At 36.7% G+C, this 72,089-nt stretch overlaps 2 protein-coding genes across 2 annotated transcripts; one reads left to right on the plus strand and one right to left on the minus strand.

Moving 5' to 3' along the window:
- Window positions 1–446: 446 nt before the first annotated feature.
- On the plus strand, window positions 447–33,118 carry LOC149777637 (uncharacterized). The gene is made up of 17 exons (XM_089938217.1): window positions 447–585; window positions 2,491–2,816; window positions 7,019–7,173; window positions 8,688–8,925; window positions 13,642–13,747; window positions 16,471–16,567; window positions 18,367–18,462; window positions 20,496–20,546; window positions 24,003–24,087; window positions 25,280–25,339; window positions 26,090–26,266; window positions 28,436–28,580; window positions 28,958–29,066; window positions 29,528–29,600; window positions 30,365–30,520; window positions 31,857–32,002; window positions 32,659–33,118. The coding sequence occupies exons 1-17, from the start codon at window positions 537–539 to the stop codon at window positions 32,879–32,881; spliced, it is 2,292 nt and encodes a 763-aa protein (XP_089794343.1). The 5' UTR covers window positions 447–536; the 3' UTR covers window positions 32,882–33,118.
- Window positions 33,119–33,260: 142 nt separating this feature from the next.
- On the minus strand, window positions 33,261–39,572 carry LOC149777638 (uncharacterized). Its single transcript, XM_089938218.1, has 6 exons — window positions 39,440–39,572; window positions 37,980–38,043; window positions 37,222–37,361; window positions 35,510–35,668; window positions 34,570–34,616; window positions 33,261–33,396 (listed from the first exon to the last, which is right to left on the minus strand). Exons 2-6 carry the CDS (start codon window positions 38,030–38,032, stop codon window positions 33,349–33,351), a joined length of 447 nt encoding a protein of 148 aa, XP_089794344.1. The 5' UTR covers window positions 38,033–38,043; window positions 39,440–39,572; the 3' UTR covers window positions 33,261–33,348.
- Window positions 39,573–72,089: the final 32,517 nt, after the last annotated feature.

Here is a 72,089-nt window from a genome sequence, read left to right on the forward strand (position 1 = left end):
CTCTCTGTCTCTCTCTCTCTCTCTCTCTCTCTCTCTCTCTCTCTCTCTCGCAAACACACACATACACACAGCATGCCGCAGTAACTAGCTAAATAAAGTTTATTATTCATAATGAATGGGTTACGGGTTCAATACTATCCCAGGCAAAACGGGTGATTATTGAAATTCACTTAGCTCCCATATCCTCGGCATGAGAAAAGCAACAATGTGTTCAAAGTGCAGTTTTAAACCAAATAATATAACCAGTTAATTTTCTGTTGTTGTTTGTTTGTGAACTATTCAAATTATATTTCTTTTTTTATATTACATTGTTAAGGAGGTTAAGTGATCCAGAATAATATTTTTCGTGCAAAAGCACTGTCTTTGGTACACTCGTTCTAACATGAAATGACTTGTATTGTCCCGTGATAAGATAATATGTGCTACTTGAGTACAGCCATCTCTGACCCAGATTACTGACTAAAATCAAGCAGAACAGAGAAAACTTGAATTTACCATTATAAAGAAAACCAATTAATGAAGGTTAAAAGACAAACATGAATTGGAGAGCAATCAAAATACTTTTCCTTCTGGGATGGCTCGAAGGTACGTTGCAAAATCTCAGCTACTTTCTGCATTGCGAACGTCCAAGATCTTGTATCGCTTGGGTGGGGAAGGGGTAAGATATAACCACATTAATAAGATAAATATCTCTATGCGTCACCATTACTTTAAAAGCTCTAGTGCAGGAATTGAAATTCCTCGTAGCAGGACCTCGTAAGGGACGTATGAAACTAGAATCGTCTGGGCGCCAAGCCCGGAAGGAGAGGATGGAGTGCGCCGTTTCGCGGAGCTTGCATTGTGTTCTGAATGGGTGAGGGAGGGGTACGCTTCAAGCGACGATTGCCGAGGGCGTCATTTCCTCTAGCCCAAACGTGCAAGGGCCCTGCTCGTAAATCATGCTAAGAATATCTTTTTAGTACAAATACCTTCTCCCACGTACACATAGATAAATATAATACATTGAAGCGAATACATGTATGTGTTTAATCAACTATCCATGATGAATACGTATGACATTGTCTGCAAAAGAGGTTGCGCGAAAACTGAAATAGCTTAATACAGAGTATTTCGGAAATCGATCAACATATCATCTGCTAAAATCAGAGAGAGAGAGAGAAGCATTGTTAATAAAGTGTACTCTAGTATAACTGCATACATGACATTTAATCCATTTACGCTTGATAATAGAGGTTTAAGGCACAAAGGGTAGCTGACTGAAGGTTCCAGGATTTTCTATACTAAGTTCTACATATTTGCTCATGCAGCTTATAAGTATGTAAAACTCTGAAAGATTGTGATAACAAGCAATCATGGTGATTTATGTTTTCACCACGAAATAACATTTTGCAATCTGTATTTCAAACATCATAATTTTGGTTCAACTTGTAAACAAACTGTCATCTTAAATATATACAAAGTAAATGTTTTGACATTATACCTAGTTATATCTTCAAGATATGTGTGTGTTGGATTTTTAACGTAGCTTTAAACAACAACAACAAAAAAGGAAGTATCGCTATCATATATGCAGTGTGTCAATTTATATAGTTGACTATCACTGGGGCATCATGCCGCAGACATTTAGCATCATGTCCCACCCAGACACATTATCCTGACACCAGGCCGAATAGTCCTAACACTAACCTTTTAATACTGAGCGCTTAGCGAGGTAGTTGCTAGTACTATTTTTTGTCAGTCTTTGGTGTGACTCGGCCGGGGTTCGAACCCGCAAACTCCCCCACCCGAGGCGGATGCTCTAGCCACTAGACCATCAGAGCGCTTCATATCTTCAAGCGAAACGCGCGTGTATAAAGAGACATCATATGACGGCTGTTTTTACAATTTAAATCGCATCTAACTTTGAAACTTCGACACAGATTACTAATATCCTAATTCGTCAATAACATCTCAAGTATTTTTAAAGAAGATATTTTCAATAGTATTTGAGATATTAATGATGAAAATGTTGTTAAAACATCGTCCAAAGTTTTAATTTTTAACTTAAAATTAAAGAGTACGAAAGGTGTTTTAAACTCAATTTCTCATTTCAGATGCATTACCTATTTCGAGATATTTATTAATATATGTATATGTGTGTATGTATAATTCATACAGGTAAAAAGAAGTTTGAGTATAAAAGATGTATTTTATAAGTATACAATATAATTTCACGTAATCAAGACGTTGATATAAATCTACCTATGGAAAGCGCATTTTATTTTGACTACGGATTAACTAATTAGCATCAAGTCAACGTGCATGCCATGGTAACAAGATTGGAAATTATAATTTTGTGTGAGATGAATACACTCGTTCTTATAAAATACTTATTATGAAATAATTGACAGAAATCGATACAAGCGATATTATAAATTAACACAGACATCATATGACGGCTGTTGCGAATTTTTTTCTTCACTTGTTTTAAATATCTTCTTTTACTTTTAGTGTCATTAATGGACACGAAAAATGCGTTCCCTGAAAGTGATCCAGTAATTTCCATAATTACTAATGGTAGCTATAGGCTGCTGATTAAAGGTGAAACATGGCTGATAAATTCTCCTACTTTCTTTAACATCGACGGACGAACGTTTTCCACTCGCGATAAAACCTTAATTTTGGAGGAGACGACGGTTACTTCCGGTGATGATCTGCTTGGAAAATGGCAAAGCACAACCTTTCATTATTCTGGGGGAAGATCTGTGAAAGTTAGAATTGATGCAATCATCAAGACATATTACGAACCGGACTGGCCATTCATTATATTTTCACAGGTAAGGAAAACAAAGGCTAAATATGTAATTCCGAAAAGCAAGATTTATATCAATGATCGCCACGTTCCATGAAGTTTCAACAAATAAATCGATATCATCAACATGGACTATAGTTGAATACGCCATGTTTCAGTCAATAGAAACTTCAATTGTGATAGTGAACATATTTGTACATAACAAATGAAGCGCTACTTAAGTTTTGTGCACTTTGTACCCTACCCATAGCATGTAATAATCATGGGTTCCATTTATGACACTGAATAGTTGATATAATTATACGTTTATCGGACATAAAACTCTGTCATGAAGAACGTTGATAAACTAAAATCAGACTAAGGCAAGAGTTTACAAAAGTCGGAATCAGGTCACAATTAGTACTTCCAGTTCAGTACCCACGAATGTAGTTCTAGACTATTTTTAGAACATCTTTTCCTCTCTCATTTTGTTGGTGATAGAACAGTTTTATTTATGCATTTTTGGTAGGGATTTAAAGGAAACTGTTTATTCTTGATAATATGAGCTCAGGGTATTGTTGTATGTGTGTATTTCGGCGACAGTGCACTGTGAGTAATAAGGCCTTAGTGATGATCCGGGAGCGAAATCTGTGTTATGATTACATGCTGCTCTGTTAACATTCCAGCATCTCAAAAAAGAGCAGGTCAACCTTTGACAAGAACTTCACAGTGAAGTCATCTTTTAAGGTATTGTAGATTAACATATGATTTGTATTGATTGTCACACAGCGGAAAGGTCAGTACTGAGAAACAAACGTAGAGAACATATAGTAAAATTAATTGTGTTCTATGGCCAGTCAATAATGATGATCGATATCAGTAGGGATCTTGATAGTCTATAGTTTTAGGAGTCTTGATAATCTATATCATTATGAGTCTTGATAATATATATCAGGTGGCGCTCTACAGTTTCGCGCTTAGCATAGGGAGGGTTAGAATTTTAAAGAAAAAGAATTTCCCCTATTTTCCTCACTGGTTAAATTGGCTTTCTAAAAAGGACCTAGTATATCTTAGATATATTCAAAGGACCTTTAATTTCCTTTATTTTGGCGTATGATTTATGGGTTTAATATGGGTTATAGAGCTTGGCCTTACTCCATATGTGCGCCTTTCAAAAAAGTACTTTCAAAAAAGTACTATCTCAACTTGGTCATTTTCACTTCCTGAACTTCATTGGTAAATTGTATACAAAAGAACCGATAACATTTTTACATTTTATATGTTTGGTAATTCATTCATTGCACTTACAGAAGCTGGCATTGTCTAGTCTGGCAAAATTCATTTTCCCTATTTTAATAGCTGCTATGCATCGTGTATATTAGACTAATTCAGGCTGATTTTTGGCACAAGAGAGCAGACATTTTACTTAGCAGTGTGCTTAGGTCATGTACAATTTCCAAAAGTACAATATCCAAAGAAATAGCATCCACATTACATCAATGTAGCATAGAGGTATGCCAACATTCTCTCCATTGTGCATGTTTTAAATGCAAACAACTTCAACTTACATACGTCCCTGTCTCAGAAGTATAGAATAACTGGTGAGCGCCCCCTCATTAGGAGACTTGATAATATATATCATTAGAAGTCTTGATAATCTATATCATTAGGAGTCTTAATAATCTATATTGCTAGGAGTCTTGGTAATCTATATCATTAGGGATCTTTACTGCAATATCAAAAGACTGCAATTGTACGTTCAAAACTTAACAGGGTAGAGGGGCTGTGTTTGGGTTTGCCTGGTATTGAATTTCAACAAAACATAAAGGGAGATAACTTCAATCAGTAATTCATATACATAAATTACGATTACTTCAGTCAGTAATTTAGACAGATAAATGACGATTACTTCTGATATTAATTCTAAGACAAAAATAACAATTACATCAGTCAGCACTTAGACAAAAATTACCATTATTTCACTCAGTAAGTTCATAGACATTACTGACGATTACTTACGCAGTACTTCACATACATAATTTACGATTACTTCAGGCAGTATTTCATAGACATAATTTACGATTACTTCAGGCAGTATTTCATAGACATAATTTACGATTACTTCAGGCAGTATTTCATAGACATAATTTACGATTACTTCAGGCAGTATTTCAGAGACATATTTTACGATTACTTCAGGCAGTATTTCATAGACATAATTTACGATTACTTCAGGCAGTATTTCATAGACATAATTTACGATTACTTCAGGCAGTATTTCATAGACATAATTTACGATTACTTCAGGCAGTATTTCATAGACATAATTTACGATTACTTCAGGCAGTATTTCATAGACATATTTTACGATTACTTCAGGCAGTATTTCATAGACATAATTTACGATTACTTCAGGCAGTATTTCATAGACATAATTTACGATTACTTCAGGCAGTATTTCATAGACATAATTTACGATTACTTCAGGCAGTATTTCATAGACATATTTTACGATTACTTCAGGCAGTATTTCATAGACATAATTTACGATTACTTCAGGCAGTATTTCATAGACATAATTTACGATTACTTCAGGCAGTATTTCATAGACATAATTTACGATTACTTCAGGCAGTATTTCATAGACATAATTTGCGATTACTTCAGGCAGTATTTCATAGACATAATTTACGATTACTTCAGGCAGTATTTCATAGACATATTTTACGATTACTTCAGGCAGTATTTCATAGACATATTTTCAGTAACTTTCCTAATCAGACCATTCTTCTTTTGCGTAAACGTCGGTGGAAAAAGTATATGGTTGTAAGGGTCTGTTTGCATGCTATTTGAGTCAAACTTCACTTTCCAAAACACAGTTTTCAGTTATTCCTAAATCATTTACGTTTATGCAGGTGTCTTTGCATGATATTTGAGTCAAACTTTAATTCCCCCAACACAGATTTTTCAGTGATTCCTAAACCGTTTAAGTTTATGCAGGTGTCTTTGCATGATATTTGAGTCAAACTTTAATTCCCTCAACACAGGTTTCAGTGATGCTTAAACCATTTAAGTTTATGCGGGTGTCTTTTCATGATATTTGAGTCAAACTTTAATTCCCCCAACTCAGGTTTCAGTGATTCTTTATTCATCTAAGGTTAAGAGATAAACGCCTATAGTATTCTGCAAACTGTAATCCTGTATAAGGGTGTTGATTGCTATTACTTCAGAGGTAACCAGGTCTTAATTTAAGGTTTAGGATGTAGGGTGTATTAGATTTTCTGCCACGTTACATAGTGTTTGGAGCAAAGCTGCCTAGACTTAAAATAGTGTTTGCCTTTCCTTTGCAATTCAAATCCAGTTCCTACCCGCGACATCACGAAGAATGGCACCTTCATAAGGAAGGCCAGAAACTCTATTACTCTGAGAGCTGACAAACCAATACATTGGGGCATGATGAAAGATAATCTTTACCTTAAATATTCGTCACACACTACTATGGCGAAACCGGAAAGTATTAACAAGCTTCTTTATAAATTACCATTAAGGATTTTATTATTTGGAGTCCATACGTGTGTTCAATCATTTATTGCAATAAAAAGTTATTTAATAGTTTTTCTGTCATTCGCAGTTAATTAGTTTGCAGGGCCAACATCAGTTTTGTTTTGCTCTTTACCTTTCTCTTCTCGATTTTGTTCTGTTTTCATAACTATAGTGGAGGCAATATTTTATCTTTCTTTACATTTCATGTATCAACCTCCGAATTAATTTTTAGTCAGTATATTGTGTACAGCAGAACATATCTCTTCAATCAAAGCAAATCCAACACATCTTCAAGCTCACTAAATTTTCACAGACATGATTTGTGCCTAACCTAATTACGCTTTCAACATGATTTGAGCCTAACCTAATTACACTTTCGACATGATTTGTGCCTAATCTAATTACACTTTCGACATGATTTGTGCCTAACCTAATTACACTTTCGTAGGTTAAAGCTCTAAATCAGATATTGAAGAAACGATTCCGAGATTGAATGGATTTAAACTTTTTTCAGACGAAATTTAAAAATGCCGATATCAAGCCAACGAGAGTCAATAGTTTATTTTAAATGACTGCTTATTTGTCCATAACATTATACAAGTCCTCGTACGCGTAAAACAAAGCACGAGCTACATTCGAGTATGTATATCTCAGAGAGTTTTGCTTTGCGAATATTAACCAAGTCATGAATATTCTTCTTTGCAGAAATACCTTAACGGGGCCAACGGTACCAAGGCCCTGGACAGAGCACAAGTTGTTGGAGGTTTTCCAGGCTTCAACATAGAGTCTAAGAAAGGAACCCTGGGATACCTTTCGTTTGGTGGATTTATGATCGGAGACACAAATAAGCATATCGGATCGTAAATATTATAAATACACGTTTATCGCAAGATGTATATTACAAATGTTAAACAATGCTTAATAATTTCATAAAAAAATGTCTTATCATCACATAAGGCAAAGGTGGCATGCTGGCATGCATGATGCATCCCTACTAACGCGCTTGTATTTAATGGAATCAGAAAGTTTTGTAATGTTGTTATAAAATTTATATTTCTTCTCTGATACCAAACGAGAATATCATTCGCTACACTGTATGGAAATTACTATAAATGTATGGGCTGGTGCTCAGCTTGTATCGCTGCGATTGTAACTTATTGATACACAGATACATGACTGGACGTACTTTGTCTTTTTCTCGTATACAAACTAATGTTATAAGTTGAAAATGTGAGAAAATGAATTAAATGTAAGACACGTGAAATAGAATGATTATTCAACTCAATATATATATATATATATATATATATATATATATATATATATATATATATATATATATATATATATATATATATATATGGTAAACATTGTCTTTCATCCTTATATTCTCCAATATGTTATTTTAATTCAACATTCCTTTTATCGCACAGGGGATTGACTCGTCTATTCTCAGTGTTTATATACAGTGTTAGATCTAACTCATGTGTGTATCATCAGATTGTTATGTATATCGATAATGTGTATTTTACATTTTGGTGCATGTCTGTCGATTGCATATGAGGTATAAATAGGTTTTGACAAGTCTTAAAATCAACAGTAATAATGAACCTTTTTAGAAGTTTGGATGATTTTCCATTGGATGGTTCAGTCGGGTGGTTTCTGTTGCGTTGTGGGATATTGTGACATAAGTCACGTATCGAGAATTATGATATTGCATTGCAGAGCCGTATGGGTATATATATATAAATTAATTCATTCTCATTTCCAGTGTTCTTGTTTTAATATCAGTATGTTTGTATATTTTAAAGTTGTGTCTAGATATAATTTGAGAGGAAATATTTGTTTGGAAGATTCATTAGAATTACAAAAAGATCATTGGCTCTGGACTACAATATTGTTCTGGGATTGTTGTGACTTTATTCATATCAGTTTTGTCATTGTGATACAACAAGATTATTGGCACACTATCACATTCGAGGTCCTAAAATTCATATAGAACATTCGATTCTTTTAAACTGTGTACAACTTTTTAAGATTATTTTGCATTCAATTCATAATACTATAAGTTCCTTTTAAATTTTAATTGTATAGCTGGGAGAATTAGATTATTTCTTAAGTTTTACAACACGTGTTGGTTTTGCTTCATTCTGTTACGTATTTATGATCAGCAATATTGTTTACAATATATGTCCATGACGTATTAATGCTTAGAATGACTTCTGGACTCTCGCATACACGATGATGATGATGATGATGATGACGACGACGACGAAGACGACTACGATGATGATGATTCCAGACCAAGAGGGATTACATCCATTAAAATACTTTTCGGTTCTTATAAGGCCTATTCCGTGTCGATTCCTTTCAGGTGGAATAATAATTCCTTCTTCATTAGAGATGGCTTAGAGGGAGGACCCTTAGTTCTTTTCAATCAGAATGCGGACACTCTCATCATATCCCCATTTAACCAGTTCATGGCCAGTTCAGTGTGGCATGATGGGTTGTATGGCGGAAGTGTATATTGGGGCATCATGGGTGACGTGGAATCTGTACCACCTAACTTCCAGTATGATACAATCGTGTATTATGCTAATGGAATCAGCAAGGTACTAGTGACGGAATGTCTAAATTTAACACTAGAAAATCGTTAACATTTTCTTGTTATGTTATTTTCTAATTAACAACGTCGATAGAGATAATGTATTCTTCATTTGCAGATCTATTTTAGGTAAAAACTGATTCATTGCTAAACATTTGTTAAGAACAAAGGAAGCACGATGTCACGAGCACATTGTTAAAAATTTGCCATTTAAATGAGGTTCTAAACCAAATTATTTCCTAGGTATTGTTTATTAGTTTGGTCTAAAATAAGAGTTTCTAACAACATTGCATTAAAATTCAGCTTTGATGTGTAAGAGGCTATCGTGAGGTGTCAATATAAACCTGTATGAATCCAACAGCGCATGTCTGTATTATATAAATGTATGCATCATATTACATATATATCTCTATGTTATAACATGAATATCTTTATGAAATTACAAGAATATAATTATGATATTAAATAAATGATATTACATATATGTCTTATGAAATTAAATAAAGGTCTTTATGATATTAACTTAATATATCCATGATATTACATGAATGTCTCCATGATCTTACAAGAATAATTTTTATGAATCTCCATGGTTGTTTCTACGATCTTAAATGAATGTCTCTAATATATTTCATACATGCTTTTATGAAATTACTTGAATGCCTTTATCATACTGCATGAATGTCTCTGATATTACGTGATTGTCTTTAAGAAATTACAAGAATACTGTAATTAATTTAGAGTATGAGCATTTGGTTTTAAGGAATTCTTTGATTTGTATGATTACTTGTTTGATTATTGGAATTCGGTCCAGCTGCAATGTTCCTTAACCCGAAATAATTAGCCAGTTACTAGGAGCAAACGTCACGGAGTCAACTCCTAGTGAGCTTCCATGATGCCATGCTTTACCTTTGGTGAATTCAGGTCGGAGCCGCATGAGTGTCCCTGTCGTTCAATAGTCCTTATTAAAATGTAGTGGTGTATATTAGTTGTGTGACTGCAGGTAAAGTATGTATGATTAGAGATTGGTAAATTATACAATGGAATAAACAATGATGGACTCGGTAGATACCGTTTATGTCGCCATGGTGACAAATGTGATGCAATTTTACAAGCAAAATGTGACCAGAAACCATGATTCTACTGGAGTAGTAAAAACATAAATCCCTGTGTTTTGGGAAGTTGTATAGTTTTACGGCGTGAAATGCTAACGGTATGGAAAGTTGATGAAGAGAAACTATGTAGATGTGCGGTTGATAGAAAATTTGAATGTTGTGAGATCTGTTGTATTGCGTTGATTAGAGTAACATTATGTATATAATGGACACGTTGGGCTTTATAACTTACAACAGATGTTGTATGGAAGTCTTTGGAAATTTGTGGTAAACTGATGAATTCTAGCGGAATCGAGCCAGGGTTCAACACCACTCGGTCAAAGAAATACCCATGGCATGTAACAATACCTTTTTATAAATTTACGTGGAAGTCTTTATGATATGACATGAATGTTTTTATGATGTTACATGAACATCTCCATGATATGACATGACTGTCTTTATGATATTGCATGACTGTCTTTATGATATTGCATGCTTGTCTCTGTGATATGACATGAATGTCTCTGTGATATGACATGACTGTCTTTATGATATTGCATGCCTTGTCTCTGTGATATGACACGACTGTCTCTATGATTTGACATAAATGTCTCTGTGATATGACATAAATGTCTCTGTGATATTACATGACTGTCTTTATGATATTACATGACTGTCTTTATGATATTACATGACTGTCTTTATGATATTGCATGCCTGTCTCTGTGAAATGACATGAATGTCTCTGTCATATGACATGACTGTCTTTATGATATTGCATGCCTGTCTCTGTGATATGACATAAATGTCTCTGTGATATGACATGACTGTCTTTATGATATTGCATGACTGTCTTTATGATATTGCATGACTGTCTCTGTGATATGACATGAATGTCTCTGTGATATGACATGACTGTCTTTATGATATTGCATGCCTGTCTCTGTGATATGACATGAATGTCTCTGTGATATGACATGACTGTCTTTATGATATTGCATGCCTGTCTCTGTGATATGACATAAATGTCTCTGTGATATGACATGACTGTCTTTATGATATTGCATGACTGTCTTTATGATATTGCATGACTGTCTCTATGATATGACATGACTGTCTTTATGATATTGTATGACTGTCTCTATGATATGACATGAATGTCTTTATGATATTGCATGCCTGTCTCTGTGATATGACATGAATGTCTCTGTGATATGACATGACTGTCTTTATGATATTGCATGCCTGTCTCTGTGATATGACATGAATGTCTCTGTGATATGACATGACTGTCTTTATGATATTGCATGCCTGTCTCTGTGATATGACATGAATGTCTCTGTGATATGACATGACTGTCTTTATGATATTGCATGCCTGTCTCTGTGATATGACATGAATGTCTCTGTGATATGACATGACTGTCTTTATGATATTGCATGACTGTCTTTATGATATTGCATGACTGTCTCTATGATATGACATGACTGTCTTTATGATATTGTATGACTGTCTCTATGATATGACATGAATGTCTTTATGATATTGCATGCCTGTCTCTGTGATATGACATGAATGTCTCTGTGATATGACATGACTGTCTTTATGATATTGCATGCCTATCTCTGTGATATGACATGAATGTCTCTGTGATATGACATGACTGTCTTTATGATATTGCATGCCTGTCTCTGTGATATGACATAAATGTCTCTGTGATATGACATGACTGTCTTTATGATATTGCATGACTGTCTTTATGATATTGCATGACTGTCTCTGTGATATGACATGAATGTCTCTGTGATATGACATGACTGTCTTTATGATATTGCATGCCTGTCTCTGTGATATGACATGAATGTCTCTGTGATATGACATGACTGTCTTTATGATATTGCATGCCTGTCTCTGTGATATGACATAAATGTCTCTGTGATATGACATGACTGTCTTTATGATATTGCATGACTGTCTTTATGATATTGCATGACTGTCTCTATGATATGACATGACTGTCTTTATGATATTGTATGACTGTCTCTATGATATGACATGAATGTCTTTATGATATTGCATGCCTGTCTCTGTGATATGACATGAATGTCTCTGTGATATGACATGACTGTCTTTATGATATTGCATGCCTGTCTCTGTGATATGACATGAATGTCTCTGTGATATGACATGACTGTCTTTATGATATTGCATGCCTGTCTCTGTGATATGACATAAATGTCTCTGTGATATGACATGACTGTCTTTATGATATTGCATGACTGTCTTTATGATATTGCATGACTGTCTCTATGATATGACATGACTGTCTTTATGATATTGTATGACTGTCTCTATGATATGACATGAATGTCTTTATGATATTGCATGCCTGTCTCTGTGATATGACATGAATGTCTCTGTGATATGACATGACTGTCTTTATGATATTGCATGCCTATCTCTGTGATATGACATGAATGTCTCTGTGATATGACATGACTGTCTTTATGATATTGCATGCCTGTCTCTGTGATATGACATAAATGTCTCTGTGATATGACATGACTGTCTTTATGATATTGCATGACTGTCTTTATGATATTGCATGACTGTCTCTATGATATGACATGTCTGTCTTTATGATATTGCATGCCTGTCTCTGTGATATGACATAAATGTCTCTGTGATATGACATGACTGTCTTTGTGATATTGCATGACTGTCTTTATGATATTGCATGACTGTCTCTATGATATGACATGTCTGTCTTTATGATATTGCATGAATGTCTCTGTGATATGACATGACTGTCTTTATGATATTGTATGACTGTCTCTATGATATGACATGTCTGTCTTTATGATATTGCATGACTGTCTCTATGATATGACACGAATGTCTTTATGATATTGCATGCCTGTCTCTGTGATATGACATGAATGTCTCTGTGATATTACATGACTGTCTTTATGATATGGCATGACTGTCTTTATGATATGACATGACTGTCTTTATGATATTGCATGACTGTCTCTATGATATGACATAAATGTCTTTATGATATTGCATGCCTTGTCTCTGTGATATGACACGACTGTCTCTATGATTTGACATAAATGTCTCTGTGATATGACATGAATGTCTCTGTGATATTACATGACTGTCTTTATGATATGGCATGACTGTCTTTATGATATGACATGACTGTCTTTATGATATTACATTTATATTTTAAATCTCTTTATATCGCTAAAGCGTGTTATGGACATTAATATTATAATATTTTTGGATGAACTTTGATTGCAAATTAGGAACCGTAAATAACGTTGAAGTTAACAGGGTATGAAAAAGTCGATATTTCAGATCACATACATGCCTCATAAAAAGCTAACATTCTTGATCTAAAGTTAACATTTGTGGCTTTTGAAACGTTTTTGTGTTTGCAAGACATATGACAGATCCACCCAGTAACGAATGGACTTTCATTCGTTGGCCAGAAGAAGGAAAATAAAACAGTAGATCTTTTTGTCGAAGAACCCTGGATATAATCAAGAAATTAACTGAAATGAAAAGCTTCTTGACGTGTTTAGAAGTTGATTAACAATTGGAAATACGTTTAATTCAAGGCGTTTGAGGGTTGGGGTGAGGTGCTTAGAACGTGGTACAACAGAGATGACGCCTACGTAAAGTCGGACTTGACCATCAACTATCTGGGATACTGGACAGATAATGGTAAGATTCCAAAATAATGTGTAAACGTTTGTTTTAGGAATAAGTGTTATGTTATAACAACATTTTTTTATATAAGGTATGATACATATTTTCTCTCTCGTTTTCATAAAATGATAAATGTTCTCATACTTGACATTTATTCATCAGTTGGTAAAAGTAAGATTGCAGCAAGTTGTCGTTGTTGACATTCGTGTGATATCTCACCGCGTCCGACGATTGCCAGAAGACAGGGTATAATTTATGATATCACGTTCAGGCCCGGCCCTAGGATGAGCGGGGCCCAAGGCAGCATGCGGAACCCAAGTGAGCAAGCGATGAGCGCGGCGCCCCAAGCAAAAAAAACTGCATTGCGAGGTAGTGTAGGCCCAAGGCGGTTAGGGTTAGCCTTACCCTAGGGCCGGGCCTGATCACATTCTGCCCTATGCTGAAGTGCTTAGCAGCAAGTTGCCGTTGTTGACATTGGTGTGATATCTCACTGTGTCCAATGATTGCCAGAAAACATAATATAATGACTGATCTATTATGCCCTATGCGAAAGTGCTCGGCACAAGACAGGATATAATATTTAATATCACACTGTGTGGTGTGGCTGAATGCTTACCAGTACTCGAGATATACTGTTCACGCAAATCAGTTTCTCGATGATTTTGTTCTGAGCATGAGCAGTCGCTCAAATGATCAAACATTTATAGTGTACCAGCGGGTTTACACTTGTATCGTGAGTTAGTATCGATTTGTATGTAAATTAAACAGTTCGTGCATAGTTTCTTTGAAACAAAAACCTTTTCAGAATTTGATTTACCAGTATTTCTAATGTCAGAAAGTGAATTTAAAATAGTATAATATTAAAAACGTATGTCCTGATATCAGCCTGACTTTTTATATTAAATCATGTTTTTCAAAACTAGAATATGATTTTGTAATATTATAAATCTTTTCTCTAATATTATTAAATGGTTGTGTTTTATTATAGAATGATTTTCTAATAGGAAATACATTTCTAATAGATGAATATCACATGCAGTTTTTAATATTCGAAAATCTTCTTCTGAAATAAGAAAATTCCTTTGTAACATTTAGGAATGGTTCTCTAATATTCAAAACTTAATTTCCAATATTTGAAAACTAGGCTGATTTTTAATTATTAGAAATACAGTTAGGCACTAGAATATCATATGATTTATATTAGAAAATACTTGACTTGCTAATATTAGAAGGAATGAAAAAGCGAAGCGTTGATGAATAAGAAAAGAGATCCACCTGCGTAATTAATAGTGTCTGTTAACTATTGTGTTTAATTTCTAAAGTCATATGCATACTCAAACAATAATTTAAAAGAGTTAAACGATCTTATAAAATGATAGTGTTGTCAAATGACAACACACTTTTGCCTTCCTAGATTATCCATATGCCTTCCTAGATTATCCATATGCCTTCCCGCAGACGGAACGAGACTATTACTATCCTATCATGATTCATATAAAGAATACCTTTCTACATTTATTTCTGCATGATTTACTTCCCTTTGCTACTCTTCTTATCAAAGAGTAATAATATTCTTATATACAAACAAATTACTGTCAAAGATTTTGCTTGATAATGTTAAAGGATTTTTATCATTTTATTTCATTTTGACAATGGTAATTTATTTCCATTCAAATTAACTTAAATTCGGCTTGTAATCATGTGTTGTGGATTGTTGCAAGGTATTTCGCTATCTAGTTGAAGCTCAGCAAAATCAAATCTCCGTTGTCCTGACAACAACATCTTATGCGTTACATTCAGGTGACCTTTGAATTAGTCAATGGAAATGCAGCTTTCAAAAATGTGGAAGTGAATCAAATCGTTCGGCACGCATTGATGCCCTTCAGCCACACTACTGAGACTCCTAAACGTGAAGACAAAAGATTTTATCTGACTGGCTGATAAAATTAACGATTATGGTAATAAGGTCACCAGAACTTGACCCTTAATCGGTCGCTGTCAGATCTTCACGTAGGACCGTGGATATCTGATTTTAATCAGACTGAGTATACGCCGTACGTTAACAAATTATTATGTACAAAAATGAAAACTTTTCTGAGTGCATCATGAAAATGTCATAAATTGATGTGCAACATATCAACGTTTCAATCTCGAATATTTTATCTCAAGTTCTAATTTTACTCTTATTCTTTATCATCATCGTCGTCGTCATTGACATTTTCCTGTTTTTCTTCTTTGTACCTATGTGTCAGTGATAAGCAAGATCAGAGTTTACGTAATTTCTAAATCAGACAGACTGTATCATTCATTTTAGCATTAAATACGTCGATAAAAAGGTACTATAACGTGTCACTTCATAGTTTTGTGCAATGGACTATTTAACATTTCTAAAGAGTAGGCTACATTGTTTCCGGTGCCAAGATTTTCTAGCATTAGTTGGTAATATTAGACAATAGTTTTATAGTATTATAATTGTTTTCTATCATTAGAAAATCATTTAATATTATTAAAAAATCAGTTTCTGTTATTATGAAATAATTGTGTTGTATTATAGAATGATGTTCTAAGTGTAGAAAATGTATTAATTTTCTCTTATTAAAATGATTACGAAAATGTTATTCTAATATTCAAAACGGATTTTTAAATGATAGAAAACACCTATTATATTATATTAAAAATTGTAGGAATTGTTTTTCCTAATATTAAACAATGGTTACTTTTGTTTCTCTTTCGTTAAGGAGCATTCTACTACTATAATACTGAAAAAGGTGCAAACTATGAGCAAACCATATTGGATGTCAAGGCGTATACAGATCAAATGGGTATTCCATACAGGTAAATTGAAGTAGTTGTATACAGATCAAATGGGTATACCATACAGGTAAATTACCTAGATTTGATGTAGGCGTATACAGATCAAATGGGTATACCATACAGGTAAATGATCTAGATTTGATGTAGGTGTATAATATAATCAAAATAATATAATCAAATTGGTATACCATACAGGTAAATGATCTAGATTTGATGTAGGCGTATACACATCAAACGAGCATACCATACTGGTAAATGGGCCTAGATTGAAGTAATTGTATACAGATCAAATGGGTATACCATACCGGTAAATGACCTAGATTTGATGGAGGCGTATACAGATCAAATGGGTATACCATACAGGTAAATGACCTAGATTAGAAATCTCAACTGATAAACATTTTAGTCTCTACATTTGCTTATATCGGTTTGATTGAAACACGATTACTTTGTGTACACAATGTGCACAATGCGTCTCAAACTTTCATAATATAATTTCAATAGTAAAAATATTACACAGTGTTGAATTATACGTCTGTATGTCCGTTACCATGATGATAAATCCTTATATTGCAGACAAATCTGAGTAGGAGGTCAGCCATTTTTAAATGGGATAAATACATTGGTATGAGTAGGAGATTTTAAAATGGGATAAATACATTGGTATGAGTAGGAGATTTTAAAATGGGATAAATACATTGGTATGAGTAGGAGATTTTAAAATGGGATAAATACATTGGTATGAGTAGGAGATTTTAAAATGGGATAAATACATTGGCATGAGTAGGAAGTCAACCATTTTTAAATGGGATGAATTCATTGGTATGAGTAGGAAGTCAACCATTTTTAAATGGGATGAATTCATTGGTATGAGTAGGAAGTCAACCATTTTTAAATGGGATGAATTCATTGGTATGAGTAGGAAGTCAACCATTTTTAAATGGGATGAATTCATTGGTATGAGTAGGAAGTCAACCATTTTTAAATGGGATGAATTTATTGGTATGAGTAGGAAGTCAACCATTTTTAAATGGGATGAATTCATTGGCATGAGTAGGAGGTCAGCCATTCTTAAATGGGATAAATACATTGCTATGAACTAAAAAATAGATTTTGAAATAAAATTTTGTTTAATGAAAAATGATTAACTCGAGAAAACATGCGGAATAAAGAGGTAACGTAAAATAATTTGTTCAATTCAAGAATGTGGACGAACAACCCGTTTTGATGGATTGTAGAGTGACGTAAACACAAGTAAACTAATTAAAACATGCATGTGTATGAACTAAGTGTATATCCTTTATTTAAGATATATCTCGCTCAGAATAAATAAATAAATCAGATATGACACAATCTGCATGGGCGTGGAGGCGTAGAACGTTCAGTATCTATAACAAATTTGACTTCAAATAATTTTATTTCACAAAGTGAAAAAAAAGTTTAGCTCAGTGATCTACAATGGATAATCATGTCACGTGTAATGCATAAGTAATACTAATCTGTGCTACAGTATTCTTTGTCTCTATTGTTGGGGAGTGGCTTACACCTTCAAATATCTTTTTACCCTAGATTTTACACTATACCGTAAAAAAGATCGATTAACGAAGGTATCTGAACATTATTTTTATGTTACAGAGTACAAATAAAAAAGTGGGATACAAATCATTAAAATTTTCAAGGAATATGATCTGAGTGAATTGGCGAATTCGGGCAACATCCTGTGAAGAAATGATTCATTTTAAATTTTGTTCATAAGTCTCTTCATCTCTGAAAATGTTCAAAGAACTAAAGTATAATCCATGCTGTTTACTTTTTGCCAGATATTTCCAGTATGATTCCTGGTTCTATTACAAAGGTCTTGCACAGGGCATCAAAACATGGGAAGCGAGACCAGATGTCTTCCCAGACGGGTTCCCGTAAGTGTTCAGAACTTATCACACTTTAAGCACGACGAAATTGCTTTTGAAACTATCTGAATTTTTTCCAAAAATGATGGTGCATTGTACTCTACCATTACTGAATAAACAAATATTAACCCAAATTAAAACAACTACAGATGAAAAAGTTTGCAATGGATCCTGAATTTGTTCCCATTGTCCTTTCATATAAGGAAATGTACTCTTACTTTCGAGACTAATAAAATAATTAACAATTTGTACGTGATTCTCATGTAATGGTCCCAGACTATTCCACAATTGTAAACCAGACTATTCCACAACTGTAAACCAGACTTTCCATACAAAGTGTGACTAAAATAGTTTGAAGCAAATTTTGACCTGTTTTTTTATATTAAAGATCTATCGTGTAATAAAGCCCGAGTTTTCATTGACCTTACACCTTCAATGCTGAGGTTCATCGTCATGACTGGTTTGTATCATGCTGAGTTTCAATGGCGTGTCTAGTTTGTATCATGCTGAGTTTCAATGGCGTGTCTGGTTTGTATAATGCTGAGTTTCAATGGCGTGTTTTGTATCATGCTGAGTTTCCAATGGCCTGTCTTGTTTGTATCATGCTGAGTTTCAATGGCGTATCTTGTTTGTATCATGCTGAGTTTCAATGGCGTGTCTGGTTTAGTATCACGCTGACCTTCAAGTTCATGTCATTGGCCCTAATATATTTTATATATAATTACATATTTATGCGTAAGACGATTTTCAAGATGCATTTTAACAGTGACTTTGTTTAAAATCATTTGAATTCATACACCAATTATAGATGCTACATTCTTTTTAATAATCAAGATATATTAACTTATAGTACATAATCTGAAAACCTGTCTCATATATTTAAGTTTTAAAATTTATATATTCATGTTTATATTTTCTTCTATATTTTGTAAAGTTCAGTGTAAATATAATGAAAAACCTATGTTTCTAAAGCTTAAGTATGTGCAAACATATGTCTATAACACGTACTGTTGTTTGAACATATATATATATATATATATATATATATATATATATATATATATATATATATATATATATATATATATGTAACATGTAAATAATGTTTAGGCATGGCTTTAACACCTAATGATGATTAAACATATGCCTATAACGTGTAATGATGTTTGAACATATGTATGTAACACGTAATGACGTTTGAGCATATTCCTGTGACACGTAATAATGTTTGAACATATACATATAACGTGTAATGATTATTGAACATATGTATATAATGCGTAATGATGTTTCAGCATATGTCTGTAACACGTAATGACGTTTGAAAATATGCATATAACACGTAATGATGTTTGAACATATGCCTAAAACGCATAATGATGTTTCAAAATACGTGTATAACGCACGCGATTTATGAACATACGACTATAAGAAGTAATCATGTTTGAGCATAAGTCTGTACTGATGTCTATAACACGTGATAATCGTTTGAATATATGCCTATAACGCGTAATGATGTTTCAACATATGTCTAAAACACGTAAAGATGTTTGAACACACGTCTGTAGCACGTAATCATGTTTGTACACTTGCGGGGATGATTCTTGGAGAATATTTGTTTATGTATGTTGTATATTTCGTTAGCTTACACATTGAAGAATCTTGCACGACGTAAGTAGAGTGGATAAGGGGTTGTGACAGATGTAAGTAGAGTTTATAACGGCGTTACGACATATGTAAGTAGAGTGGATAAGGGATTGTGACACAAAGAATCTGAGATAGATTAACATTAGGGAATTGTGGCAGCAATATGTTATTATTATTTCAATGCTGCAGAGAAAAAGCACCAAATACATAAACAAGATACGACGCTTTTAAAACATTTCTGTGACAAACATAGGTCTAAAATAATTTTGACGATTTTCTTCATCCGGATATAAAGTTTGTGACAAATATAAAAACTATTATCTAGTATATCAATCCTTCTTTGTCACTGATTTTGTTTATCTTTTTTCTGTCAATGGTTTCCTTTTCTCCTTCAGTTTTGTGTCCAGTAAAACCTTATTACCTGCAGCGGCACATAACAGATACTGGTACGTGTGTATATATATATATATATATATATATATATATATATATATATATATATATATATATATATATATATATAAAAGCTGATTTAAAAGGTAGGAATGGATATGTACTAAAACACTTTGATACTAAAACACAGGGACATTCCAATTATTTTAGTTGCATTTGCATCCTAAATGGCTCAAACGTGTTGTCTTTTTTTTTTTACTGGCTATTTATAAATCTCATTCCTAAAATATCAACTAGAGACGACGTATTTCTTTTAGCCATAGAATTTGTAAATTAATAGTTAGTCTCTGAAGAATAATCATACATTCTCAGATGAAAAGGCATTGTACAATTTAAACAGGCATTTTAAAGACATATCCAGTTCCAGCATAACTGAGTACTTCTAGTATTTATTGTGTATATTTAATTTGCATTGTTTTTTAATTAGGTTTTTTTTTTTTTTGTTTTTTTATTTCATTATATGATATTGATAATGTAACATTGTATGTTGGATTTGGCATTTGTCCAAATTCAAGTTAATTTTCTACTTGACCTGAATCATTTTTTTTTTTTTTATATTCTGTAGACAATACATGTCTACGAATATGGTTTAACTATTAGGATTATTATTTTGCCTGAGTTAAGGACATTGTGTTTACCACATTTTATATTCTAATTACAACTGTTAAGAGTTTTTGCTCTTAAAATAAGTAACAGAAAAGAGTGAAAAAAAAACGACATGCTTTGTAAAATTTAACAAATAATTTAGTTGCCTAGAATACAAAGTAAAAATGAAAAAAGAACTTTTTTAATTTTCACTTTGTTTTCTAGAGAAATGCAAACATATTTGAATTTTACAAAGCTTTGTGCTTCTCACTCTTTTCTGTTACTTATTATAAAACCACTGAGTCGTAATATATTGTTACAAACCAAGGGTATTTGCTTTGACTTAGCGGTGTCAAACCCTGGCGCGATTCCGCTAGAATTCATACGTTTACCCTAATCCAAAGACTTCTGTACAACTTCTGTTGTAAATTAGAAAGCCCAACATGTCCATTTTATAAATAATCTTACTCTAACAAATACAAGACCACAGATCTCACAACTTTCCAGTTGTCTAACAACCGCACATCTGCATGGTTTCTCTTCATCAACTTTCCGTACCGTCAGCAGTTCACTCTGTAAAGCTATACAACTTCCCCTAACACATGGAACGTTTTTATTTCTCCACTTTAGGCCAGTCTATTCATGGATTCGAGTCTCATTTCGCATGTAAAATCGCATCACATTTGCGACCATGGCGACATAAACGGTATCTGCCGAAGACAGAAAAGTCCCTTCTTTTTTATTATATTGTGTAATTTATCAGTTTCCAATCACAAATACTGCACCTGCAGTCACACAACGAATGTAAACCACTACATTTTAATATGGACTATGGAACGTCAGGGACACTCATGCGGCTCTGACCTGAATTCACCAAATAAAAGTACACTATGGCATCGTGGAATCTCACTTAGACTTTACTCTGTGACGTTTGCTCTTAGTAACTGGCTAATGTTTACGAGCTAAGGAATATTTCCATCGAACCGAATTCCAATAATCTAGCAAATAATCACAAAAATCTAAGAATTCCTTAAAACTGGGCGCAATATCCCAATGCGTATACTCCAAATTTATTATATATTAATATATTGATATACATAAAGAGAGAGCTGAGTTCATCCAGTATTATCTAATATCTAGCTAGGACTAATAGTTGAAAACATCTAGCACTAACATATATTTAGCTATAACTGAGTACATTTAATTCTAGCCAACTACATTTAGCAAGAATTTAATATATCTAGTACTAGCATTCTATTATGTATACCTGTATTATGTGTATTATTATTATTATTCATTATTATAATTTGTAAAGTTGATTTACGTCATATCATTTTATATACTAATATTCCTGATGTTTAGGGTTTGTACTATAAGATGAGCCATGTAAATAGTGCGTAGATCCATTAATAAAGTTCCAAGGTTAAGATATACTGCAATTCAAGTAAACGTCACGTGATGTGAATGAAGTTTGTGGGTTTTATAAAATTGCCAAGCTGCATTTTGTATCGGCTAGTTGCATTACGACTTACTACTCTATATAAGGGAATGATTACGTGGAATTAGGCATTGGTAGCATTATTCCAGTCTTGGAAGCTATTCGGTTATATTGAGATGAATACATTTATTTAATCATTCTTTGGAATTACAGACATCGAAATATTTCAGATTAATTGGAATAATAGCTAACAGGAAAATACAGTGAATTCATTCAAAGACATTCAGATATTTAATAACTTGTACTTTTTAAGTTCATATTTATGGAAACAAATCATGTTTTCTTTTATACAACACATGCTGCTGTTGCTTTTACTTGTTACTCATTTTAAGACCATAGAGTCGTAACAATACATCTTGCCAGGACTAAATCCATCTAGTTCTAGCATATATATATATATATATATATATATATATATATATATATATATATATATATATATATATATATATACACACACACACACACACACACACATATATATATATATATATATATATATATATATATATATATATATATATATATATATATATATATATATATATATATATATATATATATATATATAACTGATAACATCAGATTATAGTATATTCCATCTAGCTAGAACTGTATACATCTAGTACAAGCATGCATCTAGAAAGAACTGTGTACATCTAGTACTAGCATACAACTGGTTAAAGTTAATACCATCTAGTAAAAACATGCATCTAACTATCACGTAGTATTAGCGTACATCTTACTAGAACTGATAACTTCAAATTATAGCCTACTCGAACTGAGCACATCTAGTATAAGCATAAAGCTAACAGCTAAAACTGAGCATATATAATATTAGCATAAATAGAGTTAGAACTGAGTACATCTAATACTAGACTACAACTAGCTAAACCTGAGTACGTTTAGTACTAGACTACAACTAGCTAGAACTGAGTACATCTACTACTAGACTACAACTAGCTAGAACTGAGTACATCTACTACTAGACTACAACTAGCTAGAACTGAGTACGTTTAGTACTAGCAGTCATCTAGCTAGAACTGATGACATTCTAGTCTGCTACATCTTGCCTGAACTAATTATTTTAGTACTAGCAAATGTCTAGCTTCAACTGAGTACATCTTGCAGTAACATACATTTGATATAAGTGAGTACACATACTACCAACTTACTTCTTGCTAGAACTGAGCGCATCTAGTACTAGCATATATCTAGCTAGAACAGAGGATATAAGTATATATAGTACTAGTTATAACAGATTATGGCTAGTACTACCAAACATCTAGCAAGAATCAAGTTTGCACGCGATGACTTATCTGATCGAAATCAATAGACCATTTCCTAATTTACTTTATCCCCACAGGGCGAGAGATACTACGTACGCAAAACAGAACGGAGGCATGTATAATTTTCTTCTCGAGGAATTAAAGGGCCTGCCATTAGATGAAGTAAGTATAATGGTCAAAATGATAGCAATAAGTCTTTGGTAAGTATTATTTGCATTTACGTCACCGTTTGTTTTGGATTTTAGTGATTGTTTGTTGATTATATTGAGTCTGTAATCAGCCGGAGTAATTAGACACTTTCTAGGAGAAGACGTCATAAAGTACAATATTCACGAGACACTATGATTGCTTGGATTAGTTCATAAAAAAGCATTTCTTAACATAGATGATTCTCTGAACAATTTTAGATATATGTGTTTAGTAATTTTAGACATAAGTGTTTAGTAATTTTAGACATATGGGTTTAGTTATTTTAGACATATGAGTATAGTAATTTTAGATATATGTGTTTAGTAATTTTCGACATGTTTTTAGTTATTTTAGACATGTGTTTAGTAATTTTAGACATGTGTTTAGTAATTTTGATATATGTATTTAGTAATTTCAGACATATGTGTTTAGTAATTTTAGACATATGTGTTTAGTAATTTTAGACATATGTGTATAGTAATTTAAGACATATGTATTTAGTAAATTTATGCATATGTGTTTAGTAATTTTAGATAAGATTAGATATTTGAACCATGTTTTATTACATGGCGTGAAGTACTTATATTCGGCGCGAAAAGTTTGCTAATAATTCCTTAAATGTTAGTCTAGAGAAAAACCATGGAAGTGTGAAATTCACGTCTCGAGATATGTGGGCATTAGGTGATTAGAAAACCATTTCAGTTAACAATAAATGTCGTCCTGAGGTCCTTGAAATAAGGGAAAGCATGGACTATCAAGATATGCTCACGCGGATGTTTGATTCGTTCAATATGTCATACCTTGCGTGTAACATTATGAAATTAGCTTGAGTACTCTGAGATATCATTAGTTTCGTGACACATCATGACGAATTAAAATGAATGAATAAGCAAACAGGTCTAATTCAGTATCCATTTAATGGTGTCGTTATGTATATGTCGGGCTGCTTTTCTAGCTAGAAAATTCACCTGTTTATAATTGGTATATACTTTACACTTACATTTTATGTAAGACACTGAATATTCTAGTATAGATAGGTACGTCGTGTGTCAATGGGTACATTTGTATATCATTAGTTATAATGAGAGATCACCTTTGGCTTTTCTTCGTTGTTTTCATGTTCTTATTCTGCCTGATTATTTTCTGATATGATTTGACATTTTAGGTGTTTTGGCGTGATCTTTTTATGAATGCCACTAAATGGGGATTGATCCTCTATGAGCAGGTATCTATGTCTATCTTTGATTAGTATCCATATTTGCATGAATGTGTGAGTAAATCCGATACATTTTTATAGCATTTTTGTACGTATGTAAGGTATGTGCGCGCAAGCCGGGGTGTGGGTGGGTGGGTGAGGAAAGATGGATGGGAATGAATGCAGGTCAAAACCTGCTTTTATCCTGCCTCTTTAATTAATTTTGCAGCAGCAAATGCATACTTGACGACGATATATAGTTGATTGTTTATTATATTTTGTCCGACATGACTCGTTGCTTTTTATGAATGAAACTTCTTAGTATAGAATAGTAGGGAAAGTTAGATTATATAGATATATTGTCAGAATCACTGTTCTGTTCTTTAATTTAAATTTCAACGGCTGTCATTTTGATTCAACATATATTGTTGTTCTAGGGTTTAACGCCATTTTTCAGCACAAGATAGGCTATCCATGGCGGTCAGTATAACTGGTGGAGGAAGAACCCTGGAAAACTCAGGGAAGAACCACTGACCCACAAGAAGCTACTGGCAGGCGTTCCCACGTACCCACGCTAGCCGAGCCTTGGACTCGAACCAACACAGAGGTGAGATTGCAGTGGTCCGGAACGGTGAGCGCTTTAGACCACTCGGCCAACATATATTGCTTTTTAACTCCTATTAAACCATAAATGCCAGACTTTTGCAATGTGAGGACGCTTTATTCCAAACACATACATTGCTTCGAGAATGCAATTTTGATCTCTACATTTTCCCCCAGGACTGGCTGAATGTGGAATTTCGTGGAGTGCCCTCCCTTCTAAACAACGTACACATGGGCAGACAGTGGTTGATGTTAATGGGAGCAGGAGCAAAAGCCACTAACATTAGAATACAGTATTGTATGGCTAACCCGCGTCACGCCATGCAGGCTTTGGAAATCCCAGTAGTCACACAGGTCTGTATGTTCCTATGTTTAATTGATTTGACCGTGTATAAACATGTACGTCCAGATGATGGCAGGGATAAGGGTAATTTATATTACGACAGTTTTGAATGGTGAACCAGTGTCACGCCATGCAAGCTCTGGAAAACCTTGTAGTTACACAGGTCTGTATGTTCCTATATCTAATTGACTTGACTATGTATAATCGTTTGGTCCAGATGGGGTCTGGGTCAGGGGTCATTAACATTAAGATACAGTTTGGAATGGTCAAGATGCATTTAAAGTTGTCAAGGCACGGTTTGCTATGCGACATCTGGATATACCGGAAGTAAAACCGAGTTTTGTGCTAATATGTGTGTCCGCCCGTCTGACTGTATAGCAATGCCTATCTCTGTCTATGAACTAATTATTTCGCACTTGAGTGTTGGACAGAACAATCAACATGGGGATATAATATACACCTGAATTAGTGGGATTAATATAACGCTCCTCTTACCTTTGCAATTTACAAAAAGATGCTTTGAAATATCTGCTTATTTTGCAATTTTAACCTACTTTTCATTTTGGGAAGAGATAAAAAAAAATCATGATATTTATGATACGTAAATGATGATCTTTTCGATTACTAACTAAAATGAAAAAGAGTTTTAAAAATATGAATAAAGTTCATATAGGTGTTTTTAAAAATATAAATAAAGTTAATATAGGTGTTTTTAAAAATATAAATAAAGTTCATATAGGTCACGTGATCACAAGAGTTGTATCGTCTGCAGTTAAATTCCTGCTCTTTGTCATTGTTTATATATTAAATATAATTATTTACTTCATTACTATTTTCATTGATTCATTTGTGGGAGTATTTATATATTCAGTTATGTTCCATTGTGGGTAATATTTTTTCATACGGTAACAAGTTAACTAAAATATCGTTTCACAGCAATGCGCTGTTAACTTGAGTACTAATGAAAATAAATAACACTTCGATGTATAATATTATACTTTTTATTGTACGGAACATTGAAAAGAATGTCATAACTGTCTAACTGCGCCTTTTAAAACACGAAGAGAAAATAATGGCCACCCCTAGGCACATCATGAAACGCTATGTGGATACCGACAATCACAATACCCACCATAATTGACAACCAACAATCACGTGTCTTATGTATATCTGAAATGCCCACCTCTAGACATACCTTGATTCTCTTCGTGGAAATCAGTCACACACGTCTTCTCATCCTTATGTATATCTGAAATGACCAATCTGAAGTGTCCACTCCCAGGCCCTCCGTGACTGTCTCTGGGGACACCTCAGTCACACATACCTTCTTATCCTTATATATATATATATATATATATATATATATATATATATATATATATATATATATATATATATATCCACTCCCAGACCTTCCATGACTGTCTCTGATGATATTGACAGCAAAACACGTCTTCTCATCTTTATGTATATCTGAAATGGCTACGTCCAGAACCATCGTGAATATCAACAGTCACACATGTCTCTTTATCCTTATGTATGTCTGAAATTGTTACTTCTGAGAGATGCACTGTTGACAGTAGCGGCAGTACCTGTTTCTGGCTGCTACTCTCTCATTAGACCATGTTGGCTTTTGATGTATTGATATCATCAACTGTGTCTTTTTTTACAATTCTTTTTGTGGAAATCAGTATCTCTGTTGTCCGTTCCTTCTTTCTTCTTTAATCTGCATATTGTTTATTACTGAGCATGGCCGGGAATCATGCTTCAAGGAGAGGAATTTGAAGATACAAATTGTGTGGAAAATCCAGTAATGATTCGAGGCATACCTCTCATTTCGAAGATTTTAGAATTCGTCGAAAGGTGGGAGGTGGGAGCGAGGGGTTGGGCGTAATCCATACTCTGTATCAACCTTTTAGTATGCCATGAGCTCCTAAAAAATGGAACAACTGCAGAATTTGCCCGTGTCTACTCTTTGTCTGGCTGAATGTCTCTCCTGAAGACAACAAATAGGTTCCTCTGTGCGAAGCCAACTCGACATACCTAAAGCTCTCTTGTGTGTAGCTATGGAAAACTCACCTTGTTGAGCAAGTTTTATACAAAAAATATTAGATTAAACATATTGATGAATTCAAATATATATTATTTTTATTAGTTCTGTCGATCTCTCACTCCAACAGGCGAGAGTAAGCGATGATTATGGCCCCGGGGCGGATCAGTGGCGGATAGGGATATCTTCCATGTTTGCCCACGCCATAGGGTTAGCCCCGTACAAGGACACCTTCTGGACAACTGAACATCAGTCTGGAAATCCGTATGGAATAAGTAAGTAAGACTGTACATGATTCTTTATCTCGTGAATTTTGCCATGTATGGAATAAAGATGATAACGTTTTGAAAATACGGACTGAATAAATCAGATACATCATAAACATAATGATATAGCAAATGCTTTGGAATGGTTAACCATTTCGACAAACACACATATTTGTAGATAGCCAAACAACAAACTGTATAGATAGAATCATTTGCAGGAACATTATAGCAGTGAATTTAACAGATGAATATATGCATTAGTACATGGAAATAATGAATTATTTGATTAGGAATTCGATTTTTGCAGATCCAGAGATTCATTAAAAAAATGTTTTAGTGAAGATTGAAAGATAATAGAACTTCACATTTGTTCTTAAATTTATCAGACCGTAAGGAACCGTATGCAGCCCTTAACGCTGCCGTGTCCACACTGAGTACGGGCCCTGTGGGGCCGAGTGACAAGATTGGGGCCACGGATGTAACGATGCTAATGAGGTAAGAGTTGTTTTTATGTTCGTTAAAATATGCATTTCACCATGTTTTGTTTATTTGAATTTTCTCAGAAATCTTTTTATGCATAAAGTTTAAAATAATTTTGTTTTAATAAATAAAACAGCCTTTGCTTGATTAATATGCATAGAATTGAATATTACCAACGTTAGAATGTTCACAGTGAAAACAACTGCTGTAGAAATCTTCAAAATAATACATGCATCACATTCTATACCATTTTTCCTTGAATATTATTTGTTTTTAAAATTAAATAATAGGTGTCTTATTTAGAAACGACGGGTGTCTTAATTTTGTACATACGATATGTACTTTATGCAAAGAAGACAGCTTATTGTCTATATACGATAGGCGTCATCGACATAAACGATATATTTTTTGTGTACATACGATTGCTATGAGTGAAATTAAACTTCCCCATGCTATAATGTTTACTATATTATCAGATGCTGCAATAAAGACGGTCTAATTTTGAAACCCAGTCGACCCCTGATGGCAATCGATCAACAGCTGATAAAGGTAAATCCAAAATATGTCACATTGCTACATTGTGACGGGAAAATATATGCAAACTTGTGGCAATTAATTGCTTTGACGTAATCAAGTGTTACTTTAATGTGTTTAGTTATTTGTCCTAAAGTTCACTGAACAGTAGTTTACACTTGTATACACTTGTATGGCAATTTCAGAAAACCAAATGAGGAAATAACAGAGAGTTTAGGATCAAAGTATGAACTGTGTAATAAATATAATAATCAGACACAAACAGTCGCAATATTCACTGTTATTTTTACAACTTTACGACAGAGTTGTGACTAAATCCATAAAAACACGGCTCACATATATGATTTTAGACAAAGCATTTATTTCATTTTGTTCTTATTGTTTGATTAAGGAAACGGTCCCTCTGATCTTAAACTACACAGATGCACATCTCCCTTAATACGTCTTCCTTGCATCGAAAAGTCCTGCTCTCAGGGGGCGTTTACAAACTGAAAGAAGTCATACACTTTAATAGCAACCGAACTCTATCACAAAATTGATATCTCTCTGTAGTTTGCATCGTCGATCGATCGCGATCGATCGCGATCGCGAGAGAGAGAGAGAGAGAGAGGCGAGGTTGGGAGTTGGGGTGAGGGTGGGAGTTGGGGTGGAAACGGAACCCTGAATTGCATTTATTTCATTTAAATTAATATTGATTTTCCACTTCACATCAAATCTGGAGGCTCTGCAGCATAAATAAGGCTGGAAAATAGATTTAAATTGTCCTGTTGATCTCACAGGCAGCCTTCCCGTCATTCATTGGGGTTGATGGAGAAGTATGGACGACATTTTCTGAGATTTCGGGTCTAAAATTCGGCATCCTGCTGGCAGCAGATATAAAAAATACCGTTCCAATGATCATCCTACCACGCGATACTGGAATATTCCGTGTAAATGTGAGTATTTTCACGTGTTCATGTTTCTGGTATTACTGCTGTACCTTTTTCAAAGACTTTGTAAGACTAACCTAATAAGTGCTTGCTTACGTCTGTATTTCTGCATTAGAACAGACGCTGACCTCATTGCGTCTTTCTCAAGATTACATATATTTAAATTGTGATTGAACATCTCATTGTGCAATTGGTTCGACCTTCACTATTCCTTTGCTCTGATTAGTTACACTTTCACTATTCATTTGCTCTGATTGGTTGGATTTTCACTATTCCTTTGCCTGATTGGTTGGACTTTCACAATTCCTTTGCTGTGATTGGTTGATCAAAATGTGTCGACAGCATGGACTTCATCAAGAATCCAAAAGCTCTATAGATCAAAGATCTAGAAATCATATAATGATAAAATGGAGGGAAGAGTACTTTACATAAATTGTTTCTGCGTTCATGTTTTCCTTTGAGAGCAATTGTGAAGTAATAACTTTAGTTTTTTTTCTGCATCCAACGATTTTGACACATAAACATTGAAATATATTGGCTTACATGTCAGTAGTACAACAATACCGTTTTCGACGAGGATTCAAACATAAAAAATAATTATGTTAATTTTTTAGCTTACTTAAAAATGGAGGCTCCTTTATATATTATGAAATCTTCTTTCCTAGATAATTGTTTTGAAACGAAATTTTTGCTTTAAACATAGCGAATGACTCAGTTCAAAGGAGTTAGATGAGCCATGTTTGCATAGTGTCCAACACTTCAAGTTTTTAATTTTTCTCTGCTGCTTCTATCTGTCTTATATAATGCAAGAGCTAAGATTGAAATGTTAGTTTATTTAGTTCGGAGTCTGCATCTAGCTTTAGTTTACATGGCTTTGACTTTGCAGTTCGAAAAGATGAATGATATCATAAACAAAATATCGTCTCTACCAAAAGTTCAGCTCAGCTTCTCGTGTGAACACATTGTTTAGTGTGTTACACTATTGTACTGCAGTCAAATTACTTTATGAGTGCGTGTATCTCAAATTTGTGTCAAACAACCAGAGAGATGCGTTGCTGAGGGACAATATTAAAAAAGTCCTGGAATATGCATATTGTGTCTTATAAGCATATTCATTTAGCTAGCAATATGACTTCCGGTTCATTTATTGATATCAGATCGGTTACCTATTCCGTATTTAATCGGTAACAAAGTTCATATTCCACGCTGAATCTCGAATAAGGAATAAGTAACGAACTTAAATTCAGTGGTATATTTAGTAACGTGATTGCTGTTTTGAGTATGACACACACAATCTTTTAGAGCTTACACCAATATACATGTCCAGTGTTAATTGTTCCAGGAGTCTGTCGGTCAGTACGTTGCCTTCCCCTACGACAACGCGAACAGATGGAACATTTTCTCTGCTACAAATGGTCTCGTCATAAGCAATAACTGCACCAAGACAAATTTCTGTCTTTATCATTTGTCTCCACAGCTTCCCAATAGGTAAGTTTTTCTTATGTTGCAATCTATTCCAAAATGTATTATCCTATATTAATAGTTATATTTAATATGAAAATGTAATTTATAACAAATTTTGATGAGGTTTCGGATAACCATGTCAAACATTGCAAGCACAATACTATTGCACCTACGATATCACGCACGTGTAGAGTTTACATCTTCGCTGTTTTTTGCTGACTGTTATGGGCAAAAATGTTTAATATTAAATTGGTAATCCCGATTACATTAGTTCGCAATTAAATAATTCATTGCTGAACCTGTTTCTTTTACCCACCAGTCTAACGATAAAATCCATATTTGGTTAATGATGCAAACCTGTAAGAATTTTTCGCAATGGCACTTGAAGAAAACTTTTATAAGCAATTTAAAAGCATTGACATATGCATCATACTTTTAGTTTATTGCATTTTCACTTAAGATGCATTGATAATTTATGCGATGAATGGCTTTAGCAGCCCGAATGTTTTATACCGTAGGCTGATTATCGCGATTGAGTGATTGGCCATATTCTAGTCTCCTTTTTAACCGAAATGATCTGTTATAATAGTAAAATAAGTTTATTTGCATGCTTCCAAAAGGAGGTTTCTTTAGAACTTTGAATAATTGTGTTTTTTTGGAATATTTTCATGGGGTTCCAGTGCGTACGTCCTTGGCGAATTGGACAAGTGGGTGCCTATATCACCACAAAGGGTTAGAGAAATAGAGGTGACCACCAATGACGTCAATGTCAGAATGATGGGCGTTCCTGGGGAGGAATTTGACTTTTGGTACATTTATAAAAACGAGACGTACAGCGCCAAGTGCCTGATTAACGCAGAAGGATATGTTGTATTCGTCATGAGAGATGGAACGTGTGGATAGTGGGTTAAGACTAAAATAACCGCTTATGCAAAAAACGTTTCCTTGAACATTGAGCAATAATGATTAAATTGATTGTTAATTTGCGTGAATTGCTTCCTTGCAAGACTCTGAGGTACACGTTGTTTGTGCGATACTGGATGGTACTGACGAACTATAATCAACTCATGAAGGTCAACTGAAACACTTCAGTATGATTTATGATGTTATTATATAAAATTCTATATCAACATTTTATACAAAGGCAGAGGATAATTTATATATGATTAGATAAAGTGTATTTAAAGTATATTACTTTAGAGAAATATTATATTGTTCACAGTGTACGATTTTATTTTAGAGAAAGGAATAAAAACAGAAATGCAGTTTTAATTTTCTTTAATTGCATATATTCTACAGTTGTGTTTAATCTACAAGTATCGCATCATCCATAGCGTGCAAAGCCCTATGATGAATGATGAATGTTGTTTTTAACCAGACGGCGAAGAGGTGGTAACACTGAACAAGGAAGTTGCCAGCTGAAAGGAAATTAACACTAGACATTGATGTGACCAGTGCTAGTATAGGAATCCACGTGATTAAAAATTCTTCAATTACTTTAATATTGACAGAACCTGCAAACTTTGTTTGCAAGTCTGCTTTTTCAACCTCACCTTCCGACGACACAAACGTGTAGATAATTTATGGCTTTTTCAAAGTGGTTTTGTGTGACTGATAGCTGCAAAAGAACGTTGAAGTATTTGAAAACATTAGCGTTGCTCAGAGAAGAAAAACAATGGAGATGAATAGCTACTACATATGTGTCATTAGATACTTTTGGCGAAACATTGCAGATAGCAAAGTTTCAGAGAGTCGTGAAACACGGGTTCTATATATAATGTATCCATTCTCAGTGTTTTGCACTATTTACATCGTAGCTACTTAATTCAGCTGGTTATCTTGTCTGAGTGGATCTTAATTTTTAGACCTAATTGTTGAACTGTTTGTGACAAGATGAGGTTTAAAGCAAATTCGTGAAAGGTCGAAATGATCCAAAGAAGGTGTCGTAGGAGCGTGATACTGAAGTTGAGGGTGATTCGAGGGTGATACAGGATGGTAAGCTTTGACTTTTCTCCATGCATGGTGGATGTAACAAGCAAGATCAAATTGATGAACAGATCAAATCAGTTATAGAAATTTGGGTGAAACTTAATATGTTAAAAAGATGCTCACTTCAAATATAACTGGTGGCCTTTCATGAAATATTAGCGATTGATTTACAATTCAAAACGAACACATACATATTAGCATTGAAAGCTCACGGTTTCTGGCGGCGTATGTACATGTGAAAGTCCCCCCACCTCTCTCTCTCTCTCCCTCTCTATCAATCGTAGATACATATTGTATAAGGCTGTAAATGTTCAGAATAAATACTTGTTGAACATTTTTCTTCCCAGTCAAAAGAAAGAGCGGTATATTTTCTTTGCGCTTGGTAATGATACGAACATTAACATTGCGGAGAAGTAGTGCATTTGATTTCATGTTGATTGTTGTGTCTCATTCATGCTATTATTGTTGTGCCTCGTTATTTCATGTCATTATTGTTATGTCTCTTTATTTCACGTTATTAGCATTAGTGACTCTGAGAAAGTAAAGTGCTACAATTTCGCATATAGAAATGCATTGTATGGATGTAAAATAAAAATCCTCACATTTGTTCCATAGTCGTCGAATTCGGCTCTTGTAACTTGACCGTCACCTGAGTCCAGAATAGGAAGCTATTAAATTCTTCATAAAGTTAAAGCAGTGTGCTAACTTGAATAGCCTATTACAATATGCATAGAACGTTTGGAATTCTGACAGAACTGGATTGAAATTTGCCATCCTGAGGGATATCTGAAAAGAACTTCATTAGTGCCCATCCATGTACTAAAAGTATAGTGGAACTGACTCAAAGAATATTCCGTAATATTTTGGTTCCGTTCCAATTGCGGCTGCGAAATTAATACAGTCAACTGTACACTATATTATATTTGAAACTATTTTAGGTCACTATGTGTGTGTGTGTGTGTGTGTGTGTGTGTGTGTGTTTTAATATACCAATCATTAAAATTTAAATGTTTCAGTAAGAATAGTAAAATGGCACATATAAAGTCTTAATATTTTTCTGGATGGTCCATATAATAATCTAGTTGACTGTTTACCCTCTCAGTTTACGTTCTTCATTTCTTACTGATGTGTGTAGTCGCAGAAATCTACATCGTTTTGTACAACAACTTAATTCAGTCTCATTAACATCACATTACGTTTAAGGTTTACTAGCACCAATCAGATATTGATGTAACCTGAATACAGATTTAATGGTTAGGTAAGAAGTTAGCATTCGTAATACATTTGCAGTAGATCAAGCTACCTTTGTAACACACGTATCTTTCAATATATTTAATATTTACAGATCCTATATATCACAACTACAGGATTGGTCGTTTACTTATCCTTGTCTAATTTACTTTTATCGAACCTTTCTAATGAAGGTCATCGGAGAATAAGAAACGATGTGAATGAGAAAGAAAATGAAATTAATTTACTTTGGAGAAAACATGCTAAAATGTTAGGTTGCTGAACAGAGAGCAAGATGCTTAAAATACGCACTGTTAGTGTCCACAAGGTGATAATATTTGCTGACGTCCTCGACGGTTAGAAATCCGTCATGGTTAGAGTCAAAGTATTGGAAGATAGGACCCGCTAGAGATCGTACCCCGTAACGATCCAACTCGGTTTCGTATTCTGCAAGCGTTAGGATGTGGTCTCCTTAAAAGGTACAACGTAAACGATAATAACATTTTCGATCCGCTTAAAATCTGCTTAAAATAGTTACCATTTATGTGATAATATGGACATAGTAAGCTGTAAAACAATGAAGCCTGACACTAAGATTATATAGACATTTTGACAATAGAAATCATAATTTCAATCTGAAACATGTAAAAAGAGGCTGTTTATACAACGTCTTTATCATCACCACTCACGCCCGGTAAATTCACATCGTGCAATAAAAAGGAAATAGTTTGATTGAACATTGTGGTGAAAACATTGTATTTTAATGTTGCGCCGATAAGTCAGGGCGAATGGAATGGGATGAGTAATGTTTGTTGGGCCGATAAGTCAGGGCGAATGGAATGGGATGAGTAATGTTTGTTGGGCCGGAAAGTCAGGGCGAATGAAATGGGATGAGTAATCTTTTCGCCAAGTTCTAACTCTAATGAAAAATTACTAAATGAAGTAATGTTATCAAAAGAAAAATGTTAGAACGCTAGACTTACTATCACAAAATATGTATATTCCATGCCTTATTATAGATACGTTCATTGGAAAATATGTATATTCCATGCGTTAGTATAGATACATTCATTGGAACATATGTATATTCCATGCCTTATTATAGATACATTCATTGGAAAATATTATATTCCATGCTTTATTATAGATGCATTCATTGTAAAATATGTATATTCCATGCCTTATTATAGATGCATTCATTGGAAAATATGTATATTCCATGCCTTATTATAGATATATTCACTGGAAAATATGTATATTCCATGCGTTATTAGAGATACATTCATTGGAACATATGTCTATTCCATGCGTTATTATAGATGCATTCATTGGAAAATATGTATATTCCATGGGTTAGTATAGATGCATTCATTGGAAAATATGTATATTCCAGACGTTATTATAGATGCATTCATTGGAAAATATGTATATTCCATGCGTTATTATTGATGCATTCATTGGAAAATATGCATATTCCATGCCTTATTATAGATGCATTCATTGGAAAATATGTATATTCCATGGGTTATTATAGATGCATTCATTGGAAAATATGTATATTCCATGGGTTAGTATAGATACATTCATTGGAAAATATGCATATTCCATACCTTATTATAGATGCATTCATTGGAAAATATGTATATTCCATGGGTAAGTATAGATACATTCATTGGAAAATATGTATATTCCATGCGCTATTATATGTATCTTCATTGGAAAATAAATTTAAACCTCTATAGTCTGATAAGGCTCAATGATTGAATTACATGTGTACCTATCTATTGAATAAGCTGAGATTTTCTAGAATTTTACATGTTTTACTTGTCCGTACACCAACCGCTGCTATCAATACTTTCCCTTCTCACTGTGCTTTAGGCTTTCCTCAAACAGAATAGGTTTCTATTACAAACAAGTCTTGATGTTCAACTGTTTGGAGTGAACATGCTATCTTTTTATTTTCCATGAAATTACTTGGAATATATGTGTGAATGAATATTTGGCAAATTATGATTGGAACTTACCATTCATATCATCACTGTTAAATATTCGACTGGCTTCACTCAGTTCGAGTATTCCATCGTGGTCTCTGTCCCATTTTGAGAACATGTTATCGACCATTCCTCGTATAACAACACTTCCCAAGGAGAACAATATGTCTTGACTGTTGGAGACATTGCAATGAATCATCCGAGTATCTAAATTAGACTCCAAAATAGTTCGTGGATTATCGATATTTTAATGCATACAAAAACAGAACGTTGGCTTCCGGTTCAAATGACACTTTTTAAACTTTATTAGCAATATCATGCTAGGGAACTGGGAACTAAGTACCTTTCCCTCGTCCAAACCTAGGCAGCCAACGCGGGCTGGGGTGGATGGATATGCGAAGGACGCTGCGAGAGTTTACACTTTTACACTAATAGAAAAGTATTGTGTTGCTTATTGATAGTCAATTGTAAGCATACAATTTTCACCGATCGAAACATGTTCAAAGTCATATATATATATATATATATATATATATATATATATATATATATATATATATATATAGAGAGAGAGAGAGAGAGAGAGAGAGAGAGAGAGAGAGAGAGAGAGAGATACAGACAGGGACAGAAGCATATGGGTCAGTATACTCAGTCGTCGTAAGGGAACCTTCAATTTGACCTGCTTGGTACATTGACATGTTTTCTAATAGTTTCACCAATTCACCAAGAAGGACCAAACTTTGAAAGAATTCGAAAGTATTCATATATAGAGCCGTAACGGAAAGATTTACCTGACTACGTAATGAACGAAAGCAGCAAACAAGAAACACTTCAACACCATCATGGTAGGAGTACCTAATAATAATAATAATAATAATATCATTATTGTTATTGATAATGAGGATGACAATTTATGGGACAATGCAGTCTTCTGCCCTCATATGTTTTCGGAGCGTGAGAAAGAGTGACCCAGAGGGCTAATCCCCAGGGATGAAAATCGTTTGTGATATTCCGGCAAACGTCTGCACACAGCAAACGATGTATTGTCGTTATTCTTACTATTAATTAATGTGTGCATTAACTGAATGACTGCAAATGGGGCGTTTCTAAACACGAAAAATCTATGTGCTTCTATAGCATGTAAAATTTCAATGATTTGGTATAGCTGGCGTCACAAAAAGTACACAAAGACTAACAAGCTATAAGAAGAAAAAGACGATGGTGATGCAAGAGTGCTTTCATTTAATATTGTTATAATCATTTTCCAGTTTAGCTGCAAGTCTAACCGAAATCTGATGTGGCATAATTAGCAATCGCGGAACGGAGGTATTTACATGGTATTTACATGGTAAAAAGATGATAGAGAAAAGAAAATGTTAAACAGCACTGTAAAAGAATTTAAACTATAATGAAAAATATAAATGTACTGCATGTGTGTGTGATTTAGGTTTGTAACGTAGATTTAACATTTTTAGTCATATCGCTACAATGTCTGAAGTATGGCAGTTTGTTGTGATGTCTAGCACTGGGACATCATGCCGCAGACATGTAGCATGATGTCCCACCCAGTCACATTATCCTGACACCAGGCCGACCAGTCCTAATACTAACTTCTTAATGATGAGCGCCAAGCGAGGCAGCTTCTAGTACCAATTTAAATTTTTTAAAAAGTTTTTGGTATGACTCGGCATGGGTTCGAATCCGCGATCCCCCGCATTCGAATCGAACGCTCTATAAAAGTACAATGATTGCAATTTTCAAAACCAAACGAGCTTGACTATTAGAAGTTAGAAGTAACACATCAAAATTATGTCTCTAATACAGCTAAATTTGTTTTAGACTTGTGCATACTTTGGGACATCCTTTGTTAAGGCATCGACAGTAATAATTTCAGCAACAGCTGTTTGGATAAAGACTGGACAAGAGTTAGATTTCATACATTTTCTGGAGATATACAAAGCACATCATATGGCTAACATCGTCTTCTCCCTATCTTAGAACCTCGTTTGTTAATTTTAAAAAATATCAGGAAAAGTACATGTAGATGCAATAAAACAATTAAAATTCAGAGAAGTCATTATTCGCTAATTTTAAAGAAACGTGAATGATATATTTAATGATATATTTAATTCTAGTGGTAACACAATTTATCGGTTTTGAAAATGCAACTATCTATGTAGAGATTAAAAAAAATGATAGGCAAAATATATAAATCAAAACCTATAACTTTTAAATCACAAACACAAACTACCTGTACAAATCCCAAGATAACAAAATCCTCCTGTTGAAAATTTCAAAATGATAAAAGCTATCAACTTGGACAACGACCGTATTAAGCTCTTCTATGCCATTTGTGCGTGAGAGAGGCTTGACCTGGTAGTGATTATCAAAGGGAGAAGGAGAGATAAGTGAATGAGAGATACGGGGTTAAAAGAGAGATATAAGTACGCATTCTTATTAGGCTCTGTCCAAAATACCAAACAAACAAGACACGTTTATAAATTTTTAACAGTTAAAAGTTCTTCTACGATCCCCAAAACATTTATTTAAATTTGAACAAGAAAAAGGATTTTATGAGCTCTATACAGATCTGTGAGGTAAATGGTTTATCTATCCAAAATTGTGGTTACATATAAGTTAACATCTATAATACTTTTCTATGATGTGATCATTTTTTTTTAAATTTAGATTTTTAAATTAAAAGCAACAAAGGTTTGAACTTTTCTTGGAGAAACTTAATTAGACCCTGGCCATGTTTCCACGTTGTCATGGCTTAGTGGCAAATGTCTGGTGGTAAAATATGCTAAAATTACTTGAATATGTCACTACAAAATATAGTAACATTTATTGCGGCATCCCTAAACGTGTTGTTCTTTTCCACGTCGAACAATTTAGCGCATTAGAATATATATATATATATATATATATATATATATATATATAGAGAGAGAGAGAGAGAGAGAGAGAGAGAGAGAGAGCAGTCAATAATACGCAATGTATTCTTCATGTTTATCTATGCACAATGACAAAAAAATAATCCACTGAGAATCATATTACGTGTTCAGTTTGAAGTTGTCTTTATTTGATGTCATGTACGTCTTGCTTTCTTTGTTTTTCTCTCAAATCTTTAAAAGAAAATATACTAAACAATTGTTTCACTTTGTTTGTTTTCTTTATTTCTTTCTCACAATAAGAATAGATTTCTGAAAAGGGTTGAAAAGTTATAATTCTTATTTTAACTGGCAACCGGTACAACACAAAATGTACATCAGTATAGTTTGTCGTCTAACAAACATTTTGAAGAGAAAATACTTTAATTTAATTGTTCGGAAAGTTTCAAAACAAACCATGACAAATCCAAATGATATTTTGTAGAAATAAAAATGACACCGATGCAAAATATTACAGTTATAACACTATTCATATTTTGGAAGAAGCGAGCAAGCACCTGTTGTGGTATAACATGACAAGTAATTGAGTTCCCAGAGTGTGTCATACGATGGTTATCTGCGAGTGAATTGTTGACCTCCATTGCTCTATTAGTATCAGTTCGTGGGGACTTGGAAAGAAAAACAAAAGAAAAGTCCCAGTTAATAACCAGTAACGTGATCATGAATGTTAAGGTTACTAAGGAGATATCTCTCATGTAAGAAATAACCAAATTAATGTGGAGTTTAATAATTATATAATTAATTTTATTGCCAAATTTTTCATGCTCTTTCTATCACTTCTTTTCTTAACAAACATAAGTAGTTATATTGAGCGATATAAGGTCAATGGGAAACCCGATGTTAAAATCGCAAAATGTTTATAGGGTAATAACGGGAATTTAATATTAGTGACGTCACGGAACTGGACACTGGGGAAAAATGGGAACAGTGTTGCAAGTGGCTGACCCCAATCTGGCTGGAACGGAGTAACAGTGTTCGTGTTGACCACAATACGTACTGATCCAGGTAGGAATGGAAAATGCTGTGTTAAATGTTTATAGTGTGAAAAGGGTTTATGGTAGACTGATAAATCAGCCCTTCACCAATAATAATATTTACTAGCGTTTAGGGACTAATATCGTCTATTCATTAAAACATGCAAAAAATCTACTGCCACTTTCTTCCCACACATCGGTGTATATTTTATACACTTATTGGTGTTTCTCGCAGGTGTTGAGCTACCATTGACTGAAGAGTTCATTTTGCAATGTGTATATACTATTTCCGGATCGAATCCTTTATTTTGCGATTTGCAAATGTACGTTAAATAACATAACCCTCTGTCTAGTTGCCATTTTGAATTTTGCGCTAGTTATGGCTGTTACCAAATACCGGTAAGCAGCTGTGTTCCAGAAAGATTTGCATGCAGCAAAATAGCACGTTGTAATAAACAGGTATCAGACCCACATACCATTCATCGGTATCAACACATATTTATCGGACTCGATTGATGGGATTAACATAGACATACTTAAACAACACAAAGACAAACACTTTATGGCAAGAGTGGAAGAATATACATTTTCGATACAAATGAGAGGCCCTGGAAAGAGTCTTTGGAGTTTGTTAACATACGGAGCATCCCACGAGTCTTCTGTTCCTTAAACTTCGTCTGACAGGGGGACCGTACATCAAGACTAGCTTCAGACAGCCTTGCCTCTCCACATCAGTCCTTCTCATCTAAATAACCGTATGTTTTCTTCGTGAAGCCCATGATGATATCACATATAAAGAGTAGCCCGGGCTGAAAAGCATCCCCGAAATGAGAGTAGACGACGCAACTTTTTTCCACATCTTGTCGTGAAAACAGGTGAATTCAATAGGCCAGCCACTGGTATTTATAGTCTAAGATCGGGTCTAAACCGTTTAACATATTTCACCCATCCAAATGATAGTTACAAAATTCAGTCAGAGTGCGTAATCTGTCTTCCAGTCATAAGAGAGCTACGTGTGGCGTCACATGATGTACATAGGCGAAATAGCGTCCGTGCTTAGTGAATTAATGCGCATAGTTTGAGCATGTCATAACCTAAGAAGACGATGAATTGGGGTGGGCCTGCGGATGATGCGAGGAGTGGTGGCATAGCTGCTACCTAAACAACAACGGTTATATCTCAGAAGAAATAATTTTAATTGGAATTTAGCCGATTTTCTGTTCTCTTCGCAAGAATTTGTATCGGCACCAGCATCTTCACTGCCTTCTCTTAGACAGAGACATAAAAAAGAATCAGAGAAATTGTTACAACATCAGAAAGAAGCAGAACAAGCCTTTGTCATTGAGTATTAAGAAAAGGGAAGAGGAGAACTAGAGGAATAAGAAGAGAAAAGAAAGTGCTAAGGAGTGAAGAAGAACATTACAAGTCAAACTTGGACGTTGCTAATAGACATTTTTGCAGAGTTTACTTATTTGAGACAAATGAACCAGACTTATTTGACCTGTATCTAAGATAACTAAGATACCCGTTTGAATCGAGTTTTTCAGCACAACAAAAGTGACACCTTCGGAAGTCATCAATAATATTCAACACGTTCATCGATCCAAGACCAGTTTCGCATCACCGATGGCAAAGTTACACTTTACATGATCCATGTTTCCTCTCCAAAAAGGAGCAGATAAGAAATAATTGGTGGACGATCTTTGTAGCACCGTCCAAATTAACAGCGATCAAGACGAAATGTGCTTAGCCCGATCCATTATCGTTGGTTGAACGTATGCCGACAAGAACTACACGCCAGAATGGAAAAGAGCATGGGAAAGCATTCGACAATCGAACCGAGCCAAACAACGAAGAGAAGCAGAATTCCTGTTTCAGCAAGCTGGCCTATCCAAAAAGATTGCCGGTGGCATTCCAGAAATGCAAAATCTGCAAGACGTAATGGCTCCACGCTACATGTGCATCCTAAGTGATGAGCGGATCTCTGGTGTTTGGTGGCAACGATTTCCCAGACGGTAAATACGTTGACGTTTATCATCACAAAGAACATTTCGATGCCATCACCAGTATCATCGGATTCCTCCGTTACGTTTCATATGGTGAAAAAAATGCGACCTTGCGTTTAACAGTCGGGAGCAACACGTTCATTGCGAAGAGAAAAGGGTTTATTTGCCTCTAAACCCTGTCTTCGCGAAGGACAAGAACGAATCCTTTGTTCAGCTTGTTCATCTTGTCAGTGAACTTTAGTCAACCCTACGTGTTACCAACAACATCGCAGGGTGCAAGGTTCATAGCGGAAAAGTGCCTGCCAACTCCCTAGCTTATGTCTTCTTGTGGACAGGTCATATGCGCCAATAATCCCAGATCGTATGTTTGTGAAGGAATGAAATACTGTCACATTTGTCGCTAAATCGAGGACTTGAAACAAGAATGATGCATCCAAAATTACAAATCAAAACAAGAGAATGAAAAGAAGAAATGGAATTTCATTTTTGTAATTCAAATACATGCAAGAGACTGACATTCACATTCGTAATGTATGTGTGGCTGATCGATTGTCCTAGAAGTGCATCCAAGAACTAATCTTTTATCTTGCCCCCACTGTAGCAAGATTCCAGGAGGACTTGAAAAATCTTTCGAGGACCTAACACGCTTTCCGATTTCGCCCGATGAATCTTAGATCCTATATCGAATACACCTGTAGCCAAGAGAATAATCAATGTTACAGAGACTGCCATCGCTATGCCACGGTGTTGGCTCACAATTTCTTGGGATACGATGGACGATTTCTTCTGAAATACTGTTTAGAACAAAGTATCGAGTGCCCCTAAGTAAAAATGAACGGAGCCATAATCATCTACATGAAAGTGAAACAAGTAGAGTTTAAAGATTCCATGAGCTATTTTGCCATGCCTTTGAGTGGGATGCCTGAAACGTTTGGAATTACAGAAATTGCCAAAGAATATTTTTGACACTTTTCCAATAACGAAACCAATCTATGCCACATTTTCCTGACGCGCACTATTACGACCCTGACAACATGCGCACTGAACTACGAAAAGCCTTCTACGCGTGGTACCACTCTTACGCTATTGTTGGACATTTTACACCGTTGTTGAAAATTTCGACAACTATATATAGCGCACGGAGGGATCTATCATTAGAAGGAAAACTGCACCATTGCCAAAGCGTGCCCCTTAGTGTACCACAAACGATTCTTACCCGATAACACCATTGCCGTCATATGCCCTCAAACGTCTGAGTTCTTCAGCATTACTTGTGCTAAAAGGAAGACAAATGGTCCAACATGCCCAAAACTGAGCAGGCGAAAAGACCATTGGAACATTTTCAGTGGATGTATGGAACTTAGAAGACCCTAAGATTGTCTACAAATTTAATGGATGCTTATCTCATCAATGCCCTACCTGTTATTCTTAGCGTGATACGGAAAATGAATGCTTAAGTAGCACAGGGAAGAATTATTCGAAAAAACTTACCAAGGTCGCCTGAAGTTAGAAGAACAAGGATACCAAGTAGCTGAAATGTGGGAGCACGATACGATCGACGTTTGAAAACCGAACTTGAGTTTATTTGCATCGTGGAAAGTTACAACCTGCTGGATCATCTGGACCCCTACGCGACAGTTAATATGTAAGACGAACGAATCTACATGCTTGCCTCCCACCAACATCACCGTCACGTACCCTACCATTGAAAAGGAAAGCTGATGTTTCCTGTGTGAGTACCAGTGCCGAAACCTGTAGCTAAGAGCGATCTTTTCATACACTCAAGAGGGACGCGCTTTGACAAGAACGTGGGTCACATCAGAATTGTCTCATGTCCTGGATCTTGGATAATAACTGTTAAAAGTTTAAGAAATTTACGACTTTCCCAACACAGAAAAGTACCAAAAAGACGACGACACCCAGAAAGGCATTTTCTCAGACTACGTCGATGCCTTTCCGAAACAGAACAAGCCAGCGGCTATCCTTCCTGATGCCAGACTCCCGAAGGCCTAGTTAAGTTCAAAGGGGAGAACCATTCTAATGAAAGCATCACTTTAGACCACGGCGAAAACAAAAACGAAGGAAGACGGTCAAAATCATGCTGAATTACTTGTGTCGAAAAATGACGCATCGACCGTGTTTACCCAAGACGGAATACTTGGCAGAGCCTTTCCACTACTACGACACGATTTAAGACCAAATAAAATATATGAAACACTTGAACGTCATTCGCCAAGATTCTATCTTGGTGAATTAGGAAGAAGAAACATAGTTTATACAGAACGACTCATTTGGAAATGTTATCATTCATGCCCACTTGAGGGACCAAACTCTCTTATAATTGCACGAGACCTTATACTGGCACGGACAGTTGCATCGACATCCATCGTCCTGATCATCGTCACCCAACAATCGAAAAAGCATGGCAGACAAACATTCGAAAACAAGACTGAGTTGTGGTCCTAAAGATTACAGCTACGAATACCGAAACAAACGGTGAGAGTATCACACCGACTGCAAAGAGAAAGGATTCACGCTAAATCATCGAACGCGTCAGGTGGTGCGCTTGGTTTGCTGAAAGAAGTTTTGCAGTCTGGATAGGGCACTTTAGTCTGACCATCTAAGGCCCCCACAAAGATGTACGACTACCAACTTGCGAAATCGTCAGTCACTCTTTTGAAAAACTTTCTCATGTGCGAGAAGCTAATGCGACTTTCCCAACACTCCACTTTACCGTACGGACACGTAGATATTGCCCGGTACATAAATAGGAACATTTCCAATATCGACACTTCATTTACGAAGAGAACTACAGAGCTAGAAAGATGAATCATTTCACACAGTCATAAGCGAACGATGGATTCAAATTCAGTGAGAAACTCGAATGTGATGCATAGCCTTACGAACGCATCTCTACCCTGCGATATCATCGATTCAACATAACACATGCACTTCTTTACTACTACGACCACCATAGAAAGTACTATTGCACGTGTAAAACACTACTGATACGAATCCGAGCAACTCATTACCGTGCACCTTGCCTCTTTACTGGTTTACATAGTCAACAGGATACCGTGCGTCTACCACCCCACGGATCTCATCCTTGCCTGAACAAACCAGGAAAGACGAATAATTGTTGCATGTAGCATTGCCTGGCTACTGCGTCTTTGAAAGTCGATTCCAAACATTCAAGTGAAAGTGGCATAACTTTCTGGGAGGAAATACACCCGAAGAATTAGCCAGAGTGTTGATTATTCCACTACTATGGACAGGAAATACAGACTCAGCTTACCTGGAACGTGTTCATTGGTCTCCGTACTGTCATTTCCTTCTTTTCGTCGGATACAAGTAATATCTTCATGGACACTCTTAAAAAGAACATGTGTGGTTTGAACCAGGAGTTGAGATAACGCATTTACAAAGAGTTCGTCAAGATACGCATGTGAAACGAAAAGGACAATTGTATCCGTGACATCACCAATATTTCAACCACTGGCACCTGATTGATTCTTTTGAAAGTGTTCAAATGATTAGACATAGATCAAATCAACTACTCGCGATTCAGAGGGCTTTGGATGCTACGATTTCTACCTACAAGGTGCCAATACTACATATAATTTCAAAGGAAGACTTAAGGGATTACAAAAAAGTTCACAAGAACTGGTATTGCTTCAAGGGGAAACATCTGTGCAACGAGTGATGTGTGAGTTAGTACTAAAACATTTCGGTTCGACACTGGAGTAAGACAGGTTCTGTGCAAGAAGTACAAGTATTACCTCCAAAAGAAAGACATTACTGTGAATTACTAGTTTAGAAGAGTACATTCAGAATCTACCTCTAAGTTGAGATTGGATTTACAAAGAAATTTTCAAAATACAAGCTAAACGCAAGCGCAAAGTCATTAATGAATATCTTTTTTAAATTATTTTCTAAATTATACAAAGACGGATTCTTTGAGGATAATACTTTATTCGCAAATATAAACGAAGGTATTGGACACAACCGTGCGAAAACGAGTAGAAGAAGACTGAGTCTTGGAAAACACGACTTATATCACCAATACAAACGAGGGTGAAAAAGCGTACCGTCATACCATGACCTTTATCAATAGCGTTGCTATTCGGACCATGGAGGATTACCACAATCTTTTGCAAGAACTGTTTCCTTTTAATTTCGGAAGAAATGTGTTATATGTATTTGTGACTTCATTTTTGCGATTTCATTTTGTCAGCAGATTCCTTGTAGATTATGTTCGAACAGTTGCTGTAAAGACATATTTACCTTTTCAATTTAATATTCATGATCATTTCCTAAAAAGACATCATTGTTTCTCATTTAACTGCGCGCTAGACACTCATTATGTTCATATCGATATTCCTCAACCTTTGCGTGAAGAAAATTCGTGCCGCTTTATCGACTTGGAAGCTATGGAAGATGTATGTGTAACTTGTGACCTACACCCCAAATGGAAAGATCTAAGTTACTTGGAAATTTTAGGTTCTCTGCTTGGATCAAAGAAATGGATTATTATACGAAGGACATTTGAAATTGATCGCAGAAAGAAGTGGGCTTAAACGTCAGGTGAAACCTTATTTAGCCAAAGTAACAGATGAACTAGACGGAGAAAAAACAATTTTATCACACGAGTAATTTTGTAAAGGTAATTTTCTGTCATGCCGTTTACAATACTTGAATATCATCTTGACAGTTATTATTAGCTAAATAACGGACTTCGATAAACAAATGTAACCACAAGTCATGTAGACACTGAGGTCGAAAGCGCTATCATTTTCTGTTTTTCCTGTAAACAAGAGCGAAGGCATGAAAATGTAAGCGCAATTCTAGCTGACGTTACTGATAAGGCGACACTATTTAATAGCTAATTTCTTTTACAGATCATTCGATTAAATTACTTCAATTATTCAAATTTAGACCTTTGGTGTGAACAAACGAGGGAGAATTAATTCATCACCTGATTACATAACGTGCAAATCAGATTAAAGTATAAGGAACACTATCTGAATTATAACAATTAAACCTCAATTATAACAATTAAACCTCAATTATAACAATTAAACCTCAAGGTACTAAATTCAACAAAAACTGTACTGCCAGCATATATAAACGATTCCTTGCGGTAAATGTTTACGATTATAATTTCTAGTATATCGGACACTGAGAGGAATGTCACATGAGATCAAGATGACCTTTGAAACCAAAATGGAAGGGTCTGTTGTATGGTACTACCCCCACCATGACAGGTTCTGACGCTTGTTCGTACCTATGTATGTCTGTCTTAGTATGATCTTGAAATGATTACTCAGGAGGTGAGCATTTGTAACAATATCAGTAACTGTTGTTTTCTGAATCTCCCGTATTAGGCCATTGGAGTCTTTTGAGGCACTGATATCAACAGCTGTCTCTCTGCCTGACCATTATCTTGTCTAGAAATCGATATCTCTATTTTCCTTTCTTTCTTTTTTGTCTTCTTCTGGGCTGCAAAATGTATATTACTGAAGAGGGCTGAAAATCATGGTTCAAGGAGAGGAATGCGAAGAACACCACGATATGAAAACGTGGTCATGCTAACCAGGTTTAGTATATTCCAGTAATGATTAGAGGCATGCCTCTGCATTCAGAGGCAGTGGTGTTGATTGGAAGAAGGCTTGGGGCAGTTTCTACATTCGAAGATGATGGAAAGGAGGGGGAGAGGGGGAGAAAAGTGGTGATCCATAAGAGAAAATATTAGTATATGGCTACTTTTCCACATGGTATAAGTGCCTACGAAATCAAACAACAAATTCATATGCCTGCCCCTACTCTTTGCGGCAACAATTTGATTTATCTGTAATGATGCAGATCGACATATCTAATGACTCCTTGTGTATATCTGTGTCAAACTCATGTTGATGAGCAATTTATAAAAAAACAAAAATTTCATACATGTTTATTTGTCAAATTCAGATTTATATAATCTTTTTGTGCGTTGCCGATCTGGCATTTGTGAGAGCAAAAGATGATTACGGCCTTGGGGTGAATCAATGGCGAATAGGGATATTTTCCCACGCCATATGGTATCACGGTACCAATTGTTTTTCCATATACCTCAATGCTAATGTTTTGTGAAATAAATATACTTTCTGTCCTACTTGGGCATGCATGTCACACGCTGTCATATAGAACAATGCTAGATTGTCAATTTGACAATGACATAACCAGGTACTCCATTGCATTTAAGAGAGATAACTCTACTGGAACTAGACAGGGGTAAGAGTTATCTAGTCACAACAAGCACATTTTCAGTCATGTGTACCATATTTTAAAAAAATCATAAAAAATACAAAATATGATCTAGATAGAAATTAACACAAACTCACATGTTGCCAAGAGGCTCAACTTTTTTTTAAGCCAAACAGAAAGTACAAGTCTTACATAATGCACCAATCACAGCTAGTTTTGTTCTTTAATTCTGAATACAATGTTCCATACACCTTAAGCTCCGCCCACCTGGACTTGCGCAATTGGTACCGTTATACCTATAGCAAACCTTAATTTTTCCAATAATCTGTGAAATAGTTCGGGACTGTATAAGTAACAAATATACTTAGTCTCACTTGTGAAAAACAATTTGATGAGGTACTAACCTATGTCTTATATGAATGTGTATAGAAATGTCATTGAGCTGTTTGAACTATTGTTTTCATACTTTTGCTTCACCATCAAAATCATCTTTTGAAATAAAATGAATTCTTTCAACTATGAGTTGTATCTTATTCATATCAGCAATTATTGAACTTCACATAGGTGATATGGGATAAATCACATTATATCATATTATGTAATAACTAGGTCAAAGGTCAATGTACCAAATAGTATGCACCTGTCCTACTTCAAAATGTACAATTCACCTAAAAGAAAGGAATTTATATTTGTTTGGTAGGTGCAGAACTTAACATCAGAGACAGGTGGACATGACCCAATCTTATTATAAAGTATAAGCTTTGACCACTTTACACTATCTACAGATACAAGAGGTCACTAACCACCAGTCCTCACACAAAGGTCCACCTACCCATCCTCTTTGTAACACAAATAGTAAGCTTTCCTCCTTTGTAATGTGAATAAAATTGTTTCAATAAGCCAGTCAGTCACCAAATATAGTAAATCGCAGCTTCTAAGTGGTTATGTTTGGATTGGGAGGTGAAATTAGGGGAATAAAATACAGAAAAATGCCAAATATAAACACTAAGTATAGCACATCAAATGGAGTTAAAAACAGGAGGAAAGTGTTTATCTAAAAGGGAGAGGTAGCTTATGATAAAGGAATTAAAGGTGGCAAAATCAGCAATGCGAAAAATGAGAAGTGAAAGTTTGATGACCTTACCTTGGACAAATATATGGGGCAGGGCCCAACAGGTCCAAGGACAGCCCAAAGGCAACTGTGCTATAACATCCCTTACAGGACCCAAATTTCAAGTGAAGTTGTGTTCATTTCCATCTAATATAAAAGGGTGAATAATTTAGATAATATAGATACATATAAAGTATATTTCTTCTACATAAGAATTTAATAATAATTGGCATAAGATAGAGAGAAACTTATCTCAGAGCCAAGCAGAACATACCTTATCAGTTTTTAAACTTGTAAACTTTACTGTGAGAAATTATCAAATTGCTTCTACTTACATTTGCATCAAGATTGAGGGCTAATATAATACTTCACAAATCTTCTCTTTATTTTCATAATCAGTCACTGAAAATGTGAGATTTTATTTCCTTGAAATGTTATGACTGGTGTAAGGGAGATAACTGAATGATATACATAAGGTGTGGTAACCTTGAATACATTATCCATGTAATATAGATGAGTTCATCAACAACCTGTATTAACTTCATTGCAATTAAATTATCTCAAAATACATTACTGACAAAGTGAGAACCTAACATTTAGACTCCTATGTTTAGTGGAGACCTCAAGAGTCATGTAATTTTAATTTCTAAGATGACGCAGCTCTTTCATATCACATAGTTCATATTTTCTACAATGCCGGCATGTAGAGTGCAGCCTTCCATAACCATGCAGATATCATCTCATGCCAATTTGGATTCTTGCGATGGGATGCAAAGTTTCAAGAACAGTGTGGATTTGAATGGAATGAATATGCACTGTGTGACTAAAATGGTTATCATTCTGTAATGTTGGACCAAACATGGAAATTCCACAGGAGCAGCTTGACAGAAAGAAATAGGATTAATTGAAAGTCAATAGTAGATTATAATTGGGCTTATACAAGTGCCAATGGGAAATGCTGACTTAAGGAAACTGTTCTTGTTTGTTGGTATTCACTGCTACTTCAACAAAAGGGAATGCAAGAGAACTGAACTAACTACATGAACAATTTCAAAGCAGGAGAGTGTAAAAAAAAAAGGGGACAATTAGAGCAGGACAATTCAAATCAAAATGGGAAGGAATACCAAATCCTTAATAAATTACCTAAAAATTACTCATGCCAGAACATCCCACATGGTACAAGTGATCTATCTACAAGTGTACTTAGAATGTTCTCTATCCTGGTTTATGGCATGCCTTACAAGAACAAGATAGTTGTTTTTGTACACATGATTTTTCATCTTTTGCAGGTACAATAGCCAATATTTGGCCAAAATCAACTATATTATGTTTACATAACTTATTTTGTTGCATGCATTCCAATCTAGGAGGTAACAGCACATACATAAAGGCATCAGGTAACACAAGTCTATATCTATCATAGCTATAGTTATCAAAAGTCCCCATCCAAAGCCATCTTGTGCTATTTTCTAAAGATTTCATACATTTTATTCTTAAAGAACTTTCAATATTTGACCAAAAGTGTTCAGCATACATTTGTTTTCCTACATCAAACTAGTATAGTTCATAAATGCCGCCCACATGTATGCGTTTCTATGGAAACACTGTGAGGCTATTCTTTCCTTTAGGTATCACGGTACCAATTGTTTTTCCATATACCTCAATGCTAATGTTTTGTGAAATAAATATACTTTCTGTCCTACTTGGGCATGCATGTCACACGCTGTCATATAGAACAATGCTAGATTGTCAATTTGACAATGACATAACCAGGTACTCCATTGCATTTAAGAGAGATAACTCTACTGGAACTAGACAGGGGTAAGAGTTATCTAGTCACAACAAGCACATTTTCAGTCATGTGTACCATATTTTAAAAAAATCATAAAAAATACAAAATATGATCTAGATAGAAATTAACACAAACTCACATGTTGCCAAGAGGCTCAACTTTTTTTTAAGCCAAACAGAAAGTACAAGTCTTACATAATGCACCAATCACAGCTAGTTTTGTTCTTTAATTCTGAATACAATGTTCCATACACCTTAAGCTCCGCCCACCTGGACTTGCGCAATTGGTACCGTTATACCATATGGTTAGCAGCGTACAAGTACACGTTCAGGACAACTGAGACTCAGTACGGAAATCCATATGTAATCTGTAAGCGAGATTTCATATGATTCTTTCTCGTTGTCTGTAGAATTGGAATAAAGATTATTTTTAAGTTTATAAAATACCTACTAAATTTTTTTTTAAATCCATCATTTTCATAAACCGATACTTAACCATTTCGCCTCACAGATATCATCGATATCGGTAGTGCAGTGTTTTATTATCATCAAGGGCGGGGTTATCGAAAACGAAATAGACATGAAACAAAGATTATATTTTAAATGTCTCCAAAATGAATAAATAAATAAAAGCTATTTTATAAAAATGTTATTCTTTGCTTTGAAATCGACTTCATTTGATCTTTAAGTTTGCTTCTTTGTATTTTATACTCGCAAACATTTAACGATTTCACTCACTTATATTCTAAAACCACTTAGGTGATTACCCAATGTTTAATGAGAACATTATATATACTAAGCATAAGAAAACATAATCAGGTAGTGTGACACAGAAACACAAAAGTAGGCTGTGAGACACGTAAACATATGACAAGGTAGCGCGAGACAAATGTTTAATTAGACAGTCAGGCACACAAACACATAATTAGCAGACATACAAACATAAAATTAGGCCGTCAGACACACACGTAGACCGTCAGACATACATAGTCAGACACACAAACATATGATCAGATAGGCGTACAGACAGATGGATAAATAGCTGGATAGATAGATTGATTGGTATTAACACTATATTAGTGACTTCATTTAACAGATGACTATATCCATTTTTACAGAAATATTTTTATTTATAAAAATTATTCAGAACGTAAGCAGCTGTATGCAGCACTTAACGCCACCGTGTCCACGCTAAGTACGGGACCTGTGGAGCCGTGTGACAATGTTGGTGCAACGGATGTCACGGTGCTGATGTGGTAAGATTCTGTATTTTGTATATTTTGAGGACGTTTCAAAGAAATTAGTCAAACGCTACAAATTTCTCACTACTATAATTCCTTCCTAAACGTGCTTTTTTAGCCACCAGTCTATCAAGAAAATCTATATTAAATGTACTGCGCAACCCATCAAAAGAATTTTCTCAATAAAATTTAGGCCAAACTCTAGTAAAAATATAGACACAGGAATCCAATGCGTTTGTGGAATTAATATATCTTCCTTCACCAAATTAATAACATAATAATTTGATATTAGATGCTCTACTTTCGTAGAACGTTTTGCACATAGATTTTGGTTTTGTATACAAGCCTGTTTGAGTGAGAACTAGATTTAAATTGGGTTCAAATATCCGTGAGTATAAAGCAACTTTTAGATATGTGAGTAAATAATTGACAACATACAGATGATATTTAACTCGTCTCAAAAAAGAAGAATACTGCAAAGTGTAAAAGATTTTGATCCACACAAACAATGTATTACATACAATCCTAGCAGGGGTAAACTTAAACAGGTATGAATAACTAGGTTATAACCTAATACTTGTCCCTGAGTGTGTATTGTTTGATTGGAAGCTCAGAGAAGGTGTTAGTAATTCAGTTGGAAATAATTTAAGAAGAATGCTTCTTAGAGATATACCCTTATCTTACGGTATATGATATATTTGTATGGTTAGTAGTTAAAAGCTACGACTTAGCAAGAAAATACCTAAGAGTAGAAGATAAAGTCTGCGGAAAATAGTTCTGAAGAAACTCACTTTGTATCTATTGCACTAATGAACATGGCAAAATATTTATCTTATTCACTAAATCTATTATGCCATCATAATAATATAACGTAACTTTATTTAATATAATTCTGTATATTTCAACAATTCTACCAAATTTGGTATCATCCATACAATGCAACATTTTTTCCATGTCTTATATGCTGTTTAATTGGCCATCTAATTTTTTTAACAGGCAATATTTGGCACATTGTCCATTCATGTCGACTGTTACTTTTAAAATAGACAAATAAGATGTTGATTGAACATGATATATTTTAAATCATTCATTAATTTTTCAACACCAGTGTAAAAGTCTTAGTTTGATTTTACATATCTTTGTTAAATCGTACTTATTCCTACTCTAATACCTAGATCAATCATTAGAAAAATGTCGCAATAAGTTAATAACTATTATTTAACACTAGTTATCTTTAAATAAACGTCGTGTGCAATAATTAGTATTTATCTGTGCTTATTGCTCTGAATTCTTCGTAAATGTAATTCAGCATTAGTACCTTTTTGAACCTTACAATCAGGAAGATTTCCTACTTCGGTGAAATTAAAATATTTGAAAACAGCTTTTACGTTCATCTTCGACAGTAAGATTGGAATACTATCTTTTTACTTTAAATGTATATACAATTACAATGAAATCCATCGACCTCAAAGGACCTATATATATTACATATTGAATCCATATCTTCTGTTTCATTGCGCGAAAATGTTTTTCCTAAAAATTCATCGTACTCCTCTCATTTTGCTATTTTCTCATAAATACTCTAAAATGTCTTTGGTAATTCCATGTATTAATACCAAAATATTTATGTAAATGACTTACCTTTGGTGAATGTAACTACTACTGCTATTCTATTCCCTTGACATTTCATTTGTTTCATTACCTGTACTCAGTGTTGGCACAACATCGAATAACGATTTTTCCTCTTTTTTTTTTCTCTAAAAATAATGACCTAATAGACATCGCTCTTCTTCCACGATAATTTCTAATTTCATTAATTAATTTGTTAATATGTGCACGATCTGCATTCGAAAACTCGTACAGCATCTTTTAGACCTATTTGATAAATCTGTATGATGTATAAGAAAACGTGACTAAATCATTTCTAGTTCTTGCTGGCTATCATATTATGAGCCAGGTAGTATGTTTTGACCTAATTTTAAGTTAAGGACCAAGGACGAGATAAAGCGTGGTGTTAGATCGACGCCAGAAATTATATCCTGGTAGAGTTATGCAACGAGGTTTTGAAGAAAAGACAATAAAATCATAACAAAGCGTAATTATTTGGGTAGATATTAGCGTCGGGTGCTAAATTAATGACTGGCTGTAATTTGGACAAGGTATCAACGGGAAGGTTACCGTTTTTCATTTAGGAGTTTTTAATAGTAGTATCCAGTATCGTTCCTTACGTGTACGTGTTGTGTCTTACCACTCTAGGTCAGATTCAGTTCGTAACATCTTGAGCGACTCGACTGAATGTCCATTCGAGTTGTATTGGTTGGCGACTTTTGCTATGATTTTATTGTGAATGCGGCTTTTCTGATTATTCATTTGCTTTCTGAAATCAATGGTTTTGCCAACATATTGAATGGCACAGATCTTGCATGTCAGAAGATAGATTGTATTATTGGCTTGAAACCTAACTCCTGATTGATTCGCAGGATTGGCGCTAGCTTTAAAAACATTGTCCCCCAAACAATCCACAACCTAATTATTTTGTCGCCAATTTTCAAGAACTCTCGCCATTTTCGCAATACAGTACTATCCGTTTATCTTCCCATACTCGGAACCAAGATAATATTGTCGACATAAGTGGGTGTTTAGTTCGGCGGGGGAAGGGGGGGGGGCTGAAAATAATTTAAATTTTGCATACAAGTGAAATGTTTGAGGTGACCTGTCGTATTATTGGCTTGACATACTAACGTCTGATTGATCGTGTAGTTAACTCCTATTGTCGAACTTCTGAAAGAGTCTGTATCCGGCTTATATTTGCAAACTAAGCAACGCTTGTCTTTGCAATGGTGTGTACCCGAATATGTGGTCTTGTTTGAAGTTGCTCTGGCACGTACCAGATGGTCCTTGAGAGTTTTAGGGCTATCGTACCCAACCATTCGAACTCTATATACCCATGAGAAGTTAAGACGATTCAATATTGTGCCAATGATTGCGTATGATGTGTTGTAGCTTTCGAGAATCAGAGTGAAAAGTTAGCTAGAAGGGGACACTCTTGTTGGTTTTCTTAGTTTTATATTTTAGGAGTGTTCCTCTGTCGAGGAGTCTAGTTATATTGATAGCTTCCTCAACGTAGTTCATTTTGTATCCTCAGTAGTAACGGGGGTCACCCTACGTACAATAGGAATTAGCATTATAATACACCCTGGGTCACCCTACGTACAATGGAAATTTAACCTGGCGAAAAATCGTGGGTCACTCTACGTACAAGGGGAATTTAACATGGCAATAAATCGTGGGTCACTCTACGTACAAGGGGAATTTAACATGGGGAATAGAGTTTGGGCTTGTTTTAGGGACAAGGGGATTTTTTTTTTTTTTTTTTTTTTTTTTAAATTTTTTAAAAAAGGGGTAGGCAATTGAAAGGCTATCTCTTTTCGAGAAATATGGCTGGCCCTGAAAAGGGCCTTTGGTTTTTCTTCTTCTTCTGCTTCTAATTTCTTCTTTTTCTCAACCAACTTCTTATTTTCTCTCCTATACTCTTTCTCTTCTTTTTTTTCTCCTCTTCTTTCTTCTCTTCCTCCTCTTCTTTCTTCTTCTCTTCCTCCTCTTCTTTCTTCCTCTTCTCATTTTCTTCTTCTTTTTCAATTTTTTCGTTCCATTTGCGTATTCTTATTCTTTCCTCTTCATCCTCCTTCTCCTCCTTTATCTCTTTCATGACACCACTTATCATATCCTTTACCTTTCTTAAGTTATTAATTTCCATCTTTACACGATGGGGACTATAGGAATAGTGGTCTTCAACGAGTCTTATTAACATCTGCTCCATCATTCCTATATTGTCCAAAACGTCTTGCAATGTTTGCATTTTGTCCATTTGGTTAGAAGCCATCTTCTTTGTAGATTGGTTTGAACGACGAATACTGTGGGTTCTTATAGTGAAAGCGCGTACGTGAAGGAAAACATCCCCCTAAAACATAAAATTGATCTTACCTAGATCATGACCCAACAATGCGCGGACGTGAAGGAAAACATCCCCCTACTTTCTCATTTCATATAATCAAACCCAAACTATACTCTTCACATACGCTAAGAAACAATAAACAAACCCATAATCTACTATTCACACGAACTTACGTGATCAGTTACAAACACTAACACAAACACAAACACTCATACACTCACGCTATGAAAAAAGAGTTAGTGTTTATATTCACACTACTCTACCTACACACATTGGCAAATCGATCGTTATTTCTTTTCTAGAGTATTGGGTAGCCCTGAAAAGGGCTGTTGGTTTTTTTTTAACTCCAGATGCACCTATCTAATGGTTGCACCTTCCAGGCCTGGCGCCACACACACATCTTTGACTCCAGTCTCTTTTTACTTTTTGTCTTGAGAGTGCAGAGGCGGGATGATTCGCTTCAGCACCCCAATCCTCTGTCTCGGGAATATTGTACGACATCCTCTCTCCTATTTTCTTTTCCTCTTCTTCCCTTTCTCTTCTCTCCTCCTCTTCCTTCTTTATTCTTGCTTCTTCTACGATAGCCTCCGCTGATAGTTCATTTACTATGCGCCTGGCATATTCTAGGTGCATCTGGAGTTCTAGCAGCTTCACAATCCTTGTATTCATTGTCTTGCTGTTAACAGGTCGACGATGGGTAGCCCAACTGACGATTAGTTTTTAATTTATACTGAAAGCGCGGACGTGAAGGAAAACATCCCCCTAAAAACATAAAATTGATCTTACCTAGATCATGACCAAAGAAACAACGCGCGGACCTAAAAGAAACACTCACTCACTTTTTTATGCTACCCATCACTATTTTAAAATTTTTTATAAATCACTTCAATAGACTATCCACATACGCAAATCAATCCAATCTAACCTCAAATATACACCTCAAAAGCCAAAAAAGACATCATTTTAATCTACTATCCTTACCAACGTACTTGAGCACTTACAAACACAAACACACAAACACATACCCTCACATTTTTTAAAAAAGAGTTAGTGTTTATATTCACACTACTCTACCTACACACATTGGCAAATTTATCGTTATTTCTTTTCTAGAGTATTGGGTAGCCCTGAAAAGGGCTGTTTTTTTTTGTTTGCTATGGCAATCTTTTTTTTAGTTTCTAAGAATGCGATGTCCTCTGAGGATAGACTTTCTGGCGATAGGTCTGCTTCTTCGGAAAGAGAAGAAGAACTCTTTGGTGTCGATACGACAATCGACAAAGCCTCTGTCAGCTTCAGGTTGCTGCTGTTGTTGTTGTTGTTGTTGTTGTTGTTGCTGCTGTTGCTGCTGTCTCTGAAGTCTGTACTTCTCTGTCCATTCTTCTTTTTCCCTGTTCATTTCTTCTCTGAAGAGCTCTTCTATCAGGTCTTCAGTGATTTTTAACATTCTCACATTTTCTATTTCTTCTGGCTTCGGTATCAGACTGTGTCTGACCCTATGCAAATTCACGTAGGCTTCGTTGAGCTTAGCTAGTTTGGAGCACATCTTCGTAGGAGGATGAGTCGACAATGGATGGTTAGACTGGAAACAACCCCGGTTCTTAAAGTCAAAGCGCGGACGTGAAGGAAAACATCCCCCACGGTTTTCGAGCCGCAACGTTCAGTGAGTGTCATGAGAGGGATAGTAAGAAATGACAGAGCATCAATCCAACATTCTTATAGCTAAACAAAAGACAAAGGCATTTTTTTCAAAACACAACATTTTTTATTCAAAAATCACTTAACACTAAACAACAACTCTAACATTTTTAACAATAAGCCAACAATATAACATCAAACAATTTTTTCAAATCACAAACATTTTTTTCTCAATTGACAATCTACTTTAAACAGGGCTGACAACGTTGTGAATGAAATTGTGATTTCCACTGTTGGAAATCATTAGGCCATTGATGGACACTACGTTTCCTAGCTTGAGACAAAAGATAAGCATAATGGTCACAAAACCATCGATCTACTTTCACATCTTTTCTAGCAGAAGAACGAGGATCAAAATGAGTCACTAAATGTTCTAAGGAATAGCCCAGGCTGCGATGATGCAGAAAATACACACAGTACTGTCCACACACCAAGGAATCTGTGCCTTGTAATTTCACGTTATTGAATTGGGTAGTCTGAGCATTTCTTCTCATAAAGTCAATGATATCGTCTTCCAAAGGAGGCAATCCGTACGAATCGAAATATTCCACACATCCTTCTTGAGGAAAGTAAACGGCTACCCAGTGGGTTCCTGGGAGATGACTGTCGTTCGTGTTGATCACGTAAGCTAGATGGTCTTTAGGTTTGCGATGAGGGAGTTCATCTTTAGCACAGGCGACAGGATTCCAAGAAGACGTATACGAACTGTGGTTCAAAAGGTAATAAAGTTCCCAGGTATCCATTGATTTGTGTGGTTTTTTTTCTTCTTCTTCACAGATAATAATAAGTCGTCAATTCGATTCTGACATTTTGCTTGAAAATGTCTGACAAGTAACTGTTTCTTCTTTTCGTCTCCTCACTCTGATTCAGGAGAGCTTCGATACGATGGATCTCTTGAGTGGTTAATGCTGGACAAGAATGTTCACGCAAGTCTTTATACCACTGATGCAACACCTCTTTGTCCGAGATGAGACTCCAAGCCTCGTCCAGATATTCGTCTAATTTTTCTTCTTGACTTAACATCAGGCATTTATCGTGTTGAATTTGACTGGGATGATCGTTTTGACATCCATAACAATTTTTCTTGATCAATTCCGTCATTTTGTCGACCAAGTGTTTGGCAAAACAGGAGACTAAATGGGCTTCTTGTTCTGGCCATCTCGATTTCATCACGATCACTTCTTCTTCTTTTTCCACAGCCTCCTCACATTCCATCTTTAAAGTTTCTCCACTAGGTAAAGAGGGACAACAGTCTTCCATGGTTTCTAGTAATCTAGGATGGCTTCTCTCAAACTGTTTATTTCTATGGTATTATCGAATTCTGCATACAGGATGACGTTCACCGTTTCATCAGGATCTCGGTCTTTAAACTGAATTTCCACACGAATCTGGCCGGATTTTATAGGGTGGAAATGTCCCTCGTCGCTGCCTTGGTCTGGAGTGAAATCAAAAGCCCACAAAGCGTAGCCTCCTGCATAATCCTCGTACGTAATACCGTGACTGGTATTGGTTCCTAACTGTCCGGTGGCTTCGTACAAGGACAAGTACGATCTCAAGTAATTCTTCTTGGTAAAGTCAGGTTCAAACGGCCGGGTACACAAGGTTTTGCCATCGCGACTGACTTCGATTTTGGACACGCCAAAGTGTTGAAAGTAGAAAGGATTTTATTCGGCAGCTCCGTTGAAGGCTGTATTCTCGACGATACCAACGATCAAACGTTTGGGTAACTGTCCTTGGAACAGATGATCTTCGATCATGGATCGCTGTCCCTTGGGAATGGTGAAGGTTTTCACTTACACGCGTCGTATGGGATACTTGGCGGTCGTTCTGCTCAACGTCTGACTGATGTCGTTTCCCACTTTAGGTAACACTTCCACACGGCGTACGTAGAGTCTGGCTTCTTGGATTTTGGTTTTGTAACCGTCACTATCAGCCAATAAATGGAAAGCGGTACTGCTCCGATTCAGTCTCAGGCGGACATCCACCCCGTTCAGCAAATACTTTTCTTGCAACCACATGTCCAAATGCAAACGATCCATCAGTTCTAAACTTGTGTCGGCTCCCGTGATTCTCTTTCTTCGTTCTACAAATCCATCATTGTTGTCTTTCTTTTCATCAGTTTCCAATATTTCAAACTTGGTAGGTTCGTCAGCTTCCCATACCACACAGGCATTGAGATGAGTGTTCTTGGCATCTCAATAATCGAAAACGTCAAAGTCTCGAACGGTTCTTCTTTTCTTGGTATTTCTAGCTTGAAGTCTGGTGAAACGGTGTTTTCTTCGTTGTCTCTTTCTGCCTTGTCCTTGCTGAATGCCTGACTCGGTAGCGTGCAGGGCATTTATAGGTGTGTCTCGTCGGCCTAAAATGTCTTTGCCCGTTTGCAGCAAGACATTTTTGCCTGCCCTCATGAAGGCTTCTTTAGGGTTTTGTTTGTCGATGATGACATTTTGGAGAAATTCTTTGCCTTGCGTCAGTGCCGCATCTTTCAAGGCGTGCAATCCGCGTGTCACCATCGGTTTCAACACCGGGGCCACCGAACGAAAGGCCGATTTTAACATATCTCCTAAACCGTGTCCTCGCTGTCGAGCAACAACTCGGTACACTGGATACATGACTTACTTACGAGTCGTGAGAGAACCGTTTTCGAAAATGGAGTTTCACCGTGACTTTTCCTTTGCTGAATGGAATATTTTGTCCCAAATCTCCTTTTATAGCAATGTTGACCGTGTCCAAATACGACTTGCTGACAGGCAAATAGTGAGGATGGACAAATTCGCGGTGGACGTGGTAAGTGTTTCCACCTTCCTCGTCAGCGTTCGTGGCAGAATCCACTTTGAAAGGAATGACACGCAGTAACGGCACGGAGGTGTGTCCCACCACGTTGTACTCCACCACATCGGAGTGCACAAACATCAAATTCAGTCCTTGATTCAGTTCTACCGGGGTACGAAATAACTTGCTAAAAGACTCGTTGTCGTAAACGATGGGTAGATCGTTTTTCTTCATCATGGCCATTCTCATGTCCATGTCTCCGCCCAACATGTCAAACAATTCAGGACAAAATAAAATGGACATGATTTTACTCCGTTCAAATTTCATCGAGAAGCGCCGAGCTGCTTTGTGGTACTCCATGGTGACACTTTTGTTGACATGCTCCAAAGCTTTCAGAAACACGACATTAAACCTGGAGGCTATGGTGCTGACCAAATGTTGACCACTAAAATAATAGCCTGGAGGAATGAACAAGTGATAGGTGGTGTACTTTTGTGTACGGGTTTTCTTGTCATATTTGACATTGCTATCCATCCACTGTTGCATTTGCTCGTCATGAACTTCCACATTAAAAACATTTTGATTGGGAAGGACATTGAGGACTTGGGTCGGGTGAATGATTTCTACTAAAGCCACTTCCCAATGGGCTTCGTGATCTAAGGAGATGGCCTGAGGTAATTTGGCCGTGTAACAGCACAACGTGTTCTTGGGAAACACCTCCATGGAACTGTCACTGGGTAAAGTTAAGTAAAATTGGTTTTGGTGACTCATAATTCCAGAGTCCTGTAGCTGTCCGAGGGGTTAGTGGACGTCAGAGGCGTGTCTCCGCCCAAAATGGGGTTCTGGTTGTGGTTGGAGTGGTGACTGGCACTGGCACTGGACACAAGGTTCCCGTGGTTCCCGTTCGAGGTGAATTTCAGGGAGGGATTAGGAAGCAGGTAACCGATGCAACTGCTCAATAAAATGGTCCACAATTGTTTGTCTCCTTGTTGCAAACTCAAATTGGCGATGGCTGCCCCGATGACACAATACACCACGAAGATTTGGCAGAAAAAGACGATTTGCGTTTTAGGCACACTTTCTCCACACCACACCCACAAGGGTTGTTTTTGTAAATCTTGCACAGAAGAACTAGGCGAAGGAGGAGTGGTCGACGTAGCTGCGTCTGATGTGTGAAAAGGCATGATGGTCACATCTTTTTATAGTCGATGACTTGCGAAGCGTCGATCCAAGAATCAAAACTGGGTGGATATCCTTTCCAACGTACTTTGACTTCTTTGACACGTCGTTTGCCCACTTTACGGGTTCTGCGTTCGAGAATGCTTTCGATGTCGTACACGTCGTCTTCTTTTTTGGTGACACGTTGTAACTCGGGTAAATAAAACGTTCCTTTGAGCACTTCTCCGTTCATGTCTTCCAATTTATAGACGGCAGGATGACGACCATGCACTCGTCCAGTGACACGAAACAATTCGGTCGTCCAGTTAGGTAAGTAACCTTTGTCGAAAGTGCGTTTGGTTTTGCCAATGCGTACCCAATCTCCTACGGTCAATATTCCACTTTTCTTGGGGACAGCCATCGTCGGGGACGTACCAAACAGACGCTCAAACACCAGCACTTCGTTGTCGGGAGTCACGTCTAGCGGGGCACGTCCGATGCTTCGATGGTAAGATTGGTTGTACGCTTGCACCAGGTGCGGTAAGATGTCGATGTACTTCAGAGTGTGGTGATGCGTAAAATATTTCCACATGCGTTCTTTCAAAGTGCGTTGAAAACGTTCCACGATGCTGGCTTTGGTTTCGGGATTCTCGGTGGTAAAAAAATGAATGTCACGTTTCTTTAATTCTTTTTGGAAAGCTTGGTTCAGAAATTCGGTGCCTTTGTCCGTTTGCCATCGAAGAGGGTGACGACCACTTTGTTTCAACACCCGTTGCAGGGCTCGCACTAACTCGCTGCTCGATTTGGAAGTCAAGGGCACGACCAAGGCAAATTTGGAAAAGACGTCGATGACACAAAACAAATATTTGTAGCCACGATTGTAGCTGGCCAAATGAGAGACATCGGCTAAATCGGCTTGCCATTGATGATCGATGCCTTCCACTCGGGTGCAACTTCTGGCAAACTTGCGTCGAATGGGTTTGTGTAAAGTGTAGGTAGCTTGTTCTTGTAACCATCGTTTCACTTGAGGTAAACGGAGACCTTTCAGTCGAGTTTTGGCAGCACGATACAATTTTTGAACTCCTGCGTAACCTGCAGGATGCGAGGGATCGTAGTAAATGCTGGCTAAGACTTTTTCCATTTTTTTGAGTTTGTGTGTTAATAAGGTACCCACTATTGGAAGAGGCTACTCTTTTTCTCTTGGGGTATTTTTTTCGATTGCAATGCTGTGCGTGTGCGACCGGCAATAGGTGTTGAAGAGGAGGATGTCTGAGCGGGGGATATCGGTTCTTGTTTCACTTCTGTCTTCACTTCTGTCTTCACTTTCTTTTTCTCTTGTGATGAAGAAGGGGTGGCCATCATCTTTTTAATCCATCCAATTCTGGAGGTAGGTGGTGTTGTTAACTTGCGTACTTTTTCTGGTGGAGTTTGAAACCCTTCTTCTTCTTCTCCTTTTTCTGTCTTGGTCACTGGTACTGGTGGTACTGGTACTGGTGATGGTGCTGGACTTTTCATCAAGGTCTTAAAATCTTTCAGAGTGGGTAGAGCTGTTTCGTCTAAAGCTTTCTGGTGAAAGAGTTGCAGTCGTTGCAAGAGTTGACCGTACTTTTGCGATTTCTCTGTTTCGGACAAATCTTGGCGATCCATCAAGGACTGCAATTCGTGTTGTAACTGGTACATCTCGCTCAAATTGGGATTGGGAGGTAAATGCGGGGTGCTTTGTTCTTGCCACCGATGGTATTCCATCCATCGTTTGTAAGGCACTAAAGCTAGTTTTCGTCCTTCCATGGGGTTGTCAGGGGTCGATTCTGAGATTTTGGGACTTCCGAAGGCCTTTTTATCTTGCTCCCACCAGTCCTCCCAACATGGTTCCCAAGACTCCTTTCAGTAAGGGGCCTAACAAGAGAGGCAAAATGCCTCCACGTTGGACCAACATCTTCTTCTTTTGACGAATGGGAATTTTCTTTTGAACCATTTGGCGAAGAACGTGACGATGTTTGCCGAAGCATTGTTTCTGATGTTTGGACAAAGGGATCGTGCCTTTCAAGACGTTCAAACAACATTCGCACACGGTATCGATGACCTCTTTCGAGGCCGATTGAATGAGTTTTTTTCGTAGGGGTGGAGAAGCTTTGGACAGGACAGATAACATGTCCCCATGTTTGACTAAACGAGGAGGCAGTCCATTCCTTTTCTTTCCTTGGGGTTTTCTGGAGGGTGACATCTTCAGGAGCACCAAAACACTGATACCCCGACTTGGTCACAGGCCTTTTTTATACTGGAACGCGTCGCCACTGATTGTCTTTACGTCGTATCAACTTCATGACAGGCATGACACGTCGTGCAGGGGTACGTAACGGACTAAATCGAGCCAGTTCTTGCTTGGACAAATCCAGTAAACTTTGTAACATGCCCGATCTTTCATGGACTTTGATTTTGGGAGAAGGTACTTTGTGAACAGCAGCCACTGCCACTAAATTGGAGGGTCCTGCCACTGGGGAAGTTCTTTTGGTGGTCATCAACGGAGATGTTCTTGGTGTAATCAACGTCTCCAAGTACTCTTCAGTTCTGGGTGTCATCAACGGAGAAGTGGATGAACGTGAGGATGCCGGAGACGCAGTCACTGCCGTGGCAGATCGTGGTTTGCGAGTGTAAGGTTGCGTCCTGGCCGAAGTGCCTCTCTTGCGACTAGTTTTCTTCTGTGGGCTTTTCTTCTTCTGGGGACTTTTTCTCTGTTTCTTTTTCTGGGGGCTTCTTTTCTTTTTCCGGGGTGGTGTCTGGTAAGAGGAGGGTCCTGCCACTGGAGAAGTTCTCCTTGGGGACCTGGTCTTTTTCTTCTTCTTGGGACTTCGTTGGACTTTTTTCTTGGGGATAACTTTGGGGGCATTAGGATCCCATCTTAAGAGAGAGCGAATGATGACCCCTCCTAGAGTACCGCTCCCTCCAGGTTTCAAAATGATTTGTTTTTTGGTTTGAGTGTCGATGCGGGGATCGGCCAGTTGGACCAAAGCGACTTTGTTTCTATCGAAAAAGCGTTTGGTTTGATGAGGAATCTGAATGATTCCTTGGGGTAATTGACGTGCCGTCACCGTGAACCATCGTAAGACTTCTTTGAGACTAGCTTCTAAGACACGAGCTCGTGTTTGTGGATTTTTTTCTCGACTGATGCCATACAAGGCACGAATCAATTTGACGGGAAGATGCGACTGAAGGGACGTCATGTTCAAACTGTGTGAGACAGACGAAAAAGGGTCTGAGGTTTTTATAGATTTTGTATGGGGAGTGAAATGAAGTCGAGGACGGAGACGTGTACAGGACAGGCCCTCCGTCTTGGCACCAGTGGTGAAACAAGTGGGTACGAAATCGCAAATCCTCATGGGTCGTAGGTTTGAAATCGACGAGTAAATAGGCGTGTGGAGTTTGAGTGGCATCGTCGTACGCCTGAGTCAACCAAGGCGTGCCTAACTGTTTGGCTAAGACTTGCACTTGCGATTTATCTCGAGGGCTTTTAAACAAGACCACGTAATGCGCATTGAGACTGATGGTGCGATGGGTTTTACTTTGTTGAAACAAATTTTGGGTGATGTAAACAACACTGGCATTACGGTGATGCCCTTTGCGCGTGAACCACAATTTAATTTCTTCTTCGTCTTCTCCTAACATGTCGTCAAAAATGACCAAATGGGTTTGACGGGAGTCAGAGACGATGCTGTCGTCTTCTTTAGGAATGCCTTCCACAATCACGATGGAATCGCCTTGACTTTCTCGCAAGAGGCTGTACGCCGATTGCCACTCTTTGTAACACCACACGATCCGTTGAGGTGGCCGATCGATCAAATGATGTTTATGTTCGATCAAACGTTTGACGAATTCGGTTTTGCCTGAACCGCTAGGTCCGGCAATGAGCATGTTAAAGGGATGGCGAAGATACAAAGCCTCCCAACTGGCACGATCTAAGTGTTCGTCGATGACTTTGACAGTAGAGGAAGAGGGAGCAGAGACAGCAGAGGTAGCCATTGTGTGAGAAATGTCACTTGTGACACGAAAAAACAAACAAGACAACAGTTTATATACTTTTTCAGAACACGTTTATTGAATGTTTCAAACATGAATACGAAAGACAAAAATACATAAAAGCCAAAGGCTTAAGTACAAGGATAAAAGGCACATGATTACCATGAACGTGGAATAAACACAAGTGTCTGTACAGCCACATGTTTTGGGTAATGTTCTAACCAGTTCTATAGTAGGGGGTAAGGTCACACAAGTGTCCTCCCGAAAGGGTCTTTCAGGCCTGTCCACGACAGTCCCGTCCTGGGTGACGGGTTCTTCTGGTACCGTCACTAACACGGGTTGAAAAGTAACTTTTTTCCTTGAACAACTCTCGTGCATACTGGGCCACTTCTTGGGTCCAAGCCTCAAAATCCCATTCTTTCCAGGCACGGACATCTGTCCAATGGGGATGTAAGTCACAAGCTACACACACATCGTCATACACGTCTTGGGTAGCTAAAAGTTGACGAATCTTTTTTTTCCCGTAGAGGTCGAGAAGTATCCAGATGAAACCGCAAGGATTTGAGCAAAAGGAGTTTTTCGTGACCATTTAAGGCCATGGGGGTGTGGTAAGTACTGATCGTAAAGAGTCCACAAAGAATCGGCTGGTAAACGAAATCCCAGAAAACAAGTCACTAAGACACACACCACTTGTCGTCCCAAATTGAATGGATACAGTTCTTGTAATAATCGATGGTAATGATCCACGGTTTGAATACGGTCATTGAGTTCCTTCCACGGAATCTGTTGGATTACATGTGACATAAGCCGTGGCATGGCAGCCTGTTTTTATAGTCTCTTTTTTTCGGATGCAATACACGTACTTTCTAGCCAGAGATCTTCGTTCTCCAGTAGGGAATCTAAATCTTGCATAGTGTAACCGAAATGTCAGAGTTCGTTTAGAAGTTTCGTCTTCCGCTAAGCAGATTCCACATAAAATATGTCGGTAATCCTTTAACTTGTCTTCCTCAATGCGTTGCACTAGGTGAATGTCGAAGTAACCATAATTATGAACATGTCGATCATTAGCGACCTCAAAGTTTTGAACAATGTCTGACCATTGAAACAATTTCTGACGAATCAGTTCTCTTATACCATTCAGGTACCAGTGGTTAAAGATCTGGTGACGTAACGGATGCAATTATTCTTTACGTTTGACTTGTATTTTCACCAGCTCTCGGTAAATCCTTTCTCTCAGCTCCTCAGGCAAGCCCAAAATGTTCTCTTGTAAAGTATCCATAAGTATATATACTGTTTTTGGAATCGTTGGGTGGTGGCCAATAGCCTCGTTTAACTTTGTGCCTAATGTAATATCCACTCATAATCAGTCTTCTTGTCCTTTGGAACAGAGCATAATTTAAAAACGGTTCAATCACTTCGAGTTTGCGTTTCACTTGTATTTTGATCAGTTCTCGGTAAATGCGTTCTCTCAACTCCACAGGCAAAGCACGAATGTTCTCTAGCAAAGTATCCATGAATAGGTCATACTAAATCCTCTTTGGTCTGACACAAGAAATGTACTGTTTGCACAGACATGGTTTCAATTCATTGTCGAATCTAAATCGTTTAGTTACTAATTTACACGTTACAATTCGTTCAGAAGTTTCCTCTTTCACCAAGTTGACATTGCGTACAAGATGTTGGTAATTCGTTAACTCTTCCTCTGGAATTCGATGCAGTACGTTTACAATGTAGTAGATAGAATCGTCAATACCAAACCATTCCTTTTTAAAACCAGGGGGTCGTTGATCAATGTCTGTCCAATGGAACACTTTCAACTCAGTCAGTCCTTGTATAGCCTGAAGGTACCAGTGGTTCAAACACCGGTGACGTAACGGATGCAATTGTTCTTTACTTTTCACTTGTATTTTGACCAGCTCTCGGTAAATGCGTTCTCTCAACTCCACAGGCAAAGCACAAATGTTCTCTTGTAAAGTATCCATGAACAGATGATGGTAAGAAGTTACTTCAATGTCTCGGCCCCACTAAGGGTAAGTAATGACAATTCGGTGACCATCGAGCATGTTCTACGTAGGCCGAATCTTGCGGTTCCCAGTGGTGAAATGACACATCGCAACTGAAGCACCTGACTTTATCTCCTTCGCCCAAGTAGAAAAATCCGGCTCTGGCTAATTCTTCGGGGGTCGGTCCTCCCAGATACTTAGGCCATTTTCCTTTGAACGATTGAAGACGATTTTCAAAGTCGCAGTATTCCGACAAACGCACAGGGAACGAATATTCGTTTTTCACAGGTTCGTTTCGATGAGGGTTGAGTGACATGGGCAGGAGTTTGCTCAGGGCTGGATGACATCCGTAGGGGGGTAGACGTGAAGGTGAACATTCCCCTTTAAAACGAAACCCAGTCGCATCCCACAGGTTTGACACGCACAGCATCACTTTCCATGATAGGGGTAGGGACACTAAAGTTCCCATGATGCTTTACGGCATCGCTCAGGTCACAACGTACAGCATCGTACCCATCGCAAGGCTCACAATCGCACTCGTCTGCAAACTCCGTTACGCAATTACAATGGTAACCACATGGACAATCGCAGTTTCCTTCCGGACATTTTCCGTCGCAATGCCTGGGTCTTATCCTTCCAGTATTAGTCACACTAGAGGAAGATACAACTTTTTTACAATCCCCAAACTGGAACGATGTCTCTTTCAAAGTATTCATCTTGTTCGCTCGGTCTTGGTAGTCACAATGAACTATTGATCTTGCCTAGGGTTCCTTTGTATATACAGACCAATCCCGACGTGACCGTACGGCAACGTAAAGTGATTGGGAAGTCGCACTCGCTTCTGGTACACGATTTGATAGACTATTTCCAAGGGTCGACTGACGATGTGGTGAGTGGGTAAACGTACAATCTTGTTCGGTTGATAGGTGGTCACTTTAAAGTTTCCATCCTCTCCCGATTGCAAGGCTTCTTTCAATACCCCAAAGTTGACCACTCGACTGGTACGATAATTCAGAGTCAATCCTTTCACTTTGCACGTCGTGTGCACTTCTCCTTGTTTGTCCCGGTATTCGTAGCCGTAATGTTTGGGACCGCCACTGACGAAACTTAGAATCTTGTCGTCGGGATGCTCGTCTGTCCAGGCTCCTAAACGGTCTCCTTCGATGTCAGGGTGATGTTGAATCGGGTGATGGATGTAAATGCAACTGTCCGTGTCAAAGTACAGGACGCGTTCTTCTAACAGTTCTAAAGCTTCGTACAATTTTAAGCGAGCATGTGCTGTCACGTAAGCCGCAATGATGACATTTCCAAAAGGGTCGTCTTGTACAAAGTCCAGATCTTCTTCGTAATTGACCAAGATCAAATCCTCTCGAACGACGTCCACGTGTTTCATGTATTTGGTTTTGTCGTGAATCATCTGGAAGTAGCGGGAAGGTTCTGTCAAATATTCCGTCTTGGGTACACACGGGCGTTGTGCCATTTTACCCCACAAGCAATTTAACATCACTTTGGCAAACGATCGCCTGCCTTCGTTTTTCTCGATGTGGTCTAAAGTGATGCCTTCTTGTTCCCGGTATTTCTCTTTGAATTGTATTTGGTCTTCGGGAGTGTGACACCAGGAAGGATAGCCGCTGGCTTCTTGCTTCAGTTTCAAAAAGGCATCTACGTAGTCTGCGAAAATGCCTTTCTGAGTGGGGTCACCCTTGTGGTATTGTTGTGTCTTGGGAAAGTGGCAAATTTCGTACACTTCTAACAGTTGGTATCCAATGTCCAAAGCTTTGAACAATTCTACGCTGACCCAGGTTCCCGTCAAGGCCCGTTCTTCCTGGGTGTGCTGACAAGGTTGATCTTGGTTGTACGTTTCGGCACAAGTACGGCACAAGGGAAATATCAGTTTGCCTTGACAATGGTGAGGTAAGACGGGATGGTATAGGTTCGTGGGAGGCAAAACTTTACACTTGATCAAGCCTGCGTATTGTCGAATGTTTTTCAGGTCGATGTGTTCCGTCAGCAATTGCGGGTGCCCTACAGGAAAGCGACAATATTTGCACACGTAGGGATACAGCGAACACACGTCCAAGTATTTGATTTCTTCTCCTTTCTCTTCGTCGGCTTGGTACAGCAAACAGGTGGCATTAGTCCTTCCTCCGTACAAACTATCCCTCGGGTTCAGCGGGTCCATGAACTGGTAACTTTCCACGAGGCGTTTAAACTCGGGATCGGTTTTCATACGGTGATCGTACTCGTGTTCCCACATTTCCACCACTTGGTATCCTTCCTGTTCCAACTTTAGGCGTCGCTGACAAGTGTCCTGGTACAGGGCTTCCATGGTCCGTTGTAAAAACTGATTTTTAGTGTCACGGTCAGGGTAGCAGACGGGACATCCTTTAAATAAGCAACCGTTAAACTCGTACACGATCTTGGGGTTTTCTAAGTCCCAACCATCGACCGAATACGTTCCGATGGTCTTTTCGCCCCCTCCGTTGCGGGCATGCAGAATCCACTTGTCTTCCTTGTCGCACAAGTAATGTAACCAACGTAGGGCTTTGACCGAGTATTGACGTTTGACAAAGTGGGTCGTTTGAGGGCTGATGACAGCCACGGTGTTTTCAGGCATGAATCGTTGTCGGTACACTAAGGAACACGCTTTGGCAATGGTGCAAGCTTCTTTCAAAGTATCGACCCCTCCGTGTTCCATGAACAGTTCTCGAAATTTTCCACAGCAACGTCGTAAAATCTCCACGTCGGAACGACAATACTTTAGCATTTCTTCCTGAAAGTCGAAAGTATCCGAGGCGTGAGCCTGGTACCAAGCGTAGAAAGCTTCTCGTTGTTCGGTACACATGTTGTCGGGGTCGTAGTCTGTAGCCTCAGGTAAATGGGGTAGAACGGCATGTTGGTTGGCTTCCGTATTGAAAAAGTGGCTAAAGTACCCTTTAGCCATTTCTGTCATTCCAAATGTTTTAGGCATTCGACTCAAAGGCATG

This window comes from Sinohyriopsis cumingii, chromosome 17 (assembly GCF_028554795.1).
Source record: "Sinohyriopsis cumingii isolate HCF-2022 chromosome 17, ASM2855479v2, whole genome shotgun sequence".
NCBI lineage: Eukaryota > Metazoa > Mollusca > Bivalvia > Unionida > Unionidae > Sinohyriopsis > Sinohyriopsis cumingii.

Bases quoted from the DNA above. Each gene is read 5' to 3' on its own strand.
- LOC149777637 (XM_089938217.1), top strand. From the start codon at position 537: ATGAATTGGAGAGCAATCAAAATACTTTTCCTTCTGGGATGGCTCGAA. The intron at 8,926-13,641 runs GTACTAGTGACG...GTTTAATTCAAG, and splicing joins ATGCTAATGGAATCAGCAAG to GCGTTTGAGGGTTGGGGTGA. The intron at 25,340-26,089 runs GTATCTATGTCT...ATTTTCCCCCAG, and splicing joins GATTGATCCTCTATGAGCAG to GACTGGCTGAATGTGGAATT.
- LOC149777638 (XM_089938218.1), bottom strand. From the start codon at position 38,032: ATGATGGTGTTGAAGTGTTTCTTGTTTGCTGCTTTCGTTCATTACGTA. The intron at 37,362-37,979 runs GTAAATCTTTCC...TGTCTCCAACAG, and splicing joins TTCGTTCATTACGTAGTCAG to TCAAGACATATTGTTCTCCT. The intron at 33,397-34,569 runs GTGAGGATTTTT...ATTTCCTTTCAG, and splicing joins TCGACGACTATGGAACAAAT to CTGGCAACTTCCTTGTTCAG.